Below are 60,948 nucleotides of genomic sequence, written 5' to 3'. Positions count from 1 at the left end.
CTTCATTCAGCCTCCAAGTCCATAGATGAGCTTGCCTGCATGTAGCATTTCCAAGATACAATAGGACCATTCACCAGTCCTTTGTATTGCGATGTTGCTTGATAGCTCATCTGTCTTTGATAGTTCTTCCCATCCGAGTTCACAAGTTTAGAGCAAACATTTTTTTAAGTTAAGCAAAACGTGTATATTTCCTTTATAGCATAGACTGCAGATGTAACAAATAAGATTAACACATTCAGCAACTTATAAACATTCTGTAGAGTCTAAACACCAAATGCCTTTTTAATAAGACAAGTACCTATTTTGAGCAACAGTAACACATAAGTGAACTGGTCTGGTCTCCAGCTCTGAGTTTCAGTTCTTAGCGAATGCCTGCAACCTTGGCAAGAGCTGGCACTTGGTTTCCCAGAGTCACAATAATTGCTATAGTTTCCTGCCACGTCCAATTGTGCACAATACCCTGAGTTCCAATGATCCCCCTACAGTGCTATAGTGATTTATTTTGACTTGTATCAACAGAAGGATATTAGGGGATACTTGGAACTCAATGCGTTGATCAAAGTCTCATTCTTTCCCTGTGGCAATAATGTGGCCTTGATTCAGAAAGAGTTTGACATTGCCATGCCACATTTTTTTGGTTAATTATACAGTCCATGAAGTCAGTCCCATTTTTCCTTTCGTTTTCTCATTTTGGATGGAAATGTCGATTCAAGGATTAAAGCCATGAATTTCATTACAAGCCACAGCTTTTGAGATCCAGATACTCTGTTTTCAATTGATCAACTGTTAACAGACCATTCTGTGCCTTGTGCGAGCTGCATTTGATTTGTAATGGCCATTACATCCAAACACAAACCAGCTTAATTTAATTTCAGACTGCTGCAAGTGAACATCAGCTGTGTTATTGATGAAGATGACTGGAATGTTTATCTGGAAAAGCCGTAAGGCCTCTGGGAAAATTACTGAATATTGAATTTAAGGTTGGATCTAGTGATTGATGGTTTGTTTTGCCAATTTCACCAGCAGAAGGGATGGGCTTTGCCAGCTTCTATGCATTCCGTAGTTATTGAGCCAACAAGAAATATCTTACCCACTGCTTGTGTTTGCAGAATATGTAGATACTGAAATAACTTCTTGCAATACAGACTTAATTTGCGCTCACACAACTATTTGGTAAACTCCAGACTGAAGGTCTGTCTTCAGCCAAAGAGGTTTTTTTGTGATTTTTAAATGTTTGTAAGGTTTAGGGCAGCTGGCTGTGAATAAAGTGAAATGACTGCTGTCCACTTGGGTAGCATGTACAACTGTCCCATAAAACACTCAGACCATGAGATGTTTGTAGAACTCTCATGTCAACCAAGTAAGTGGTAACAGTGACTACACAGTATTTGCGGCAACATACAGTATACAAGTCATCAGGGCCTAATGATGCATACCCATGGATATTGAAAGGAAGTTATTTCAGAATTCCTATCTATGTACTCTGTAAACACAGGTAGTGGATAAGATATTTCTTAATGGTCTGATAATCCACTCAACTGATGATTATTTTTGAAGATTCATGGGGAATGAATCAGAGGACTGGAAATGGGTTGATCTTTCAGTGACAATTGCCATCTACAAAGTCCAAGTTCTTATCCAACATAAAAGACCCTTAATGCTCTGTGGTTTGGGACCTGCCTAAATCAGGGAGAGAGGTGGTCTCTATGTGGTTCTGCTACAGTTGCAATAGTAGAGGTGTCTGAGGAGCCCCTTTAATGTATTAGAAAGGCAGCTGTGAAAGGACATTTTCCTCAGGGCCACTCAGCTTTTGAGCTCACTCCCAATGACTTGAAAAAGCCTGGGTGGGTATTCACCCACGAAAGCTCATGCTCCAATACGTCTGTTAGTCTATAAGGTGCCACAGGACTCTTTGCTGCAAATACTGATAGATACTTTAAAAAATGTTACCTACATGCTTAGAGGCTAGAGGCCAGGTTTTAGAATATATTTAGGTTCCAGAGCTAGATACCTAAATACCTTAAAAAATCTGATCCTAAGTGACTTCAGAGCTAAAGTCCTATTGACTTTCAATGTGATTTAGGCTCCTAAATCACTTTGCCTTTGAAAATTTTACTTGTAAATGCTAATGGACCCATGAATGATAAGCAGGATGAAGACTAAATCCAGACAGGCAAATTTCTGTACACTTTACAGACTACATACAATACTCCTGGGGGAATTCTACGCTAAAAAATTAAAAATTCTGTGTACAGTATTTAAAAATATGGCAAAATTCTGTAAATTTTGTCAGAATAACACTACATAATCATGCCAGTTTCTATTATTTTGGTAATTTATTTCAAAATACCTGTCAGCAAGTATGTCTGTAACAATACAGACACACAAACAATTCCCCCCCCAGAAGTAGAGAGTTAAAGAAACCCCTATGACAACCCAGTTCCTGTTTCTCTTCCCCCTCTTTCCTGCAGAGCCCTGCTGGGGGCCCAGACACCCACAAGCCCTCTCCCCCAGAGCCCAGCCATGTCCCCCCATCCCAGATACCCACTCCTCCCATCTCAAGCCCAGCTGTGTGGGTCCCCCCGCAGCCCAGAGCCCAGACAGGGGCTCTCCTTAGCCCAGACACCTGAACTACTTCTCCCCCCAGAGCCCAGACATCCACCCCCCCACCCGTCAGCGTCCAGGGATCCAGAGGGAGAAACAGCCTGATGCTTGGTCCCAGGCTTGCAGGGAGTTTCCTGCGTGCCACCCTCTCCTTCCCTCAGGGCTTGTGGGGAACTGCAGCTGCCGGGAACCCTCCAGCTCCTCCCTCTCCCCCTGGCAGTGTCCTAACTGGGCTCTGCCAGGTCCAGTGACCCCTAGTGGTGGCTAGCAGCACTGCAACCTATTTCTGTGGGGGAAAGGAAATTCTGCATGCAGAACATTAATTTCTGCTAAGTTTCAGAGTAGCAGCCGTGTTAGTCTGTATCCGCAAAAAGGACAGGAGTACTTATGGCACCTTAGAGACTAACAAATTTATTTCAGCATAAGCTTTCGTGGGCTACAGCTCACTTCTTCAGAGGCGCAGAATGGAACACACAGACAGGAGATATTTATACATACAGAGAACATGAAAAGGTGGAACTATGCATACCAACTGGAAGAGTCCAATCAATTGAGATGAGCTCTCATCAGCAGGAGGAAAAAAAAACCTTTGAAGTGATAATTGAGATGACCCATAGAAGGTGTGAGGAGAACTTAACATAGGGAAATAGAATCAATTAGTATAATGACCCAACCATTCCCAGTCTCTGTTTAAACCTAAGTTAATTGTATCTAATTTGCATATTAATTCGAGTTCATCAGTCTCTCTTTGGAGTTTGTTTCTGCAAAATTCTGCATTACACAGTGGCACAGAATTCCCCCGGGAGTAATAGGATGCAGATGAAAACATACACAGAGAGAAAGAACAAAAGATATAATGCATCTTGATTTTAGTGAAGCATTTTATATAATTTCTCTTGAAATATTACTTACAACTTCAATTCAAGTTAGCTTGGACATACGTGGAGTTGAGTGAGTGATTTGCAGAGAATAATTTACTGGATCAGGTTAGCCCAGTTTGGCTCATGAAAAGCCTGCAAATTGTGATTTTTGTCAAACATATTTGTTTTAATTTTTTCCACTACCTCTTGTATTATTATTTACTGCTTCATCACAACCAGTTGAAGAGGAGTGGCTGATATTGCCAGTTTGTGTTATGGTGTTTGAGAGACTCAGCCAGTGGGAGATCCTGCTTTGCAGTTACAGGTAGGGTGACCAGACAGCAAGTGTGAAATATCAGGACGGGGCAGGGGGGAAATAGGCACCTACATAAGACAAAGCCCCAAATATTGGGACTGTCCCTATAAAATCGGGACATCTGGTCACCCTAGTTGCAGGTCAGTTGAAGTTCAGGCTCTGAAGCCCGCCCCACTCCTTAGGCTTCAGAGCCTGAGCTCCAGCCTGAGTTGCAACTTCAAAGCACTGTCTAAACTGCTGTTTTTAGAGTGCTAGTGTGAGCCCCACTAGCCTGAATCTGTCAACCAGCCTAGGAGGCTCGCTGCTGTGGGCTGTGTAGACATACCCTAGGTTCTCTGTAGGGAAGCATACAAGTTGGGTCTGGTACAGTCAGTCTGCAATGAGACGGGCGGACTGAGTTGAGCCTCTCTGCCTTAAGGAATACCCTGCTTTCTCTCTGTGTGTTTTTGATTCTTGTTTGTTAAGGTACTGGATTAAAGGAAATGAAGGAGAAACCTTTATTGCTGAAAACTTCCAGAAGAGTATTTGGTTTTTATCTAACTTCTCTGTTTGTATGCTGTAAACACAACACAAATGACCAGCAGCAGTGTCTTCTCAAAGAACAGGATGCATCCTGCTTGTACAATTCATCAGCTTGGTATAGACGTGGGTTTTTATCTCAAGGAAACAAACTTCTAGGATACTTGTTTAAGAAAGAGACCGAGTTGTGTACAAAAAGGTGAAGATGTTGTTTATTCAGGATATTCTAAAAAGGCATGATGCTGAGGATGTGCTATCAGAGCTATATCACCCTCTTCTTTGCAAAGATGTTTAGTTTTAAACTCCTATAAAGGATTCTAGAAATATCCTTATTGAAACGGATTTCTTTTATAAACAAACATTAAGGAGAACATGTACATGAACACAATACTTAGTCCTGCCTTGAGTGCAGGGGACTGGACCAGATGACCTCTCGAGGTCCCTTCCAGTTCTATGATTCTATGTATGTTTGGGAAAATGTTTTACAGAAGATATTGGTTACTTCTAACACCTGTTTCCCTTTAAAGGTGAAAAACTTTTTTGTCCTTCAAATGCTTAAGACGGAGTAAGCTTCTTTGCAAATATTTTGTATCTAAAGGCAAGCCATAATATAATTAATGGAAGTAATACATGCCTTGGCAGTCAGGATATACCTTGTATACCACTGCAGAATGCAAAGTGAAATGGCAGTCCAGAAAAATTAGGCCCCAATTCAGGCACATGCTTAAGTACCTTGTTGAATTTAGACCTTAATTTCTAACGCATGAGATTGAAATTCATTCACCTATCCACAAAAACACACTACTTTGATTTAATTCATCACACTAAAAGATCATAGTGTTTGTGCAACGCCTAGCTCAGTAAGGTGTGATCTGTGATTAGGGCTCCTAGATGCAACAGTAATACAAATAAATAATAGAATTCATCCTTTTTTGAGCATAATTATCCTTGTTATGTTTTGCACAATGCCAAGCACATTGTGTGTCCATATTTAAAGACGGTTGCCAGGCCTCCTTTAAATAGTGATCATAACAAAAAATAATGAACAAAGATCACCATGGAGAAGCTTACCTGGGGAATCAAGTATGTAATTAATTTTTTTCTGACTGGCAGACTGTATATTATCGGCACTGACTTTATCATGATGGGCAAACGTTACTCACTCAATAAAACTGAAAAGAGCAAGCAATCACTGTGTGAAGGGTTGTAAGATCCAACTGAAAATAAAACCAGAGAGAGAGAGGCTGATCTGAAGAGCAACATTGATAAACATACTGAACTCTTCATCAGAAGTGTATAGCCTAACAACCAAGTGCAAGTTTGAAAGTTTTCTGCCGTTTACCTGGCAGGTGTACACCCTTTTCTTTGTGAATGGCTGACAGTAATTTCATGAAGAAGTTGTTCAAAAATAGTTCAAACATTACTTCAGTGAAAGGACTGGAGATGCAAATTCTCCAGCATGTAGGAGTCTGTAGCTGCTGAACTACAAAGTAACATAGGGAATGACATCCCTGTATCATGGCCTTATTCCGAATGTGATTTTTATTTAGTTTCTAATAGGAGAACTACTATGCCAGACTGTGTAACTTTTCAGGGAATCTTGAAAAAGACAAGGCAATGCAAACTGAGGGAGGATGGACTGAGACTAAAACCACAATCACTAAACACTTCTTCACCTTAAAGAATCCACAAGTGCAGAGTCTTATAGAAACTCAGTTTAAGCCACTAAAAAAATAACTCACCCCTCAACCTTCTATGTTGTCTTAATATTTAATTGCTACCTATTGCATTTTTAATACCAACTTTGCAGATGGCATTTCATGACACTCTTTCATGTGGATAGGGGAAAATGCTCTTTCCAAAAATACTCCTTCCACCTGGCTGCATCATCAGAGGTCTAAGAACACGCAGCCTTTTGTTTGCCATGGAGGTGATTCTGCACTGCAGCTTCCTACTGTTCCAGCAATGTCTGTGTTGGGAAAAAAAAAAACCCACAACAAATCTGCTTTCCTCATATCCTTTGTCAAAAGAAAAGTGAGTTCTGTGAAGATTAAAATACATGTATGGTTATGGAGAGCGGTTGAAATAAGAGCAGAAAGTGGATCAGTTATTTAACTGGCATTCAAAAAGGATAATGAATTTTACTGTAAGAACTGGTTCACATAGACTCTTCAATTTGTATATTTCTTGAATCAATCTGGGTTTCCCATGGTTTAATCTTTGTAAGAACTAATAGGCACAGTAGTTTGAATAGAGCCAGTCTGGATTAAGTGCATTTAGGATACTGAGGAAATCAGAAAACTTCACTATAATTTATTTGTCTTTGAAAAGTCTGGCTAGGCACCAGAAGTTTGGTGAAAACTAATTGTAGAATTGATCTTAAAATGAAAGAAAGAAAAGAGTGATGGTGGCAATTACCTCCTTGTAAAGTCAACTTTGTGACCTAAAGTGGTGGAGTAAAGTAGTAGAAGAATGCTAAGAGGAAATATGCTGAGAGATCTGGAGGATAAAGGAACCATGGTGAATATGCAATGTGGAGTTTTTAAAGAACAGATTTTGTCTGCTCTGTGTGTGATGTGGCCTTTTTTTTGAGAGAGAGAGAGAGATTAAATGAGTATTTGAAGTGGTAAATATGGCACTTGGATTTTGGAGAGAATTTAGTAACAGTGACTCTTGATCTTAATATCAAAATTTAGTTGAAATTGGTCTGAAAGGGAATACCATCACGTGGATTGAAAGCTAGAGCTGGACAGGAATTTTCTGAAACTTCAGTGAAATGGAATTGTTGTTTTCTGGTCTGCCCTACTGAAAACTGCCTGAACGATTGTGTGTCTATGTAAGCATTGTATGTATTGCAATTTTTAACATTTTCAGTTTCCTTGTTTTCATGGACATTAAATTAAATGCAAATTGCAGACTAAGTGAAAACTACAGCATCTATTCAACAAGGTCAATTCAATACATGTTTTTATCACAGCAGAACAATGACGCTTCAAAAAGGATATTCTATGAGCAACTCCCTGCCTGTTTATCACAAGTACGTTAGAGGGGAAGTTCAATGCAACAAGACTTTATTTTTCCTAGGAAAGGTATGATCATGAATTGAATAGTCATTTGTTTAGCAAGGCGTATAAATAAAAAGTGAGAATTAAAACAATAGATAAATTACGATAACAAAGATATTTCAGCTTAATTTATGTTCAGTAACAGACTAGTAGGACAGATAGTTATGGTTGGGGTTTTATTTTCCAGCCCATTTTATCACAGAATAAACAACTGGGCTAGTTATCTGTTAGTTAAAAAAGATAGTGTCTAGCACAATGAAGTCTTGGTCCATGATTGGGCTTCCAAGGCACCGTGATAATACAAATAATGAGAGATTTACAAGTAAGGAAGTTACCTTAAAATTCTTTCTATACAACCAATATTGCGATGATCCAAAATTAGTATGATGTCTAAATTTAAGTGGGAACAGCTACAGGTCACCACAAATCATCAAGGATCCATGATATGGAAGCATTTGTACTATAAACTACTATTATGGATGATTTAAAACGTAAAGCAGAATTTGAAGTATTTGAGCAACTGTAACAAACTTGTGTGTTGCAAATATTTAGAGACTGATCCTCGGCTGGTGTAAATTGTGATTGCTTCATTGACATCAAGTGAGCGATGACATTTTAAATCAGCTGGGGAACTACCCCAAATATACTACATGGAGAGAGAGAGAGTGTGTGTGTGTGTGTGTGAGTGAGCAAGTGTGTGTTTATACATATTTGACTTAGCCACTTATTCTTGTTGTATGGAATGAAAACTATTTAATCATTTAAGAGAAAACACAAACTTCTTATTGAACAGGGTGAAAACATATTTTCAGCCATGTTTATTTAAGTAGACAAAAAATTGTGGATGGCAAGATCTTTTCCACAAGGATCAATCTGGTAATTATCCCTATATGTATAGATAATAATTTAGTGTTCATGAGGCTTGTACTGGAGACCTCTCTCACTTCTATTTATGCTCTCTCAAGTGACTGCAATTCCTCTGCTAAACGGCTGAGATGAATAATTATAACTAATAATTATTTGAAGCACTCAGACTGCCATCAAGAGGTTGCACTTGTCATTATCGCTGTCAGTTTCTCCCATACAAATATGTAAAGTGTCTAATGCACAGGAAGAATATTCAAGTTATATGTATTTAGTTAGAAGCAGAGCAAGAAAGGAGAAGGGTTGCTCAGCTCCCAACATATCCGTAGGGAAGTGACATCATCAAAAAGATGGCTGTCAAACAAATTACACGCTGGTGTGTGACAGAACATTTGGTGAAACTGATCCTGGTGCAGAGTGCCAATGTGTGGGTCTCTACACCCTTGACATTGGGGAGAGGTAGTGATGGAAAGCCTGGGGCAAATGTCCCTCACATACCCTGTGCACTGAGGAGGGTGCTCGTGTGCTAGTGCTATATATGCTATTGTGGAAGGTGGCAGCCTGAGCGTGTCTGGTGGACAGAGGAAGGGGATTCATTATTATAAAGAGTATATGTTGTAAAGACCCTAAAGGGGTGTGGCTGCTCCCACTGGCTGGAGATGCAGCTGACAAAAGGTAGATGGTGCTAGTATAGATGGTTCTTTTAATCTGAATGCATCTGTATTAGATCTTGGTGAAATGCCTATTGTCTGGTGTGATACCTTTCTTCTAGGAAGTATAGCATTTTGCCAGTGAAGTTTGTTTTGCTTTAGTCTCTGTAGGATTGATGTATTTTTTAGGTGCAGAGCTGCTGCCTGCAGATAATATCTACAATATAAATAAATACATGACCTGGAGACAAAACGTTACACTCCACACTTTTGCATCATGCAGTGGTCTTACAATCCAGCTTTTCAAACGCATGACTTTTCTGTTTTATCTTTGATCTGTCAGTGTTACTGGCTATTGCTGCCCTAATTCATGAGAATACAAAGATGCATACGTTTTTCTATTCAAGAAACACCTATTCTAGGAATAAATGAAAGCCCTAGCTGTATTTGTTGCTGATTGAGAGGCAGCTCTTGTGCAAAGCTTTGAACATATCATTCCCCAAAGCAAGAACATCAGCTGCTTGTACTGGGCCCTGGAAAATACAGAAGGGCAAATCCTTGACTCGTAACTCATGAGAGAGCCAAAAGAGATGAGAAAGAGGGTCAGTGGCAAAACTGTGATTGATGAAGCCAGGGTTTCATAAGGAGAGTGTAGGCCTGGTTCTTATTTACATTAAAGCCCTTTACATCACTCTGGCTGTGTAAAAGGGACTTATATTCCACTTACATTCACTTTAAGGCCCTTTTACACTGCCAGAAAATAATAAAGGAGTCTTATGATAAATAAGAATCAGACCCATTTTGTCAACCATTTTTGTGGGGAGGATTAGCACAGTGGTTTGAGCATTGGCCTGCTAAACCCAGCATTGTGAGTTCAGTCCTTGAGGGGAGCACTTAGGGATCTGCAGTAAAATCAGTACTTGGTCCTGCTAGTGAAGGCAGGGGGCTGGACTCAGTGACCTTTCAGGGTCCCTTCCAGTTCTATGAGATAGGTAACCATGTTGGATTGTGACTTGGAAAATGCTTTGTGTTGCTGAGGCTTTGGAGAAGTGAAAAAGGAACAGAGTAGTGCATTTTAAAGTTCTCTGAGGTTAACTTGAGGAAAGATCTCAGCTAACATTGGCAACTGAATTTTAGGGAAAAGAACTAATGAAGGAACCACAACTGACTGTATGTATGGAATACTGACAAGGCCAACCACTTATAAGGAAGTGAATGGGGAGAAATCACAATAAAACTTTTTTTCTTTTCAAGTGGTATTTGAAAGAATTTTTGTTACTGTTCTTTTAATATATATAAATAGCCCAGGGAAGTGAACTTGTACCAGCAGGGTCCTCCCTGCAGTTGCTTTCCACAAGGACGTGGTAGAGAGGGAGGATCTTTAATGACAGGGATTCCACAGCCTCCCTTGTAAGCATGTTGTGATGCTTAACTACCTGTAGAGTTAGAAAGTTTTTCTGTTGTGTATTTAGTTGTCATGGTATCTGTAAATAAAATGGAGGTTTTGGTTAGCTGCCTGCTCTCTGGCCTCAAGTGATTGCTTCCTACACCGGCTGCCCCAAGGATATAACATTTTCCTAATCTCTCTCTCTCTCTCTCTCTCTCTCTCTCTCTCGCTATATGAGAGAGAGAGAAGTATCTGTCCTGAGTGCCTTTGACATAATGCAAAATACTAGGCGATCAGAAAAAGATTAACTTCCACAGAAACCGCACCTGCCCAGCCTGAGACATCAAATCAAGACTACTTCACCAGATCTGTAAATATAAGTCCCCAGTGTGCTCTTCCTCCCCAAAAGGCTGAATAAATAAGTTGGATCTTATGTACCTGGGAACTCAATAATATATTGGGCTCATTTCAGACAATGGGGATGATGGGAAGTGTGAATTCCAAAGCTGAGGAATAGAGACTATCTTCCCAAGAGATCCCACTCTTATTTGGAGGGTCATGTGCCTCCAAAGACTGACTGCAGCCAGATGAGATGTAGTTCCTTGGGTGGGAAGGTCCTGAGTTATTTAGGTTTTTCACAGATTACATCACCTGGACACCAATCAGCCGCCAACACTGAACCCAAAGCACCAGTGTTGTGTGCTCTTGCACAGTGCATTGCTTAGCAAGTAGCTGCTGCACTCAACATTAGCTTGAGTTGCCAGGGAGATGTGTTTATTGCTGAAAACAGACCTTGAGTATTCCCACTGGCAGCTGGATCCAGAAAAGTGAATTCATGGCTTAGAGTCAAACCCACTAACAGAACTGCAAGCAGGGACCCTTACTCTGAAGCTGAGCCCTAATGGCATCCATTGGGAGCTTTGCCTTCAAAGAAGTCTCATGTGAGAGTAAGGAAAGATGCACACATCTGTTTAAAAGGGTAAGTAGGAATTTTGGAATACTAGATGATACATTGAGTAATGAATTTTAAACCCGTATACAGATGCTAAGGAAAACCAGAAAATCACTGACACAGGAAAAGAATAGCAGAAAGTTTAATTGGGCGTCATGTTATACGTGAATATTTACATAATCTTCAGATGTTAGTGGAAAGCTTCACGAATGCCAAAGGCTTGTCTGAAAATGTGCACTGGTTGTGTGTTGTCCATTGTCTATTCTACAGTGTTTATTGATCATTATTTTATTTAAAAGTTTTGTTACCAGTGAGGCAGAAGCAATAATACCATGCAACATAAGTGACTAATAGGTTATAAACAAAGTAGTTTGTGAACAACCCATAGGCTGAAAATGAACTCGGACTATTCAGCGAATGTTTAGAACAACAAATAAATTCACAGCAATCAGGATAGTTTTGTGAAAGTTTTTCTTGTGTTCACAAGAAAATATTTACACCAAAAGTATTGATCAACTTTAGTTACAAGTCACTGCTGATATTCTTCTATGCTATTGATGGGATAGGTCCAACATGCATTTCTTGTGTGCAGGGGCGGCTCTACAAATTTGGCCGCCCCAAGCAATCATGCCCGGGAGGCGCCCCCGAGCCGCGGGAGCAGCGGACCTGCCGCGGGCATGACTGCGGAGGGTCCGCTGGTCGCGCGGCTCAGCTGGACCTCCCGCAGCTGCGGACGGTTCGCGGCTCCGCTTGAGCTGCCGCAGTCATACCTGCGGCAGGTCCGGTCGTCCCGAAGCTCCGGTGGACCTCCCGCAGGCATGACTGCGGCAGGTCCACCGGCCCAGCCTGCCGCCCCCCTGGGAAAGGGCCGCCCCAGGCGGGTGCTTGCCCCGCTGGGCTCTAGAGCCGCCCCTGCTTGTGTGTTATTTTGGCATTGAGTCACTGAAACATACCCCTTGACTCCGGCATGGCATGGCATCAGTGAAATTGCTGTGCTCTGGGGATGATGTAATCTAGCATGTATTAATAGTTCCAGAATTCCAAGATGGTAATACAGGTGATATGTTTATACACTAAAAACTCTGGGAGAGACGACTTTTTAAAGATGTACTTCAAATCAGTTATACCATCAGAGGAAACTCTCTGAATATGTGAACATTAAGGCTCTGATCCAAATCCTGTTTAATTTAGTGAAGAGACTCCCATTGACTTCAGTGGGATGTGGATCAAGCTGTAGTTAAGAGGTTCCGAATGGGAGCTGAGGATGCTCAGCATTTGTCAGGGTCAGGTCTTTGAGTACACTTGAGAGCCAAGTAAAGATTTGAAGCCTCTGAGAAGAAAATGCAACTATTTTTTTTATAAACCGTTAGCCCCTTCCTCCACCTACCCAAACACAATTTTGTGAACTTTGAGAATGGTCCTTTGTGCATTAAAATATATTTGCTGTTGAAATGTTATTAAATTGAAAACCAGCCTGTGTCTTTTTCAAAGGTCATAGTCACTGAAATAAAACACACAGCACATGTGTTTGGCATTGTGGTGTTCTTCAGCATGAATCTACGAACAATCTTGTGGCTGAAATGTAAAAATATAAATCTATATTTTTAGTAGAGGAATTTTTTGTTTCTTATTTAAAAAAAAAAACAACCTCAAATTGAAATTAAAAAAACCCTTAAAAATCAACCTGATTTCACACACACACAGACACGCGCGCGTGCGTCAGAAATAGTCCAAATTTCTTCACAGCTATGAGAGCTAGAAATGTGGATTTAAAAGAGAGATAGCTGAGGTTTTAGAGCACAATTTTGTGGCAAGGAGTGAATTTTGCAGTAAATTCGGTGACTGTGGAGTCAAGGAGTCCAGGGGCCCTGAAACAATGCTTCAGATACTACAGCAATACGCCTGGCAGACATACCAAGATAAAAATGATAGGCAGGCACGTAGATTTTTGAACTATGCAATGTGTACTGCATTAAACATAGTGGATCCATTTCTGCCTTCAATTATAGTCATGTCATCCGGAGTTAATACATACATATAATTCTTTGTAATATATTCCCCTAGGTCTGAGAGTTGAACCCCACTTCTAGCTTTTGAATATAGTTGTTTTCTAGAATGTCATAGTAACTGGAGAGAGAGAGATTTATAAAATATTTAGTCAGTGGATTATCAAAGATATAACTGAGGGTAGAATCTTGTCCACATTCCTTGTGAAATATGCTCTTGTAAATACAGGATGAACTATTAAACTCCAAAACCAAAAATTCACCTAGTATTAATTTGTCAAATAAAAATGTAATTCTCCTGACATTACTGTCATCTCAAACTGTAAAATACAAAAGCCAGAAAGGGATTACAGATTTTAAGTCACCTGTTACTTTCACTTAGGAGCACCACAGGGGCTTTTAGCCCTGCTAGGAGTGAAAACTCATGCATACACTTTTGACGTTTCAATTGACTGATACACAAGGTTTCATAGCAGAAGTGGAGGAGGATTATTTGTGGTTACAGTTAATGATTGTTTGCTCTCAGATCGTTAATTTTAAAACCAGTCCATCCATCCTGTGTCTATTATATTGCTTTGCCTTTTTTCTCTTCCATTCCCATTTGCCAATATAAATCAGACGAAGAGAAAGCTGAAATTGTTTCCTTCATGGTGATTGATTTATACTTGCATTTAATACAGGGCATTTATTACATTTTTCCTGTTCTCAATACAGTTAAAAGCCAGTAGAGTTTATACACACAGACTCAGGAAAAGGAGTGTGGTTGTTTACATGGCTCTACATGACAATGCAAAAATAGCAGAACCCCAGATAGTCTGAGGATCTGAAAAGCATCTACTTTCTTTATGTTCATAAAAACATCATCATCAATAGGGTTCTACCAAATTCACGGTCCATTTTGGTCAATTTCACGGTCATAGAATTTTAACAATCATAAACGTAATGATTTCAGCTATTTAAATCTGAAATTTCACGGTGTTGTAATTGTAGGGATCCTGACCCAAAAAGGAGTTGTGGGGGAATCACAAGGTTACCGTAGTGGGGTTTCCGGTACTGTTACCCGTACTTCTGCGCTGCTGTTGGCGATGGTGCTGCCTTCAGAGCTGGGCAGTTGGAAGGCGGTGGCTGCTGGCTGGGAGCCCAACTTTGAAGGCAGAGCCACCACCAGCAGCAGTGCAGAAGTAAGGATGGCACGGTATGGTATTGCCAGTTTTACTTCTGCACTGATGCCTGCAGAGCTGGGCCCTAAGTCAGCAGCTGCCACTTTCCTGCTGCATGCCTCTGAAGGCAGCACAGAAGTAAGGGTGGCAATACCAGGGCCCTGCTTAAAATAATCTAGCAACCCCAGGCAAATCCCTTTTGGGTCAGCGCCTCCTATTTGAGAAATGCTGGTCTCCCCCATGAAATCTGTATAGTGTAGGGTAAAAGCACACAAAAGACCAGATTTCACTGGGGAAGACCAAATTTCACAGTCCGTGACATGTTTTACATGGCTGTGAATTTGGTAGGGCCCTAATAATCAACAAGCAGTAACACATGCTCAACTGATGTTCAGCAAAGTTTACGTCAATCGCTACTCCTAGATTAAAGGAAAATGTATGTCAGGTTTGATCCTGCAAAATGCTGAGTATCTCCTCCAGCATGTTCCGCTTCCTCCTCCACTCCCACTGCAAGTGGTGCCCGCTTCCTTGCAGGATTAGATCATCAAAATGATGAAGGTTTAGGGACTGAATGTCTCCCTCTCTTAATTTGAGGGCAGGAAATCCAGATTTGGCAGAAGGGACGCAGAAAGGGTAAATGCTGGATCTGTGGCTTCCTTTTCCACTAATCCTGGGCACGGAGGTAGCGAGGCTAGAAAAAACAGCCTCTCTGTGATACCTCCCACTACCCACTCATTCCTGCTTGAGCTTCCAGCTATTTTCGATTCTTCCTGTGTGCTGCTCTCATCAGCATCAAGGATTTTAATGACAGAGCCCCTGATGCTGAAAGGTGAGGACCACCTTTAATTCCTATTAAAATGAACAGGAGTTGAGGGAATAGCACCTTGCACAACAAGGCTGTACAATGAGCATAATATGCAATAGAATATGTAACAGCACCAGCTGTTTTAAAGTAAATGTACTGCTCAGGAAAGGTTCAGGAAATTGAAGCCTTTCCAGGTCTGAACTGGAGACTTTTGTTGTTTTGTATTTCCTTGCTCCAACAAGGATTATCTGCTTCCTGTTCATTATCTGCTCCTTTTCTGGAAGTGGGTCTAGATGGGGCAAATACCACGCTCCATTGAATTTATTAGCCAAACTCCCACTGGGAGTTGGCTTGCAGTCCTTGACTGCACTGGATTTTATGTTGTCTGCCTTCAGAATTAAAGGAGGACTTCCTTCTCCCTATCACTTCTTTCACATTGCTTGTTCTCCTGCAAGGTCCTTCCTTTTCTGAGCTCTGAACTGCTCAGAATATCTAGATATGTTTCTGGCTCAAAGTAATCAGTTGTAATTAGGCCATGTGGGAGAACAAACCACCAAAATGTGTGGAACAAGGGACTTCACCAGACTTTGAATCCCCTTGAACCTTGGTTTGTGTCTGCTTGGCAGCTGTCACCATACAGAGAAATGCTTTGCTCTCCCTGTCATAACAAATGCTAGTGGTCAGCCATTCACTCACCCTCACAAACTCCACCTGCCAGACAGTGACAACAAGTGCAAGTTTTTGTTTAAAAATGGGATTTCATTCAATGCTGAGGGCTTTTGTAATTAATAGGGATCATTGGGCTAACATACCAGTGGTGGTGTTAGTTGTTGGCTATGTACTCTGAAGACTGTGATTTAAATTATTATGGATTCTCTGCTGAAACAGTTAATGCAGCCATGTGGCTCCAAACCTGCAAACACATGTGCTTAATGTGAACCGTATTAGTAGTCCAGTTGCCTCCAATGAGATGTGCTTAATATTAAGCATTTTTGCATTTTCAGGAGTAGGGCCTTGGTTGATACTTGCTGTTGAGTATATAACAGTATTGGTTGTTAGAGCTATGGGAGTGGAGGGGTTGAAATGGAGGGGAGGGTGAATCTAAAGTGGTAAAAGAAATGTCCTAAACCTATGGGTGAGACTATGCTATGTCTCCAGGAAGCACAACCCACCCAGGGACAGGCCAGGTGGAGGGGTTTAATCCACCTTTGCACCTTCAGGATTCTGGATTCTGAACAGTTTAGGGGCTGGTATGACTCCTAGTGTAATTGAGAGCAGCCGCAGCAGCTGCTCTGAACTCCAGTGGCCCAGCTTGGGCAGCCTAGATGCAGCTTCACAACCCACAGATACTCAAAATGCCCACAGCAGTATGCACTACAGGGACTCCCCTCCCATGCCCAACCCCATTCCTAGCACAGCCCCTACAATGAAGCTTGCAAGAGGGCTGATATAAGCCTTTCTGCAGCAACTCTAAGCAGTGCCTGCACCAGGGGAATCCTATGGTCTCTCTACACCACTCAAGAAGCATACAGGGACCACTGTTGGTGGGAGAATCCCTCCCCATGCATTTAGCAGGTTAACCACCAGAGTTGAATGCTATTTTGATGTTAATTCTCCCAGGTGAGTGGGGAAGTATTAGGTGTCAGTGTAACAAGTTTCTGAAAACTAGTGGCATATGGGATGCAACTTTTAGGACTTAAAAGGGTACCTCTTGTAGTTGCGTTTCTTACTGGTCCCTGGATGAGTACTGTAAATATACATTCAGTTAAGTCCACTTCCAGAGTGATATTAACTTTGCTTCTTTCAGGAAGTTATAAACTTTCCTCTACTTTAAATCAAAATTCAATAATAATTAATTAATAATCAAATTGGGCTTTGTGGTATACCAGAAATAATTGTGTTAGAACTCATGAACTTGACAGATTATCATAATCTGGGAAATGTCCAACATTTTAATTAGAAGTTCTTTGACATAAGCACCCACTAACAACAGAACATCAATATGTATACATTTGCCCATGCAGAATGTTTCAATAATTCAAAGAACAAGATAATTATGTTTTCCCTAGGATAACAGGGGACCATAAAGGCATTGGAGGAATTTTTTTTTCTACAGCTATGAAGTTAATTCATTGACATGTTTACCTTACCTGGAAATAGTGAAATGATATGCTAATTTATACAAATGCAAATGCCTCCTTGAATCCTAAAATAATGTCTAAGATTTGTAGCTGTATAGGTAGTAGGTTAGATAGGGGATAGACAATTGGGGATGTGCATGTTTTAGGGATGGAGTGAGTTATAGAAGGCTGAAAGGTAGAGCTGGTCACAATTTTTTAACTGAATCCTTTTAAAATGAAAAATGGTTTTATGAACTATTTGAAAATGTTTAATTTTTATTTATTTTTCAATAAAATAATTTGAAACTCTTCATTTCAAATAATTTAATTGAACATCAGAAAAATCCACAATATATTTAGAAGGAAACAAAAATTATTTTCAGGTTTTTTTTGGTGTTAATCCTCATTTTTCACCAGCTTTACTGGAAGGTTAGAACTCTGCTCCCATGAAGTCACAAAAACCAAAGCCAGAGTGTGGTTATGACAGCACTCCATTCGCAGAGTCAACGTTTGTATTCTGAACAATCCACTTCAGAGAGTAACCTTGGTGGACAGATGCAAAAAGCCTGATTCTCTGTTGTCCTGCACCTTGGATAGTGATTGATAAGAGAACAATAAGCGGGCAAAGTGGGTGCAAAATGCTGCTCAATCAGATCGGTAGCATTTTACACCAATTTGGCACTAGTGTAAATGACTATATACACTGCACAGGGCAACAGCGAATCAGGTGTTTTGACATTTGGTAATCAGTTTTCCTCCTGGGTGTTCATAAAAGACTGGAAACACCACTGCTAGGCAGCAGACCCTCTGCTGCAAAGGAACAGGAGGGTTGTGGCACACCCCCGGCAGAGCAAGCAAGGACTTTACATCAATGAAGCACAAAGACAAAAAAGAAAAAGGTGGGGAAAAGTAGAAGATAGAAAGCAGGAACTATCCTGCCTTTGGAGCAAATAAAGCGCTGACTTAAAATTCATATTTGCTATTTGTTGGCTATTATCAGCTTGTAACTTGTCTTTCACACAGCAGTAATGCAACTTCAGTTTAATGGGACCATTAATGTAAGGCTGAACATGATGAGGGTGGATCTCTCTCTTCGTAGTGGCTTCGTCTGAGCTGAGCCATCTTTAAAAGTTGAATATTGTGAAGGCCGAGTGGCTTAGACTGAATATCTTAGGCTATGTCTACACTACCACTTAAATTATACCAACATATGTCACTCAGGGTGTGAATAAGCCACCCCCCCCCCCGAGCGACGTAAGTTACACCGACCTCAGTGCCAGTGCAGACAGTGCTATGTCCGTGGGAGGGAGCTTCTCCCACAGACTTAGCTGCTGCCGCCACTCATTGGGGGTGAGTTAATTAAATCGAAGGGAGAGCTCTCTCCCGTTGGCTTAGAGTGTCTATTCAAGAGATCTTACAGCAATGCTGCTGCATCAGTACAGCTGTGCCACTGCAAGCTCTCTAGTGTAGCCATAGCCTTAGAAAACTAGGGCTTCTAGGTCTTTCCAGAATGTCTCATTCAGTAACGTAATTGGCTTATGAAAGAAAAAGGAGAGTAGGAAGTACTTTTAATGTGAAGATATTCCTGTTGAATGACTGTTTGGAGGCCGCTGAGATAAGCTCATGGTCTAGATTCAATTCCAGATAGAAATATATCCATACTGCACAACCTAGCATAATGAAAATTACTTTGCAGCTTTGTTGTGTGTCTCAACAGAGAGACCAAGGAATTTTTGGGCCTCCCTCATGCCCTAGGAATAAGACAACTGAGAAGGGGGAGGGATAGCTCAGTGGTTTGAGCATTGACCTGCTAAACTCAGGGTTGTGAGTTCAATCCTTGAGGGGGCGGCCACTTAAGGATCTGGGGCAAAATCAGTACTTGGTCCTGCTAATGAAGGCAGCGGGTTGGACACAATGACATTTCAGGGTCCCTTCCAGTTCTGTGAGATAGGCATATATTATTATTAAGGCTTACTGTGTCTGTTCTGTAATTAAACAGAAGACTTCAATTTCCAGTGCTCCCTGTCCCATATCTTTCATGAGGCTTACCTTTACTTTCAAACAGTTGATATGGGCAGTCTCTATTTTGTTCTTTACATATCTTCATTTTCATTTAGGTAGCTACTTATCTCATTTATTTCCATCACACAACTGGCTGTCATTACCGCAATCTGCTGTAACCCTATTCTGAGGGCACCGGCTTGCTGCACTGTAGCATCATTCCCAAAGATACCATGGCAATGGCAGAGAGAAATGGGGAGTTATCCAAAATGGGAGTCCCACCTAAAAGTTGGACTCCTCCTCTTGTTTAAACAAACCTGAGTCTGAGCAGATGTATGCATTGTCTTGTGGCTTTACAAGCCCAATAGAGAAGAGATGATGATTTGGTGAATAAATGTATAACAGGATAAACAGAGTGAATGGATTTTGCTGAGCATTAAAATCATCTCATCAAACTCAGGTGTGATTATTTTGTCAGAATTTTAAAGGGAGAAATGAGTAGGCAGAAAGATTGGGGTATTCACCAGATTCACAGCATTTCCTGTCACAATAAATACTTTTTTTGTGAGCTAACTGAAAAAGCAATGATGCTTGCATGCTGTTAAATTTTTTCCACTTTGTGGCGACCTTGAAAACCACTACGTGACAACCAAAGGGCAGAGCGCAGTCCAGTTTATAATGGAAGATCCAATGACAGACATAAAGAGTAAGCATTTCAAAAGAATCAAAGTGATTTGGGATCCTATGTGTCAGAATCAGAAATAATTTAGGAGCCGAAGTCACCTTGAAAGTCAATGAGACTTAAGTCCTTTTGAAATTTTACCCAAAGCCTTGATGGTTTATCATTATAAGACCTGATCCTTTAATTCTGAAGTCAGTGAGAGTTTTGTATGGGGAGACGTTGGCAAACCAGTAAAGTGCTTGAAACCACTATGGCTTATTGTTTAAGGCGGCCTAGTCAGCAAGCTGTAAATTGGCCATTCAGCACTCTCAGCTTGATCAAGGCAGGAGGGGAAGGAGTTTTGGGGTGCCACAGAAAGGGCAGCTTGACCCCACATCCTTCCTGATAAGAATTGTGTTGAAGTTGCTGATATGCCCCAGGAATGTCTATTGGGGTCTCAAGGCTGCAGACTCTGGAAAAACCCACACCCGGTTAATCAGTAATCAAAAGGAACTTCTTGTTTGATCATTGAAATGCTTACTTAACAAGGTTTCTTTAAGGGACATGTCATTCTATTACTAATGTATAAATAAGGGGAAAAAGCTTGAGATGGGGGACTCGTTTGGGGACTCTTCCAGACTGGTTTCTCCCTCTGGATGTTCCTCACCGGCAGATGGGCTGTCACTGTGCCACTCGAGAACCACACTCAGCTTTGGTAATTATCAAGGGTTGGGGGTGTTTTACTAATCTTGTTGTGGACGTGTGTAAGTGCTTGAGACTAAGTAAAGGTTTAGCTTTAAGTGAAAGCACTCTCGTGTTATCCTGTTTGTGCCAGTCATCTATTGGTTGGATGGCTGTATTTCCCCTGATTTATTTCCTGACACCTCCTTGCACAGAGTAAAAGTTACCTAGAGCTTTGGGTTGCAAGAACCCTGGGAAACAGTTTTGCCTAAATAAGGACTGATGGATCAGTTTATAATATACCCAAGGGCAGTGAGCCAGGAGTCTGAGTTTATAAACAGTATTATTGATTATCTACAGATATTTACATAAGTGTATGCACACTCTGACCATTTTTAATTGAAAATTAGGTTAATTCATATTTTACAAGGCTCTGCAAATGTAAAATGTTCTATGAGGTCTAAACATTTATTGTTATCTTCCTATAGTGTGACTTTCATTTGTGGTGCCTCAAAGTCACAACTGAGATCAAGGCCCCATTCAAACACACTACAAGCACAGAGTAAGAGACAGCCCCTGTGTCAAAGAGCTAAGTAGACAAGACAGACAACAGGTAACAGAGACATGGATCACACATCAAGTCAGTGACAAAGCCAGGTCTGGAACTCAGGACTCGTGACTCCCAGTTAGAGCTGGAATTGTTTTTAAGCATTTTAAAGGGCTAGATTCACAAAATGTCCAGAGGAGGAGAAGATGATGGTAACCACCAACCAATAAGCATTCTGGCATAGGGTCTTTCTAGATCCCTCCTGTTGAAGCTGTTCCATTTTGTATAACTACTTAAATATATATTGGAGCAGGGGTTCTGGAACCAGGGTTGTCTTCTGTCTAAAGTGAATGGCCTAACCACCGAGCCATGGCATCAGTCTTGCTTTTTGTCTGACACAATGACTATTTAAGTATTTTATACAAAGTGGAACAACTTCAACAGGAGAGATTGAGAGAACCTCACCTGTAGCCTTATGGTTAGGGCTCTCACATGGGAGGGAAAAGACCTGTATTCAAAGTTGTTGAAGACACTGGAGCCACCACCTCAGCTGGGATTAAGACAATCTTGTTGGTTACAGAGGAACCACCAGATCCTACTCATACTCCTCCTCCTCAACTGGATCAAAAGGCAGCTCCAGTTGCCTTCTCGGAGAGGAGGGATGGGACTCCCTAGCAGACTGGACTAGATCTGAGGGAAGATACAGATCCCATGGTCCCCAGTATTGCCAATAGGATAGATCAAATGGGGTTTGCTGAGGTTCCTATAGCATGGGGTACCAGTGGGTCTGAAGCAAGTGACAAGATGGAGGTTGGTCCAGGCATCCTGTCCATGAAGGCATATCTTAAAGGAGGAAATAATGGTTCATTGGGTGGCACAGAATCTCCCAAGGAAGATGGAGCCAATTCCGGATCCAACGGTGGTACTGACAATGCAGATGGAGGGAAGTCATAACCTGAAGATGGAATAGGAAACAGACTCCTTCCAAAAGTCAGCTCTCCTGGTGAGGACCACTCTTGAGGAAGGGACCCAATGGAACGGGAGACACTTGATCTGGGAAAGCGAAGATGTCTTCTACCAGAAGATGTCCTCCACCAGAGCTGCAGTAGAGAGAGTCTATGCCCCAGCTCTGGAAGACACAATGCATACCACAGGTAACTGATGCTTTTGGTAATTGGACTTTCGGTGCTTGCAGATTCCAGGGTTTGGGTTTGGGAGGTATTGGAAGCACTACTGCTGCCAAATCAAAACCCAGTGCCAATGGAACCAGAATGTGCTAGCGGACACTCTCAACAGATATTTTGCTGTCAACCCTGAGTGAGAGCTACACAACTCTGTGGTAAACAGTATTTCTGCTGTATGATAGATCCCCCACCAGAGACCTGTTCACCTCCCAAATGAACAGGAAGTGTGGCATATACTGCTCAAAGGTGCACTGTTTTGCTATTTGCAGGGCAATGGTCTACTTTTTCCCACTGTCAGATCACCTGAACTATGCCTTCTTTCCACTACCACTCCTGCTTCGGGTCTTACGAAAGATTCAGTGGGACAGGGCACTAGTCATCTGCATTTCCCCCCACTGGCCCAGAGAGTTTTAGTTTCTGAGCCTCCTATGCATGTCATCTTGGGCACCATTATTCCAACATTTTCTGATCTCCTGACCCCAGGAAATGGCAAGATCAAGCATCCATGCCCTGTCTGCTTTATCACAGGGCTTGGTTTTTGCATGGGCATCTCCTTAGAACGAACATGTTCTGAAGCTGTAGGGATCATCCTTTCTAATAGTAGGAAGGATTCCAATAGAAAATATTTTCTAGCCAAGTGGAAACTTTTTTCTAACCGGGTGACTCAAAGATGTATATCCCCAGATTTTGTGAATATTCCTCTCATTCTGGGTTATGTTCTTTCCTTAATGACAGCAAGTTTGTCCATCGGCTCCTTTCGGGTTCACCTGGCAGCAATCAATGTGTGCTATCCTACCTTCCTAGGGCTACTTGACCTTTGCGCACCCGCTGATTAGCAAATTCTGGAAAGGATCTTTCCACCTAAAAAAGCTGACTCCTCAATGGGAATTGAACTTTGTTCTCTCTATACTCACTAAGCCTCTCTTCAAACCACTAGCTTCTTGCTTCAATCCTTGAGGAGGCCACTTAGGGATCTGGGGGAAAAAATTGGTCCTGCTAGTGAAGGCAGGGGCTGGACTAGATGACCTTTCAAGGTCCCTTCCAGTTCTAGGAGATTGGTATATCTCCAATTATTACCTTTTTTATTACCATTCCTGGTAACCATCACCTCAGCCAACTGTGTTGGTGAGCTTGGAGCATTGGTGGCCAATCCTTATTCCACAAGGACAAAGTTTCATTACATTTACATCCTAAATTCACCCCCAAAGTACTTTCAGACTTTCTCCTGAACCTAGGGTGACCAGACAGCAAATGTGAAAAATCGGGACGGGGATGGGGGGTAATAGGAGCCTATATAAAAAAAGGACCCAAAAATCGGGACTGTCCCTATAAAATCAGGACATCTGGTCACTCTACCTGAACCAGTCTATCCAGTTAACTGTGTTCTTCCCAAAACCACATGCATCCTCAGAAGAAAAGAGGCTCCATTCCCTGGATGTTCAGTGAACCTTAGCATTTTACCTGCAAAGAACAAAGCCAACCAGGAAGTATCCCAGACTATTTGTCTCCATAGCAGAAAGGGTCATGGGTCAGGCTATAAACTCTCAATGATTCTCAAAATGGATCTCTAGCTGTGTTTTGCTTTTCTATCAGCTGTCTAATTTCCCCCCTCCTTTGGGGTAAGGGCTCATTTCAGAAGAGTGCAAGCGACGTCTAAGGCATCGTTTCAAGAAGTGCTTCTACTTGATATCTGCAAAGGAGCTATTGGAGTTCTAGCCACACATTTGTGAGACATTAGGCTTTGGTACAGGACTCTTTGGTTGATGCATCTTTTGGAATGGCAGACCTTTGTTCAGCTCTGCCATCTGAGTCCTCGCACCCCCCTCCTATTTAAGTATTGCTTCACAATCACCCACAGTGGCGTACACATAGGAACCAGCACTTGAAGAGAAAGTTACTTACCTTACAGTAACTGAAGGTTTTTCGAGATGTGTGGTACCAGTTTCTATTCCACTATGGCCCTCCTTCCCTTCGGCTTTGGATCATCTTTTGGTTCATAGTAGGGAAGGAACAGCAGAGGCTGTTGATCCGCCCTGCTCTTGATCTCCTTGGTCGGAGGCACCAGGTGAGCAAGGGTGCATGTGCAGCCCAATGGACCTTGCTTTCAAAAATCTCTGGTCCAGGAGCCTGGACCACATACGTACCCAGAGTGGAATACACATTGGGACCACACATCTTGAAGAACTGCCAGTTACTATTAGGCAAGTTACTTTCCCATCTGTGAGTAGTTTAGCTCTTGTTTACATATAGAGAGGCCTCTGCGTGGGAGAAATTTTGTCACTGCAGCGTGTTGCTGATGGGCTTTGTTGATGGCCTTAATCAGCATTCTGAGATGCTCCCAGATTACAAGATGCATCTTGTCTGAATGTTCTGGAAGCACTTAGCCATCGGTCTAATCATCAGAGGGGCTGTATGAGTTCACGTGAACTCCCAGGAAGTGCTTACAGGTGACATTTCCCTCTTCTTAACAGGCAGTTCTGCTTTGTTTGATGTGGTTGTAATATCTGTCTGCTTTTCTAGAATGCTCACTTGCTGACATTTTTCATTTCAGTGTTGACTAATCTTGTGAGAACTCTTAACAGAATTGTTAAGCAAGACTCAGAATTGTTTTAACTTGTGGGAGGGGTCAGGAGGTAGTTTTATAACTGAAATATGATTGGAGACACCTGGACAGGATGGTTGGCTCCTGGTTTACCACATGACAGCTTAGTGCATTGTCATGCATTTTTGAGTGATTGTTGTATTTATAGATGATATACAGTTGGGGAATTGTAAGAGAAAGGGTCTCTTCATAAATTGCATGTATGCGTTTTAAGTCAATAACAAACTGCATTAGTTACATTTTGATAGTTGAGTGCTTCTGGCCTTTGATTGCCAAGATGCTGCAGGGAGTCAGTTAAGTCCTGTGCAACACACAGGAGTATATTCAAAAATTAACTATGGTAGAGCCACTAAATGGTAGTGACCACAATGCAATTATGTTCGGTATCCTCAGGGGACAGATCTACCAAAAATTAGCTCTAAATTTTAGAAAGGGGATTTTTTTTTATTTTAAAAAGAGAAACCTAGGCCAAGCCCTCTAAACCCTAAAAGTAAAATTGAGGACGTACAAAATGCTTAGACTCAGCATATAGGATAGATAAACACACATCATAAAAGAGTCCCAGAAAGCACACACCCACCCCAACCAGCAGGGAAGAAAAAAATTCATCATGGTCAAATGACAAAGATCAAGGGGTTGAGTCCAACAGTACCCTCCTGAAAATGGAAAATGAGACCTACTGAAACCAGTTGAAAGGAACGCGAACAATAGTAGTTAGAAATGCAAGATGGAAAGTTGGAGGGCAAAGAAGGACTCTGAAGAGCAAGTAGCAAAGACAGACTCACATAACCAGACATTCTCTAAGTGAATCACATGCAATATAAATCTGTTGGAGAATAGGGACCATGAGGGAGTGAGAGTTATAAGCAGATTGCAGAAAAGCCATATGATTTCTCTGCACCAGTCTGTACCAAAAAGGATGGATGGCAGATACCTACTCCAGGCCTGCTCTTCAGTATAGTGAGGTACTGTCTGAGACTGAGGTGAAGGGAGCCTAAGTTGAGGTCTTTCTAATGGGGTTTCTTTAAAAAGTGTTGTAGGCATACTCTGCAGGTGGCAAGGTTTCTCTTAGGCCTGGTCTAGACTAGGAGTTTGTCGAATTTAGCAGCGTTAATTCAATTTAACCGTGCAACCGTCCACACCAGGAAGCTAATTAGTTCGACCTAGAGGGCTCTTTAGTTCGAATTCGGTACTCCACCCCGACGAGGGGAGTAGCGCTAAATTTGACATGGCTATGTCGAGTTAGCCTATGTGTGGACGGAAATCGACCTTAGTAGCTCCGGGAGCTATCCCACAGTGCACCACTGTGACGCTCTGGACAGCAGTCCGAGCTCAGATGTTCTAATCAGCCATACAGGAAAAGCCCCGGGAAAATTTGAATTCCTTTTCCTGTCTGGCCAGTTTGAATCTCAATTCCTGGTTGGACATCGGGGCGAGCTCAGCAGCGCTGGCAGCGATGCAGAGCTCTCCAGCGGAGGAATCCATGCAATCTCAGAGTAGAAAGAGGGCCCCAGCATGGACTGACCGGGAAGTCTTGGATCTGATCGCTGTGTGGGGCGATGAGTCTGTGCTTTCAGAGCTGCGCTCCAAAAAACGGAATGCAAAGACCTACGAGAAGGTCTCCAAAGCCATGGCACTCGGAGGATACAGCCGGGATGCAACGCAGTGCCGCGTGAAAATCAAGGACCTGAGACAAGGCTACTAAAAAATCAAAGCGGCAAACGGACGCTCCGGAGCCCAGCCCCAGATATGCCACTTCTACGAGGCACTGCATGCCATTCTTGGTGGGTCTGCCACCACTGCCCCACCAGTGACCGTGGACTCTGAGGATGGGATAGTGTCGACGGGCAGTTTCTCGGCGATGTTCGCGGATGGGGAAGATGAGGAAGGGTTTCTGGAGGACGAGGCAGGCGACAGCGCTTACAATACTGCTTTCCCCGACAGCCAGGATCTCTTCATCAGCCTCACAGAGATCCCCTACCAACCCTCCCCGGCCGTTAACCCGGACTCTGAATCAGGGGAAGGATCAGTCGGTAAGTGCTATAAACGTGTAAACATTTATTTTTTAAAAAACAGGAATAAAAACTACATGAAAAGAAGGTCAATACATATAGGGATAGAACAGAAATCCTCTTGGGAGAGTTCCACGAAGCTCTCGTAGAGGTACTCGAAAAGCCTCCGCAGGAGGTTCCTGGGGAGAGGTGCCTTATTGGGTGCTCCATGGAAGCACACTCTTCCGCGCCAGGCCATCCTGAGGTACAGTGGGAGCATAGGGCCCTGGTCTGTGCAGGGATTCACGCAGCATGCGCTCTCTCACCCTAGTGACCCGCCTCAGGGTGATCTCGCTCGGTGTCTGCTGCATCTAATTAGGGGAATTACTGTAATGTTACTATTGTGAATGCTTGACTTTTCCTTTGCATAACAATGACCGTCATTTAACAGCCACGTGGTGGAGGCTGCAGAGGGAAAGCATACAGGGATCTTTCCCGGGGACAGCCGTGAGGGGCTGGAACAGGGTCAGACTTTATGCTTTCCAGATTGCCTGCAGCAGGAGGGCACTGCTATCCATTAACTGTTAAGCAGCCTAAAGTTTACGGCTTACCAGGCCTGGCTGCTACATGGATTCTGCTGTCCTGCCCTGCTTGTCCGATCTCCAGTGCAAGACCCCAGGCAATGAAAGCGAATGCCGAAAATTCGAACTTGTCCTGAGAGCACATGAGATAGGTGCCCTGTAAGGTCTTGTTCACAGAAACAGACTAGACTGTGTTCAGTGTTCGCAAACATGTATCTTTGCAAGGAAATCACTTCCTTTTTCCCATCACACAGCTGCGGCTCTTTCCCGAACTGCCCCGGCATCCCCCTCACAGAGGCTGGCGCAGATTAGGCGGCGAAAGAAAAAGACTCGGGACGAGATGTTCGCTGAACTGATGGCCTGCTCCAGAGCCGAGGCAGCCCAGCAGAGCCAGTGGAGGGAGACCCTCTCTCAGCAGCAGCGCTCACACAGCGAACGGAAGGACAGGTGGCGGCAGGAAGACCAGCAGGCGACTCAAACGCTGCTTGGACTAATGAGGGAGCAAACAGACACGCTCCGGCGCCTTGTGGATGTTCTGCAGGACCGCAGGCAGGAGCAGAGAGCCTCCCTGAACTGTATCTGCAACCGCCCTCCCCCACCACAAAGTCCTGTCCCCCCCTCACCCAAAATCACAAGAAGGAGGGGCACTAGGGGCCGTGAAAACTGTCACTCCACCCCAGCAGAGCGCTCATGTACCAAACAGCTCTCATTCCCTAAAGTATGAGAATTGCTTCCCTTCCTGGCTCACCCAATCCAAAATCCCAGTTTCATCCCCCAACTGTGCAGTTGAGTATTAAAAATAGTTTGCTGTTCATTACTGTTTCCGTCATGTTTCTTTGCAGAAGATTTTTTGTGAAGGGGAGATAGGGGTTTGTTAATTGCATAGGACAGCCACCATTACCAGGGTACAGACATGGGGGCAGGATCAACAGCAGGTCACACACAGAGTGCAGTCACTAGGCACCCGGGTCACTCTGGGAGGTGTCTGCTGCCCCAGGTCAGTCTGGGAGGTGTATGCTGCCCCAGGGTCCGAACGCCTGGCATCCACAAATGGCAAGGCAGGCTGCCCTTACCATGCCCTTCCACCCTAGCCATGAACCTCTCCGATGCCCTGAGCCCCAGCCAGAGCCATCATCCCCCTACACCTACTCACCCTTCCCACACACCCCTCACCCCTTCCTGCAAACCCACCCCTTCCTGCACACCCTCCTGTAACCGTCCTCCCCCCAGAGACCACTGTAGGAGCAGGAGCCTGTCAGTCCTCGAGTGTAGAAGCGGTCTGTACATCACTGCACACCGCACCCACCACAGTCTGCGTCCCTGTTTGAACCCTTTAACGCGAATTCGTTAGTAAAGAAAACTTTGTTAATTAAAAATGTTCCAATAACTTTATTTTTAAACGTCTGTTGGAAGGGGGGAAACCTGGTGAACGGGGTATGTAACCGCTGAAAAAAGTCAATAGTAACTGAAACAGGGGCAGGTTCAGCTTCTCTGTAAAGAGACTGGACAGTCATAGGTTACCCTGCTCTCGGAGGAACCTAGCTTTCAAAGCCTCCCGGATGCACAGCGCTTCCCGCTGGGCTCTTCTAATCACACGGGTGTCTGGCTGAGCGTAATCAGCAGCGAGGCGTTTTGCCTCAACCTCCCATCCCACCATAAATGTCTCCCCCTTGCTCTCACAGAGATTGTGGAGCACACAGCAAGCTGCAATAACAATGGGGATATTGGTTTTGCTGAGATCCGAGCGAGTCAGTAAGCTCCTCCATCTCCCCTTGAGACGTCCGAAAGCACACTCCACCACCATTCTGCACTTGCTCAGCCGGTAGTTGAAGAGCTCCTTGTCACTGTCCAGGGCGCCTGTATAGGGCTTCATGAGCCAGGGCATTAGCGGGTAGGCTGGGTCCCCGAGGATCATTGTAGGCATCTCCACATCCCCAACAGTTATTTTGTGGTCCGGGAAGAAACTACCTTCCTGCAGGCGTCTAAACAGACCAGAGTTCCTGAAAACACGCGCGTCATGAACCTTGCCCGGCCACCCAACGTAGATGTTGGTAAAACGTCCCCTATGGTCCACCAGTGCTTGCAGCACCATTGAAAAGTAGCCTTTTCGGTTAATATACTGGCTGGCCTGGTGGGCCGGTCCCAGGATAGGGATGTGAATGCCATCTATAGCCCCACCGCAGTTTGGGAATCCCATCGCGGCGAAGCCATCTATGACGACCTGGACGTTTCCCAGGGTCACTACCTTTGAGAGCAGTAGGTCAACGATTGCGTGGGCTACTTGCATCACAGCAACCCCCACGGTAGATTTGCCCACGCCAAAGTGGTTCGCTACTGACCGGTAGCTGTCTGGCATTGCAAGTTTCCAGAGGGCTATGGCCACTCGCTTCTGCACAACCAGGGCTGCTCGCATCCGGGTGTTCTGGCGCTTCAGGGCAGGGGCCAGCAAGTGACACAGTTCAAGGAAAGTGCCCTTACGCATCCTGAAGTTTCGCAGCCACTGTGATTCATCCCAGACCTGCAGCACTATGCGGTCCCACCAGTCCGTGCTTGTTTCCCGGGCCCAGAATCGCCGTCCCATAGCATGAACGTGACCCATTGCCACCATGATCTCCGTGGCGCGGGGTCCCGTGCTTTCTGAGAGGTCTGTGCCACTCTGACACTTCATGTCCTCACCGCGCTGCCGGAGCCTCCTCGCCCGATTTCTCAGCAGCTGACTGTGGAAGAGGTGGACGATAAGGTGCGAGGAGTTGACAATTGCCATAAGTGCAGCGATGATCGCAGCGGGCTCCATGCTCGCAGTGCTGTGGCGTCCGCGCTGTCACTGACCAGAAAAGTGCGCTAACAGATTTCCCGCTGGCGCTTTCAGGGAGAGAGGGCGGGAGTGACGGTTGAATGATGACAGTTACCCAAAACCACCCTCGACACATTTTTCCCCCAGCAAGCATTGGGGGCTCTACCCAGCATTCCAATGGGAAGCGGGGACTGCGGGAACTGTGGGATAGCTGCCCAGAATGCACCACTTCCAATGTCGACGCTTGCCCCGTTAGTGTGGACTCACAAAGTCGAATTAGTGTCCTTAGTGTGGATACACAAATTCGACTTCATAAGGTCAAATCCACAATTTCGACCTAAGTTAAATCGAACTACTCTTGTAGTGTAGACATACCCTTAGACTTTAAAGCAATGTGGAAGGAATGATTCAGTGATATCTACTAAGAGTTACTAGAGGCATTGGGGATTCCTACAGAGGGAGAGGAAACACAGGGTGTGCTTTTAAGGGCAAAGTAATAGTATATAGGGCTGTCCAAGGAGGTCTAGAAATGCATCAGAGCATAAGGGTTATTTTTTTTCTAATATTAGGGCCTCTACAGGTAGCGTGGGAGATCATTGTGAGTACAGAGAGGGATTGGGTGAACTCACTATGTCTCCTATTAGGGACTGGAGCTGATTAGGTCTCAAGTTTGAAGAGGAAAGAGCTTGGGGATGAGAGTCAGCTAATCTGTCACATGCTGGGAAAAGCGTTTCCCTTTTATTTTTCAGCAGTTCACAACAAAACACTCATTTTCTATATCACACCTTTCTAGCAATTTTTACTGTAACTTTCAAGACTTATGTAATATTGAACTTCTGTCAGTTGGCTGACAGAAACTCAATAGTTCACTAGCATGAAATAGAAGATTTTCCAGATTAACTGATCTGAATAATCCTTCAAAGGAAAAAAAACATTCTCCAGGGCTGCTCTCACTGTTCCGCTCTCACTGTTCCACTCCCACAAAAATACAGATATCCATCCTGAAACTGATCTAACAGTTTGCCTCAGTTTGTAGGCAGCAGCTACTTTCTGGCATATTTACAAGAGTTAAACATTATAGCTCAGAAGAACTAAAAATTAACGAGAGTTTCTGACTAAACAGCTCGTGTCTGTTTCATGTGAGAGGGAAACAGTTTGTAGGCTTGTGATCTAGCAGACTTTCCACCACAACATGTTTGTATCAAATCAAGGCAACACAGAACAAATCTCTTTCACAGTACTAATCAGTGATAATATTGATAATATTTTTCTTCATTATTACCCCAATTACAGAAGCTAATAATATCTGCCTCTTCTTTTTATGCGGGTAGAACTTCAGAGCGCTAGCAAAAAGTGAGATTTCATAACGTTGAATGATTCTCAATCAAAGACAGCTCATCGGTATCCAAAGGATCTGCTTATTTTGTTGTGGCACAAGTTTGGCAAAAACATACACACATTAGAATGTTTCCTTCCAGTACAGGAAGTAAATACCAGACATTGAAATGATTTAACAAGATCAGTCCCCCAGTATGTAAAGTCTCTGCACAATATAAAACCTCCTTTAAAAAAGGGAGGGGCTTTGAGGCAGAACATTCGCAAGAAAGGCCTTGTTCCTTTAGAAGGCCTCCCCACTACCAAGGGCTAAAATAGCCCAGATATGATGACCTTCCAATCATACTCCAAAATGCACCTGTGTGACTGGGCATTGGCTGAGGCAGCTGAGGATGGGATTTTTGTCTGATAGAAGAGTGGTGGTAGGGCATTAAAAGCTGTGTTGGTCACATGACTGATGAATAAATGATGTCTGGGAGGAAGGAGAAGAGCTGCTGTTTTGGGTGACGTATATTTTGTAACTGCTGTGTTATTATATTGTAAAATGTGTGTCAAGGGCTCCCAGAGCTCTGGAATGGGGTGTGTTCTATAGGGTGAAGTTCCGCCTACACTAAATACATTGAAATAAATTGACTTTTCTATTTTTGTCCCTTGAAAAATCCCTTGCTTGGACTGTTGTAGGGATACTGACCCAAAAAGGAGTTGTGAGGGAGTCACAAGGTTATTGTAAGGGGGGTTTGTGGTACTGCTACCCTTACTTCTGTGCTGCTGCTGGCAGCGGTGCTGCCTTCAGAGCTGGGCAGCTGGAGAGCGGTGGCTGCTGGCTGTTTTAGTTGTAGCACTATTTATTCTGAGGTAAAATAACAAATGCGGGTTCTAAAAATACTAATGAACCTTTTGGCATAAAATCAAATGGGTCCCATTGCATCTTTCAGTTTCTGCAGTCAAATAAATTTCGTGGTGGGAAATTTGAAACTCAGGGATGATTGCAGCATTGAACGGGTGATAGTATACTTTATTAAATAGCAATGTAATAATAATTAATTATAATGATGTCTCTCAGCTGGTGGATGGGAACAAAATACATTCCTTTCCCTCTTTATCTCTATGTTGATCTCTTTTCCACGCTCTTAAACATACTCCTTTTAAATAATCTCATGTATTTAATACAGGATATTTTCATTACCAATTGTAACCTCAGTGACAGTAATTGCATACCCCTTTCTGAAGAGACATTTCAAATACTGGCCCTTCAAAGCATTTTTTTAAATTTATGCTTTTCTAGAGGAAATTATTCAGTCTGGGAACACAAAGCCTATGTTTGAAGAATTAAAATCCATTGAAATACCGAATTGATAAATTTGCTGGATTAAATACCTCTTGAGGCTTCTATTTCCCTAACATTTCTCTCTCATGTTTTGAATTATAGTTCCAGCTAGCAGTAATGAGCTTCTGCCAACCAATCCATTTATTTTTCACACACCACCCAGTTTATGTAAAACATCAGGACCATTTAGCATTTAGGGTGTTTTCTTAGTGAAATTCACAGGTTATCGACCTGGCAGATATGTTCATTTTGTGTTTTAAGGCTACTTGTAACTCTCTGCTGCATCATTTTTCCTATCAGTATATTTACTAATCAAAGAAAGTTCTTTTGTGCGGACAATAAAATATTTGCTTATCCAAGAAAACCCCCAAACCTGGTCATTTGCAAAAGAACACTTCTTCAGGACTGCTCAGGGCCAGATTTGGATACTCTTACTCAGTGTGAGTAGCACCATAATCAATGAATAGTCCCATTGACTTCAGAATAACTGCTTGGAATTCAGATAGGTGAAATTCCTTTAGAGGAGACTGGCACAAAGTATATGCACCAATTTAAGTCCCTCTTAGGTCCCTCTTCAGCAATGCACTTACGTATGTATCTAACTATGACAGAATATACCTCTATGTTCACACTCTACTGTCTGTTGTAATAATGTTTGTACGAGGTCTGCCTTGTGAGGTATCATTTAAAAATCTCATAATTTGCTGACCAATAATATTCTGGTAAAATGCACGACTAAAAGTATGTTCCCAGATAAGTCTGGGAAGTGCCCAAACCAGTTCCTCATAGACAAAGGGCAAGCTGATGCCGCAGCCAGGTTTAAAGAAGGCTGATGGACCATTACCTGCTAAATGGCCATTCTTTGGTGGGAAAGGGAACAGGGACAAAAAACTACATGTGAGCAAAGGAACAGCGTGAAGTTTCTTTCCACACAGACTGACTAGTGCCTTGTTCCCAGCTGGAAATGCTTCTCAGTGGGGGGAGGGACTATGAAAAGAAGACACCACAAGACACCCACCCTCTCTCTCCCTGCCCATTACATTCACTGCCCCTGAGGAGACAAAGGAAGAAGCTGTTGGATTCTGGGGAAGGGGTCCTGACCTAAAGAGTTTGGTCAACAAGACTGCTGAAAGCATGTAATGAGAAAACTTTGCTTTGAATCTAATAGAGTGTAAGTTAAGCACCAGTAAGCATTTTAACTTTATTTTTCTTATAACCATTTCTGACTTTCATGCCTCATTACAGTAACTCCCCACTTAACATCCTCTCACTTAATGTTGTTTCAATCTGACGTCCCTGCTCAATTACAGAGAATGCTCCATTTAAAGTTGTGCAATGCTTCATTATAATGTCATTTGGCTGCCTGCTTTGTCCACAGCTGGCAGCCCCCCTTCAGCTCCCCCCCCCCCACAGCACCTCCCGCCTGCCGGCAGATCCCGCAGATCAGCGCCTTCCCCCTCTTCCTCCTGCCAGCGGCAACCAGCTGGCTTGCGGTGTTCAGGAGGGAGCGGGGAGGAGCAAGGACATGGCACACAGGCTCCCCCTCCCTCCCCTGCCTCGCGAATGCCGCAAGCCAGCTGATTGCCATGGGCAAGAGGGAGGGGGGAGCCTGTGTGCTGAGTCCTTGCCCCTCCCCCCTCCCTCCTGTCCCCTGAACGTCACAAGCCAGCTGATTGCCGTGGGCAGGAGGGAGGGGAGAGGAGCGAGGATGCGGCGCACCTCCCCTCTCTCTCCTCTGCTCCTGCCTGCGGCAATCAGCCGGCTTGCTGTGTTCAGGGGGCAGGGGAGGGAGGGGGATCCTGCACGCCGTGTCCTCGCTCCTCCCCCCTCCCTCTTGCCTCCTGAACACTGCAAACCAGCTGATTGCCGTGGGCAGGAGGCAGGGGAGGGAGCAAGGATGTGGCATGCGGAGTAAAGGGGGAAGAGGGGTGGAAAAGAAGAGGTGGGTTAAGGGTGGGGGCTTGGGGAAAGGGGTGGCATGGGCAGGCTTGCAGAGTAGGTGAAGCTGCTGCTGCTGTTGTGCAAGGTGCTTCTCCTAGCCTACAGCACCTTCAGCCTCCTGGCCTGCCTCATTGTCTCCAGTGCCAGGGGGCTGTGCCTGTGTGGGGTGAGGCGGGGGCACCTCCCAACTATAGTACTGTACTATATGGCAAAAATTTTTTTCCCTGGAACGTAACCCCCCCATTTACATCCATTCTTATGGGGAAATTGGATTCACTTAACATCGTTTCACTTAAAGTAGCATTTTTCAGGAACATAACTACAACGTTAAGTGAGGAGTTACTGTATTTGTACTCACTTAAAATCTCTCTCTTTGTAGTTAATAAAATTGTCTTATTGTTTTACCTAATCCAGTGTGTTCAGGTTGAAGTGTCTGGGTGACTCCATTTGGGGTAACAAGTTGTGTACATATTATTCCCTTAAAGGAATAATGGACTTAATATTTTTGTACTGCCCAGGAGAGGGCTGGGCAGTACAGGACATACATTTTTGGAGGAAAATCTGGGACTGGGAGTGTGTTGGGGCCATCACGTGGTAACCTTGAAAGCTGGTAAGAGTTAAGGTGTGGCTGGCTGGCTGCAACATACACACAGATGTAGCTGGGAGTAACTTACATGCTGGAGGCTGCTTGTGAGCAGTCCAGGCTGGAGGCTACAGCAGCAAGGCATTTTAAAGGGCACTCCAGGTTGCACTTACAGGGCAGGGATGACCCAGCTACTCATTGAAATTGACAAGAAAGCCGGCTCCTGAGCTGGGCTGCTGCTGGGTCTCTGATTGAAGCTGAGCTCCCACCAGGGCTCCCCTATGCCCCACTGGGAGCTCTGCTGACCCCTGGAGTCCCGGCTCTCTGCTCTCTGGCAGGGACTGGGAAGGCAAGAAGCAACAGGCAGCTTCCCTTCCACTCCTGGCTGGAAGCGGGAAGGCAAGAAGCTACCGGATTGGGCCCTGCATGTGACCTAGGTGTCCTAGTGTCTATATTCCTGTGCTTTGTGAATTGTTCTGGGCATCCAGACACCTAGAGGGGAGCAGCAATGTGCATGCCCAAAGGCAGAAATATAGATACTGAGGGAATTTTTACCCTGAATACGTAGGTGCTTAGTTGGGTTAGTCAGGATTGTTGTGCATTGCAGTGGAGCCAAAACTGGGACGTAGGCACCTAAAATAGGGATTTAGGCACTTAACTCCTTTTGAGCATTCAGCCTCTTGTTACTAAATTTAGGGTGTGGGCACATCTTCATGTGGTTCCGTTACATTTTGGAGGATGGGGTTATATTTGTTTACAATGTCCATGGAATTACTAATGGATGTTTTTTTCCTAAAACAAATTCTTCAATCACCTTTTTAAAAACAAACAAACAAACAGTCTGTTGAAATCAAGGCTGGAAACCTAGGGTGAAATTCTGGCCCCAGTGAAGTATATGACAAAATTGCTATTGACTTCAGTAGGTGCAAGACTTCACGCACAGAGAACCAGCAAATAGAAGACGATTACCTAATATCCCATCAATAACTAAGGAGTGAAAAATTGGCCCTAGGGAACTTTGCATCATGTCGGTTCCCTTCCAGCAAGGCTCACAGTGAAGACTTTCCTTCCTGGGAGCTGCTGGAGTTCCAGAATAATGGCCATAAGTGATTGTGGTTTTTTTCTATTTTTCCAACAACAGGAGCTGTCAGATGGGAGATCACTGGCCAGTTCCTACCATTATCTTCCAGAACAAGGTACGCTTGTTTTTGGCAATGTGAATGAACTGGATGCAGATAAACATCCATTGTGTTTGAAGAAATAGTCTTCTGTGTGCCAACCAAACAACATAACCCTTTTTGTGCCTAATGGGTGTGAATAAATCCTACGTCATTTCTCAGCTGACACTTGAAAGGGTCCCAACTCTTCAAAGGTGATTTAGGCACCTAGCTGTTGGGAATTAGGCACCTAAATACTTTTTGAAGAAATCAAGGACCCAATCCTGCAAAACGTATTCATGTATGTGGTTCTTATTCATGCACATAACCTTATTGGTATCAGTGGACCACCTGGCTAAGTAAAGGTTATATAATTGCACCCTAGCTTATTACAAACTTATCTTTTCTATAAGAGTAGTTTTTACAAAATATAGAAGTGTCTTCGGAATGAACTCTAGAGTGTTGTCCTTACAAACTAAACTTTTAACTTGAATATGTAGGTAACTAGATTTCATGCCAGGCTCACATGTTGCTCAGAGCTCATCAAAATCGTTGAAGCATTGCATAACGAATAACAGTTGTCATTCTGCCCAAAGTTTGAAGCCCATACCCCTAAGTCTGGGTTGCCAACACGGCAAAGTGAGGGGAAACATCTGACATTTATGCCTTTCAGACCCTGCACTACATTTGAGAGTCTGGCTATTTAAGAGTGAACTGTTAATTGGTTCATACCTGGGGGGGCCATGAGCTTTCAAAAGGTAACATCCATGAAAGAAGCCCACTATGCATGAGCATCTCTACCACAACTAACCAACACACACACACACACACACTTTTAGTTTTATTAGAAAATAGGATTCCAGTTTCAACTGTCCAAAGAGCTATTTTTAAATGACTTTAATAATTTTAAAATAATTTTTAAAATACCTCCCAATGTGTGTGGGGTCAGCTCAATTTTAATTTAGTTTGATGGAAAGGAAAGGCATAACTTGGTATACGAGGCACAGCATAAATAAGGAAGATATAATATAATATAATATAATATATAATATAAAGATCCCTTAAACTTAGATGAGACTTAATTGAAAACAGGGATGAAGTGTACCTGCTTAGACCTGGGAGGAAAATAGGGGATGGGCAATGAGGGCTGTGTTTGTTTCACCCTAGGAGCAAGGTTCTTTTCTTTCTTTTTTCAGACAACCCTAGGCTATGCTGCTTTTGTTCCAGATGCCAAGGACTGGTTTGGTTTGTGTTCCCTGACAGCCAGTGGCTATCCTGAATGTTTCCCTGAAGCAAGGGACAGCCCTATTTATTCTTTTATCTGAAGACACATTGTAGTAGAGTGGTCTGCCCCTTTTAAGTAAGACATCTTGGGCCTTTTCATTAATGCAATGCAGCAGAGGAGCCCTTTAAAGAGCAGGGCTGACATCAAGAAGTAGGAGTAGAGAGACCTTTGGGAGAAGTGAATGAGGGTGTTATTAATATAAGTAGTCTTTGAAGTCCTTGTTCAAGAGCTTGAGAGGAAGCGGAGGCAGAGTGCCATAATGCTGGTTTTGCTGCTATGGGTATCATGCTGTGTGACATGTACCTTACTGTAGGTATGTTCCCAGCTAGGGATACCCCGCTGCTCTGGAGCAATACCTGAAAACAGGGATATAATTGGTTTACCTTTGGGAGAGGATTTTGAATAGCTAGGACCCTTTGCTTCGTGTGGTGTCCAACTGCCTGAATGGCACTGATAGTTGCCATTGATTCTGCCTAGGACCCTCACTCTCAAACAAGGCAAATAGGAGAAGGAACAAGGTACAAGGACCAGGTTAGCTTTTCCATGTTTCAAATTAAAGCTAGATCTTCACTGACAAAACAGATGTGTTTAGCACTGTGGGCTAACTAATGCACCATAGCTATTGCACTGTAAAACCATAAGGGCGACAAGGCACTTTAGTTTTACTGCAAGATAAACTAGGGGATGTCAGCCATTGGGAGGGGTATAATGCCAACCTCACTACAAACACTGTGAGCACCTTGTCTTCACTGAAGAATTTTACAGAGAGATCACTATGGAAAAACCCTCTTAAGCAGTGAAATCATAGCATAAGGGACAAAACCTGGTCCTTTGATTTGTGAGAGAAGAGGTCCTGGGTCAAAAGGTCATAGTTCATACCAGGAAGAGGCCTAAAAGATAAGTGAATGCAATACAGTGTGGCTAATCTCAAGAGATCAGTCATGAGACTGACAAATGTGTTGCTTAATAGCAGTGATGGACTAGGATGTATTCGATAACTTAGGGTTGTTGCTTCAGGCAGGAGCTTACCTAATACATGTGATTTCTTGTACAGGATTGACTCTAATTATACATTTTGCAAAAACATAATTGTTTTGGTTGACATTTGGATGAAATGCTTTTTTGTTTGTTTGTTTAAAAGTCCATTGTAATAACAGCTGGAATGTGATTGTAATGCTTCTATGTAGCCAAAATCCTAGACTTGCAAAATTCTTTGTGATCATAGTGGATTATTCAGGTGATTATTCAGGTGATCTTTTCTAGCCCTATTTATCTAAACTGAAGCAATAATTTAGTATGTGATTATCAGGTTCCTTTTCTTGAGTCTCACTGAGGAGTTGTGGGTTTTTTTTTAAGAGCTTCAATAGTTATGTGCCCCATAGTGCTGTACCAGGATATTTCTACATAATTCAGTCAGAATGCAGATTATTTGTATTGCCATAGTGCCAAGGAACCCATTGTGCTAGGTGCTGTACAAACACAAAATAAAAAGGTGATACTTGCATAGAGCTTACAATCCAAGTACTAGACAAGAAAAAACAGATGGGTTCAGAAAGACAGGGGAGTTCAAGGAAACAATGAGGCTATATTGGCTAGCACAATAGACAATTTCCTGCTGTCATTTTGCAATATGTATACTTTCATCAAGTACCATTACTGCAGTGATGTGTGACTGAATAAAGAAGGCTCAATGGACATTCAGAAAAAGCCAGAGTAGTAAAGCAAAAATAAAATCTTTAAGTCAATGAACCTACCTAGAACAGATGGGTCCTGGCAACGTCCCTCCAAATCCACCGTCATAGGGGAGCAAAACCAAGCAGGCTTGGTGTGGAGGGCACAAGTGGCAGTGTCTCTGCTGCATTCTCAAACTGCTGTGCAGTGCTTACTGGGTAGGAGCCCTGGGAAATACAATTTCTACCGAGTGAGCCAGGATGCTGAGGGGTGCACATTTTTAATCCTGCCTAGGGGAATACTCTTTCTGCTTGGCTGCTTTCCTCACTTGCCTGCCTGCCTCTGATGGAAGAGCAGCCAATCAGAGCTGCTGCAGGAAGCAGGCAGAACTCCCCTTCCCTCAGGAGCTGACACCATTGTCACAGGAGGGGAGGGGGGGAAGAGGGAGCAAAAATTGCCATGTAGGTCAGGAGAGCCTTGCTTCCTCCTTCCTCCAATCTGCCAGTGAGCAGCAGTATGACTGCTCCCTTCCCCTCTCTCCCTCACTGCAGCACCTGGCCTGGAAAGGGGGAGAAGGGACCCGATTGCTGCTGCCTCCCTAGGTCTGGGAAAGGGGATGAAGAACCCAAGGAGGAGCAGAGGTGAGGCTGAAAGGGACACAGAATTCATTGTGTGCGGGGGAGCAGAATGGATGTGATGACTCAGGGAGGTACAGGATTGATTTGGGGGCTGGGGGCAGGGTGATGAGCAGATAGGTCCCCACATTTTTTTCAGACCACACTAGGCACTGTACCCACCCACAGTGTCCTCTGCAGAGGATTACTGTGGCATTGGCACTCTGCAGAGGAGGCATGTTTGGACAGGCCAAGTGACTAGAAGCAAAACCATATGGCAAAGTAACCAGAGGTTTTGGTGCATGGGAACAGTATTAACTTTCCCGTGGAAGAGGTTGCAACGGGCAGTTTGGGTAGGGATGCCAATGCCTATGCAGCTCCTTAGCAGCCACGCTGTTAGAAGATATTCCTTCAGGGACAACTGCTGCAAAGATCTGACACTGATCTGCAAGGTTTACGTCTGTTTCTTATGAATCTCTTGCTCAACTGACGGACTCCTTCACAATGCTGTAAGACAGCCATCCCAAGTTAAGTGAGAAGACGGTAACTGGATTCTTCCAGAATATCTTTCTTCCTAGCTTTCTCTCCCTCTCTCATTACCCACATTTCCTAAAGGTTTTCCAAAGAAGGGAACAATTAACCATTTGTGACAAGTTCTTGGGTTGTGCAGATGCTGACAACAGAGTAAAGGGAAGACGATTTCAATTGTAACAAAACTTAAATTGATACTGAGTTGGAAAAAGATTATCTATGAGAAGTGGCTCTTTGTATGGTAGCTGACCCTTAAAGTGAAGCAATGCTAGTCAGGGAATACACTTCTGAATTCCTGGGCATTTTATAGGTTCATATAACTTTTATGAAAGCCATGGACTGAAAAATATCCTTTTATAATGCACTTTTTTTCTATATTTTGGAATCTTTTTAAAACAATGAAATCTAACACAAAAGTAGTTGTATTAAAGTTCTCCTTTGGACACTCAATTTATATTGCTCTTTAAATACTCATTTAAAATATTTATAGATACATTTAACTCATCTAAATATTCACTGTCTCACTGAAAAAGACTTTATGTTGCTCTTGGTTGTACTTTTCTTTGGTCAGTGATTCTTTTTCAGCAGCTGTCTCAAATATGGATCTTCCAAGTAAAGTTTCAGATTCTTACTGCCATGATAACATAGAAAATTCCAATAAAACCCTCACAGAAACTTAACAAGTGTAGCCTTGTTCTTTTAAAACTGCTTTTTCTTCTTTCTTGTTATGTATAGAGTAATAGTCTCTTTCCATAAGGCTTTCTAAGGCTAAACTTGAACCCAGGACCAGGGCTGGCCAGAAAACAAGAATTCTACTTTGTGATAATTTTCAAGGTTTTGGTATTTGGTGTCATTCTGCACTGAGACTTTCTGGAGTGAGTGAACATATATCAACTTGAGCAGTATATCCATGTGGTGTAGCCACAACAGCTGTCTGATCTTGTGTCAGGTGGCTGCCCCTCCAGACTTTCAGAAACGGGTCCTAAACCTAATAGGGCACACTCAAGGGGCAATCCCAGTGCTGCTGAACTAACAACTCTAAAGTTAACCACGGTCCTTTTTCTCAGCTGGTCCATATATCTGCGCATAACCCTCCCACACCCCAGAATTACCAGAGAGTGATCCTGTAATATCTTGAATGGTAGTTGGCATCCAGTTGGGACCTGAACCAAAGTTTTTAGTATAGACTGAGTCTCCAACAGTAAAACTATATTCTTTAGCGTGTTTGTCATTTGGCCGCTTTTGCTTCTGTTGTTTTTGCTGTATATTTCCCATTAAGTATGGATGCATAAAGCTAACCTGGACCTTAGTCTCCTTCCCATTAACATCTCTGCTGGGGACCGGTCCATGGTTGACTGCAGTGTTATCTAACAATTAAACAGGTAATGAGACACTTTTGTATCTATAGTACCTGCAGATCGTCTTTTAATAGCCTCTTTAAATGACTGGATTGCCTGTTCAGCTAGCCTGTTTGATGATGGATGGTAAGATGCCGATGTAACATGTTGAATGCTGTTTTGCTTCATAACTCTTTAGAATTTTGTGCTACTAAAATAACTTCCATTATTTGATACAAAAATTTCAGGTAAACATGGATACTAAAGCTGGTCTATAGTTTTCTATGGCTATGTCTACACAGCCGTGGTAAGTCGAAGTAAGTTACCCAACTCCAGCTACATGAATAACGTAGCTGGAGTTGACGTAGCTTAGGTTGACTTACTGTGGCATCTATACCACAGTGGATCAATGGGAGATGCTCTCCCATCAACTCCTCTCTCGTTCCCGGTGGAGTACCAGTGTCTATTGGAGAGTGCTCTGCCATCGATTTAGTGGGTCTTCACTAGACCTGCTAAATCGATTCCTAGTGCATCGATCACCACAGAGTTGATCCTATGGTGGCTTTGCTAATAGATGTATTCATGGCATACTTACTGTATTCAAGGCATACTATATTTGTAGTTGTTGAACACAGAGTAGGCTGATCTACCCTGTTTGCTAATCGAAATTGCTCATGCTATTCTATTGTTATGTAGCTGCACCCCTTGGCTGTGGAAATAGGCAAGTGTATGTGCACTGGCCCCCACACATCTCCTGAGAGAACTCTTCCAGAAAGATGCTGCATTCCCTAATCATGGTAATGCAGTAGAATCATAAACATGAACGGTTCTTCTAATTAGGCCATCCAGCCCAAGGCAGAACTGGAACATTTCCTAATGTCTTGTCCAGTACTAAATATCCCAAATGATGGGGATGCCACAGCTTCTTTTGTGAGACTGTTCTACAATCTAATAGATCCTTCTCTGATAGCCTAAACTTTGTCTTTATTCACTTTATCCCATTATAGTCCCTATGTGCCATTCTAAACTATTCTTCTCATAGCCTTCACACTTGTAGATTGTCGCCATGTAACTCTTTGGAGCTGATTCTTGTACCCTGTTTAGTAACGTACATCTGCGCAAAGTGTGTAAAAAGCTGTCAAATTAGAATTGTAGTAGTATACACCCACTTTGCACCCATTATGCACAGGTGTAAATAACTACACAGGGCACAAAGCAAAGGAGAATAAAGTGTGATAACAATAATAGCGCACATGCTAGTGCTGGTAAACTTGTCTGACAATGAGTTCCCCACTGAAGTCAGCAGTGCTCTGCATAGGTGCAATGATCTGTGTAAGTGAAACCCATGGGGGATCAGGGCTTAAGTGTCTTGCATGGGAAAAGTGTGTTTGGATATATAGAGAGAGCCCTGATATTATTGGACATTGGCATATTAGATGTTTATTCCATTGGTCACCAGCCAGAAAGAAACCTGTGTGCCAGGAGCTTGGCCTCAGTTCATGAGCGTGACAGATGAGAGTATTACACTGCTGTCAAAATCATCTTGCTGCCGTTTTAAGTGTGTTAATTATGTTGTACTAAACCTTTTATTTTTCATTACTATAAATGAGAAAAATGTTTTCTCCGAGCAGCATGTGTCCCTGGCACCATGTAATTCTCAGAATAGTTTGTTCTATTTCCTTGTTTTGAAGAAGTATTTTTTTTTATCATGCAACCACAAAATTAAAACAAACATGCAGTACAGTGGGGAAAGATTTCAATTGCCCTTAATTGTGAAGCAAAGGAAAAAATGAGCAGGGAAAAAGATTATTCCCTACAGAGCTAGAGTGGCAGTTTCCCAAAAGCTTTACAAATTGCAGGGACTTCTTGTGAAGCAAAAAAGTTAGATTCCTCCTTTTGAACAGCAAGCCACAGCACCTGTATACATGAAGACTAACTCCTTTCTTTGTATGGTCCTATTTTTAATCCAGTTGTTGCCTCCTAAGGGCTAAGAGCTTTCTTCCATCAGGGGATCTCTCTTTAATAGTTGACTGCTCTATGTGTCTGCTGGTAAAGGGGCTCTGAAAGCATGCTGATAACCCCTTCCCCTCAGTGAACAAGCTATTATTGTTTGTGTGCTCAGCTCTGTATAGACTTTAGAATAAATGACTATTTGTGTACTGAGGTGCTTGCAAGCAATTCTTGTTTGTAATGTATCCGGCCCCAGTGGCCCAAGAACTCTAATCAGGGAGAAGGCCCAAGTTTACTTCAGCCTCTGACTCATAGAATCATAGTCATAGAGTTTAAGGCCAGAAGGGACCACCCCATCTCTAGTCTGACCTCCTGTATATCACAGGCCACGAATACCACTCACACACTGATCCAACAATCAAAATGAGACCGTATTATAGCCCACAGGAAACTGGACTATTATGTGCCACAGACAGAGAATAGGAGTGACTGAGGTGCATCAGTGACCAAGGACCCTGCAATGGCCAGGAAATGACTAATTGAGATATACTCATCTAATCCTGGCAAGTGATCCACACCCACACATTGCAGAGAAAGGCAAGCCCCTCTGCCCGCAAGCCACTGTTAAGCTGGCCTGGAAGAAAATTCATTCCTGACCTCTCATATAGCAATCAGTTAAATTCTGAGCACATGAGCAACAACCATCCATCCAACCATCTGAGAGAGAGAGAGAGCTCAGTGCAGAGCACCAGCTCATCCCACCCAATGTCCCATGCCCAGCTGTGGCTATCCCTGATGCTTCAGAGGAAGGAGATACCACACCACTCAGAATACAATTTAGTGCACTGTGTCCATGACTCCCTCACCCATCCTCTTCAGCAGGGTTGGAAGGAGGTGTCATGGAGCCAGATACACCAGTTCTGTACCACTCAGGGATTTCCCCTATGTAAGAGAATCCTCAGATGGCTGTCTTAAATCAGCTACCACACCCTTTTCACTGCCAGAGTGAACATTTTTATTGGAAACTTCCCAGATCTGCACTCAGGTCTCTGATCCTGTATCTTGGAAGCTTCCTGACACAGTAGAAAAATATCAAAAAATAAAAATAAAGATTTCCATTTCCCACATCGGTAAAATAGGGGCAATGACGTATCACAGCCAAAATAAAAGAGATACACAGGACTTATGATGTCCTTCACTGTAGGTAGATCAGTACTGTCCTCATCGTGAGAAAGGGGAACTAACTTGCCTGAGGACTTGTGATCATTGGAAAACTCCTAGAGAGTGAGATCAGTGAGGCTGTGGAATAGTCTCACAAGAGAAGGGTGAAAACACTAGCATGTATGTCTGGCCTGGTCTATGCTACAAACTTAGGTCAACATAAGCCGTGTTAAATTGATCTAATAATGTATGTATGTGTCTACACTACCGAGTTCCTTCCGCCGGCCTAAGTGGCTTGTAAAGTTGACTTCTGTACTCCACCTCTGTAAGAGCCGTAGTGCTTGATTCAACATCCACGGGTCGACATGAGGATAGTGTAGATATTGTGTTATGTAATTCAAATGAATTGGCCTCCAGGAGGTGCCCACAGTGCTCTGCTGTGACCACTCAGGTGAGCACTTTCAACTCTACTGCATGTCAGCCAAGTACACAGGAAACAGCCACTCCCCTGTTAAATCCCCGGGAACTTCTGAATTTTCATTTCCTGTTTGATCAGCACAGAGAGCTCGCCAGCACAGCTGATCATGGCAACTCAAGGCCGCAAACGTGCTTCAGCATGGAGTACACAGGAGGTGCTGGATCTTATTGCTGTGTGGGGAGAAAAGTCTGTGCAGGCAGAGCTCCGATCCAGCAGATGAAATGCTGACATCCAGGCTAAGATTGTGTGGGGCATGGGGGAGAAGGACTATACCAACACGCAGCAGTGCCACATGAAAATAAAGGAGCTTTGTCAAGCGTACCAGAAGACAAGGGAGACAAACTGTCATTCTGGTTCTGCCCCACAGACGTGTTGCTTTTATGAGGAGCTGCATGTGATTCTCGGTGGCAACCTCACCACTATCCCAAAACATGCCATGGATACCTCCCAGGGACCCTGGGTGACCTCGAGCAACAATGATGAGCACATTGTTGAAGAGAAGCAGGAGGAGAGTGCAAGGCAGGCAAGCAGAGGATCCATTCTCCCCGACAGCCAAGAACTATTTTTAACCCTGGAGTCCATCCCCTCACAGGACCAGTTGGTGACAGAGTGTGATGCCAGGGAAGACACCTCTGGTGAGTACACATTTCCAATCAAACTGTAGGGATTACATCCTATTATTTTTTGTGTTTAATCTGAACAAAAAAGTAGGTGTAGTGGGTATCGGTGGCCATTCCAGCTATGCAGAGGGTGCTCTCCAAAACAGACTCTTTATGTGCCTGGGGATGGCCCAGGAATCCTCCATGGAGATCTCTAGGAAGTTTTCATGGAGGTACTCTTCAATCCTTTGCAGAAGGTTTCAGGGAAAGGCTGCCTTATTTTGTCCACCATGGTAGGATACTTTTCTGCAGCACTCCAGTATTAACTCTGCTGGCATCATTGCGGCACACAGCATTGCAGCATAAGGACCAGTTCTGTACCCACACGCTTGCAGCATCTGCTCCCTTCCCATCTCTGTTGCCCTCAGGAGAATAATATTGCATATAGTCACCTAGGGGAAACGAAGGAAGTTTTGAATGCTAGCCCTTAAACCGCAAACAATTCAACAAGTTATCCACCCCGTTTGGTGAAATCTGGGTCACAAAACCACGCTTTCCCAAATGTGCTGTGGTTGTGGTTGGAAAGGATCACCATGTATTGTAATCAGCATTGAAAAAAAGGTGGGTGGGGTGGTGGCTTCCTGTTTTTCTCCCTCTTCCCCCCCAATCTGGTGCTGCTTTTGTAAAAAACAAACTATTTGGGGGGCTTTACACTGGTCCCCGTCCTCAAGCACCATCCAGTTTGCTAGGGGAAAGGGGGCTATTCTCAAGTTCCAACCTGTGATCCCAAGGATGTCTTCACAAAAGCATCAGCACAAGACCTCTTGCCCATGCCTTGTGGCCTTACTCACCATGGCTGAGGCAGCAAACCAACTCTTGCAGTAGCCAGCAGTTGTGATTACATTATGATTTACAGTGAAGTGCATTGAGGGGTGTTTTTTAATAATAAAAAAAAATTAACCTTGCACCAGAAACAATGTATGCACTGTCAGTGCTACCCTTGTGCTTTGCATTCTTTGCAGCTGAAACCTTGTCTGTCGGTTCTTCCTCCACATTGGGACAGAGAATTTCCCAGATTAGAAGGCGGAAAAAGAAGACTCAGGAGGACATGTTCAATGAGTTAATGCGCGCCTCCGAGAGTGACAAGATGCAGCTCAGCACATGGAGGATTACACTGTCCAACAACCTGGACATGAACAGGAGAGCATGCAGAGAACAAGAGCATGCCACGCAGGAAGAGATGCTGAGGGTTATGAAGGAACAATCAGACATATTGAGGTGTCTGGCTGAGATTCAAGAAAGACAGCTGGATGCTAGAGTCCCTCTGCACCTATGCTGAACCTGCTGCCATCATCGCCCAGTTCTACATCCTCCTCCCCCAAATGTTCTATGAGGCAGCGTGCGGGGGAGGGGAGTTTGGTATCCCTTGCACTCAACACCAGGGGAGGGTACAAGGACCAGAAGGTGCCCATTCCCACACCTTTGATTGTTATTGCAGTGCAACTGTAGGCAAGCTGTCCTTGTCCCCTGCCCCTGCAGTGTTATCAGCCCTTCCCCCCAGATTATCTTACTTTTCTTTGCTGTCTCTGTGTGTTTGTGTGCATAATAAAACTTAATGGATTGAGGAGAAAAGGCTCTTTATTCATTCAGCACACTGTGGTTAGCGGGGGTGTAGTTTACAGGGAAGAAAATGCACTGGAGGGGACAGTTTGGTAAGGAGCAACACAGATAAGTGTCACGTTATTCTGGCTCATTGCTGAAACTGGTTTTCAAAGCCTCACAGAGACGCAGAGCCCCTCAATGTGCTCTTCTTATTGCCCTAGTGTCTGGCTGCTCAAAATTGGCTGCCAGGTGATCTGCTTCAACGCCCCCACATCCCACCAGAAACTTTTCTCTCTTTGTTTCACAGATATTATGGAGCACACAGCAGGCAGCAATAACAATGAGGATATTGCTTTCACTGAGGCCTAACCTAATAAGCAAACAATGCCAGCGACCTTTTAAATGTCCAAAGGCACATTCCATAACCATTCTGCACTGGCTTAGCCTATGGTTGAACTGGTCCTTACTGCTTTCCAGACTGCCTGTGTACAGCTTCATGAGCCACGGGAGCAAAGGGTAGGCTGCGTCTCCCAGGATCACGATTGGCATTTCAACATCGCCAATGGTTATTTTGCAGTCTGGAAAGAAAGTCACTGGTTGCTTTCTGAACTGACCAGAGTTCCTAAAGATGCACGTGTCATGAACCTTTCCTGACCATCCCATGTTGATGTCGGTGAAATGGCCCCAGCACTTGCAACCTCATTAAGAAGGACCATTTTCGGTTTATGTACTCTTTGGCAAGGTGGTCTGGTGCCAAGATAGGGATATGAGTTCTGTCTATCACCCCACCGCAGTTAGTGGATGGTTTTGCCACAATGGGGTTCCCTATGTCCTGCACATTTCCCAGAATTGCTACCCTTCTTAACAGAAGTCTGTTATGGCCCTGTAAACTTGGATCACAACCGATCCCATGATAAATTTATCCACTCCAAATTGATTCCACAGTGACTGGTAGCAGTCTGGCATTGCCAGCTTCCACAGAGCTATTGCATCTCGGTTCTCCACTGTCAGAGCAGCTCTCATTTTAGTATTGCTGTGCTTCAGGGTCTGGGGAAAGCTCTTCACACAGCTCCTGGAAAGTGGGCTTATGCATTCAAAAGTTCTGCAGCCACTGCTCATCATCCCATAGCTGCATAACGATGCAGTCCCACCAGTCAGTGCTTGTTTCCCAGGTCCAGAAATGGCACTCAACTGTGTCAAGGTGATGCATGACTGTCACAAGCAACTGCAGATTGCTATGTTCTATGTCTTCCATCAGGGCTCCTTGCGTGGCATCACATTGTTCCGTGTGGTGGCTCCTGTATCATTTGTGTAAATACTACAGGATGAGGCATGAGTTGTTTGTAATGCTCGCAACAACAGTGTACACCTGAACGGGGTCCATGCTTATCGTGCTATGGCGTCTGTGTGGATAACCCAGGCTTATGAAAAAAGGCGTGAAAAAGGCTTGGATTGTTTGCCGTTGATTTCAGGGAGGGAGGTAAATGCATCCTGGGAGGTTAACACCATGTTCCCATAACTACCCATGCCAGTGTTTTGGTCCCATAAGGCACTGCAAGCCAAACCCAAAATTCCACTCGGCTACATGCACTATGGGATAGCTACCCACAGTACAGTGCTCCATGCGTCGATGCAAGCCCTGCTAGTGAGGATGCACTCGGCCTACACAATGAGCGTAGTGTGGACATCCAAGATCGATTTGCTTAAATTGGAGCCTTGATGTCGACTTACATGAAGTCGACTTAACTTTGTAGTATAGACATGGGCTCTGTCTCCTCCTCCTTCTGCTTTACCTTGTGACCTTTGCATCTTGCCCAGTAAAGTGATGATCATGGTCTTAAGATAGAAGAATGTAAAAACCTTTTAAAATACAAGACCTGAGGACCCCACCTATTATTTGTAATCACTGATATCTCTTCCCGATATGGATGGGTGGTGGTTGGGGTCATATCCTACGCATGCTCCATCCATACCCCAGTCATCTAAACTGCAATTCAGGAGTCAGCTCCAGGTCATGGCAAATGTAGCTTCCATGAATTGCATCATGATTGTCTTATTAGACTAAGGCCGGCTTTGCTCTATGTACAATCACAATCTTGTTTCACAAGGACCTAAAAGTAGAAGTGAACAGCTATACTTTGTTTTTAAATTGGCTGACCTATATCTGGACAATGAGGTAATCAGTAAAGTTCTGGTTTGTGTCTCTTTGAGACCTTTTATCCTCAGACAAAAAACAAAATATAATGAATCAGAACAAAAAGGGAAATGGTTTCTTTTAATGTCTCTTAGCTTTCAGCACACCTTTACAATGCTCACGTTAAAGTCCTGGTTGTGTCTCTGAGCTACCAGATTGTGAAGGCAGGTTTTCTGTATTCTCTCTCTTTCTCTCACTCAAAAAAAAAAAAAAAAAAAAAAAAAGAAATTTTACAAAACTCCCTCTTTCCCCTTGTCCAAGTGTGTGTAAGGGCTCAATCTTTGTTCTAATGCAGCCAGGGTGTCACTCCCAAGATCTTCCTCTAGTTAAATTAATTTCAGCTGAACCCAATTAAAGCCTGCCATGGCTAGGCAGGTGAGTAGTGGTCAGATTGTTGTGGCCTTCTGTTCAGAGAGAGAGGTCAAGCATCATCCTGGCCAATTACAGGATGAGGTTTTTACATCCAATCAACAAGATACTGAGAAATAATCATGCCCCTTTACTTGTTAATCACACCAATAATCTGTGCAGCCTATAGCCAACCCCGCTTTCTCTTACCACTCACCTAATGTTGTTTTGTAAGCAGATATGATGCTTCTTAAGTATTTTTCTATGAAGCTTCCAATTAGAGTCGTTTGAAAATTTTCCAGTGGAACAGGTTTCCATCAGAAAACACTGCTCTGATGGCATTGGGAAAAAAAACAGGCAGGCAGCCTGCCCAGCTCCCCAGCTTGGCCAGGAAACTGGGCTGAAAATGTTTGAAAAATTCCATTTTGGTTCTTCCAAAAGTGATTTCTTTTAAATTGTCCATTCCTCAGGAACTATTGCGTCTCCGACTTTTCATTACGATTTGGAACAAGAAAAATGTCAGCAACGCGAACTTCCCCACAAGATGGAGATTCTGGTTTGTGTACAGCTCTACAGACTTCAACTGAAATGGTTTCCACTATACACAAGGACCTGAGTAGTACTGTGCAATGTACAGTCCTAGCGGAGCAGGGAGGAGTAATTCTAGTACTATTAGCATAGTGGACAGATTCTTTGGACAATAAACTTCAAGAGAGTTATCTTGAGCATGTGAAGAAAGCCTCCACCTTTCTGCAGTAGTGGCAATGGTTTGCACTATAGATGACACTTGTCAATCATTGATCTAGCTACAGTAGAGAAATGGCCCAAGTGAGGGCAAAATCATCCCCTGCACTACACATGCTCCTTTGTTGTTCCAGTGCATAATATGTTTTCTCCCCAAGCCAGGTTTTTTTTTCTATTACTCCAACAGTAAAGAGACTTGCGGTCAGATCCTCAGCTGGTGTAAACTCTCATCGTTCCATTGACTTCCACAGAGCTATGCCCATGTACAGCAGACCTCAAACTGCTGTAAGTGGTCATAGTTCTATGGAAGTCACTGATTGCTGATGATTTCTTGACATCTCCAGTGACAATGTAGCCATTCTCTTGGGGCAATCTTCTGAAGCCCCACAAACCCAGAGAAAGCAGTGTGTGTGTGTGTGTATGTATGTATATATATATGTATGTATGTATGTGTATGTATATATATATATATATATATATATATATATATATATATGAAATCTGCCATGCAGAGCCGAGAGTGGAATTTTGCCCTTACTATTACAAGTGTTTGAAAACTAGCAAATGCTTCAGTCTTTGCTAAAAAGATAACATGGTTACCACATACTCAACACAATTAATAGTAACAAGAAGGGGGAAGGAACACAAGCTAAAATAGGGAAAGAACAGGTTAAAGAATATTTGGATAAGTTAGATGTATTCAAGTCTGCAGAGCCTGATGAAATTCATCCTTGGTACTTAAGGAACTAGCTGGAGCAATCTTAGAACCATTAGCAATTATCTCTGAGGATGAATAAGTTGCCACGGGACTGGAGAAAGGCAAATGCAGAACCTATTCTTAAAAATTTTGGCTAAAATTAAGCTTACATTATCTTTTTATATTTGTTTTTTTTACCTTTCCTTCCAATAGAAAAAAATTCCTAAAACTATAATCTCTTCCTAAAATCCTATTCTTTCCTAATCAAATGTTTACTCATAAACTTTGTAAGCTTTAAATAAACAAAATTCCAATACTGAGACACCGCAAGCCAATAATAAGATTTACTATAGTCTCAGTATATCCCTAGCTATCACACACAAGTAAAGCTTCAGAGTCAGAATATCACTGAAACTGAATCCCTAAATAGCAAAGCTATTTACATAACCAAGTTTTTAAAGAGACAAACAACAAGCAGTGATGAAAATTCATTGTGAACTTCAAAACATTGGATAATTCTATTTTAATTTTATATAGTAGATCTTAGTTACTGTATTCCTAAAAGAGCTGTAAGGGAAATTTAGCATTTAATTTTATTATAAGAATTAAAAGAAAACAAAATAAAAACATGATAGTGGGTATAAATCAATCGGTGGATTTGTAATGGTTGGGGAAATATTTTCCATTTTTAAAAAAAGAGATAAAATACTGAAAACAGGCAAGGAAATCTTAAAAAAGGGGGAGGGAGTGGGAACAAAATGGCAAACTAACCAGATACGGTTCTCATACTTCTGCCTGTATGTTTTATCCCTATCCCCCACCCATCACTTTTGTCTGTTAGGCCCTGGTCCTGCACACACTTCATGTGAGCAGTCCCACTGTAATCCAGAGTAATTTGGGTAAAGTGGCCTTGTTTTAGGCCAGGTCTATACTACTGCTTACTTCAGTATAACACATGTCACTCACAGGTGTGAACAAGCCACCCCCCAAGCGATGTAAGTTACACCGACCTAAGTGTCAGTGTGGACAGCGCTATGTCTGTAGGAGAGCTTTTCCTGCCAACATAACTACCACCCCTCGTGGAAGTGGATTTATTATGCCAATGGGAGAATGGTAGCGATCGATCTATCGGGGATCGATTTATTGCGTCTCATCTAGATGTGATAAATTGATCCCTGAACATGCTCCCATCAACTTCGGAACTCCACTAGGGCGAGAGGTGGAAGCGGAGTTGACGGGGGAGCCGCGGCTGTCGATCCCGCGCCGTGAGGACGGGAGGTAGGTCAATCTAAGATATGTCGACTTCAGCTACGCTATTCTCATAGCTGAAGTTGCATATCTTAGATCGATTCCACTCCCCCCAGTGTAGACCAGGCCTTGGTCTGTACTGGATATGTTCCTTTAGGAAGAATATGTCTGTCTGAATGGAACTTAAATTGGAATAATTCGTATATTTCATTTGTTTTGATAGAGGAGAAAAGCTTTTCCTATGCTCGGTGTCTCTGGCAGGTCTTTTAGAAATACAGTCAATACAAATAATAGATCTAGCAATACAGCTTCAACCAACCAAACGTTACCCTATAGCAGAAATTTATCAACCCTCACCCCCAAACAAACTAGCCCTCATCCAGCACACATTCATCCTGTTTATTGAACAAGGCAGGAGTCCTGTGGAGGTGGGGGAATGGGATCATGTAATTAAATACACTATCAGAGTGCATATACATGAGGGTCTCCATTAAGGCTGCATAGACAACCTTAGTTCTGGCATTTCCTAACTTTCAAGTGCTTGACTTTTCTTTTATAGGCAACTTCTGAATTTGTTTGTAAAAGCAAATTCGATTGTGTGTTGCACTAACAATTGCCTCAGCAGCCATAATCAGCAGGGTTTTTTGAATTCTGAACCTTTAGACTGCTCTGACTTGAGCTATGGGACCAACTACATTAGGTAGCAGTGGGAAAAGGTTGTTATCTCAGAGGTGGGGAGGGACTGCTGGGTATGGTGTTGGGGAACAAGGGCAAGCTTAGTATGCTTTCTCTCTTCCCCGCCCCCTTCCATGTTCTTGAGAGTTGAGGGATCTCCAGCCCCTTGTGATGACTCCTGTGAGTGAAAGGGTGGTTGGGCTGGTAGTGCCTGGCACTGTCTCTGGGGGTTTTATGGGGAGAAGGGGGACCTTGCCATAGTCCTGCTGCATGTGTGTGATATACCCCAAGATACAATCTGGACTGCTGGATAGCTGTGCCCCCTGAACTATCTAGTTTGTTGTGCACTGTCCCGTCTTTTGCTGTGTGAGCTGCCACTCTGCCCACTCACTCCAGCCTCTCACATGCAAGTCACCCCCAGACAAGTACCAGAGTGCTATGCCCAGCCACTCTTGAATTACATAGAGGAGATATAATTTTTTTGGAAAAATTGAAAACTGGCATTGAACTGGACATTTTCCCACAATTTTTTTTTAATTCAATGAAACGACATTTTCTGAAGGGAAAATTACTCTGAGAGGAAAAAAACTTCATCCCTCTCTAGTTCAGAGTGTGTTCTTGAAGAGAGTGGGGATGAAAAAAGGTTTTTCTCTGTTTTGACTTACTGTTTGTCTGAGTTAATTTATTAGCACTGATTGTTTAATACTCATGGTAGACTGAGTTTGTATTATTCTTCTGCTTTCTGATTGTTGCTGAGTGGACATTATTATAGTAGATTAATTACATGTCCAGGCTCACTGTTCTGTCAACAACTCCTATCAGGCCTGACAGACTCACTACACCTAACACATTGCCGCTTTAGTATTTATCTATAAAGGATGTCATGTGAGGTATCAAATGAAAGCCGGTGACACACAAGTCATTAACATCAATGTGCAGTGTATGTATTAACACTATATGAGGCATTATGTATACGTGCATTAGGCTTTAAAGTCTGTAACCAAACACAGGGAGAAACAGGCTTTGTTCCAGACCGGAGGGAAGGTAATTCTCTCTCCATCATCTGTGAATTAAATATTGTGAGACAAAAACTGTGGGAGCTACACTTACATGTAAAGTCAACAGGAAAAAAACAGGTTGATGGCGGGGGTGGGAGAGATGAGCGATGAACTCATTATGGCCCCAGCACACTGGAGAACAAACAGAAAAAGTCTACTGCACTATGACAGGAGATGCAAGGACAACACACTGTTATCCATTTAACGGAGGAACACCCTTGGCAGAAGGGGTGATTTGTGATTGTTTTAGATCCTGCTTTGACTGAAAACAAGCAAGCTCTGCAGAAAGACTTTGAGGGTGAAAAACTTCTTTAAACAAGGGTTGTAGCTTGTTAAAGGTAAGTTTTAGTCTCCTACAAAGTGTTATACTTTTGTTTTATTTGTAACTATTTCTGTTTCCATGATTCTTACTCAATACTCACTTGAATCTGTGAATCTTCGTTAACAAACTTATATTTGTTTTCACTATGAATAGTTTCCAGTGTTGTGTTGCTATAAAAGACCTGATCCTCAGTTGTAATCTTCCAGCCGGGTATACTGTCTCTTTGGGGTGGCTTACCTGATAACTACTGTGTATGCCCAATGATAGGGCTAGACCAGAGCTGGGCAAACTTTTTGGCCTGAGGGCCACATCTGGTATAGAAATTGTATGGCGGGCCATGAGTGCTCATGAAATTGGGGGGGGAGTGAGGGCTCTGGCTGGGTGTGCAGGCTCTGGGGTGGGGCTAGGGTTTGGGGTATAGGAGGGTGCTCCAGGCTGGGTCTGAGGGGTTTGGAGGATCAAGGATGGGGCAGGGAGGGTGGGGTGCAGGGTGGTGGTGGGGGATGGCTCAGGGGTGCAGGCTCGGCGTGGTGCTTGTCTCAAGTGACTCCTGGAAGCAGCGGTATATTCCCCCATCTGCAGGCACTGTCCCTGCAGCTCCCATTGGCGCTCTGGGGACAGTGCTTGGGGCAGGAGCAGCGTGCGGAGCGGAACCCTGTGGCTGCCCCTACGTGTAGGAGCCGGAGTGGGGACATGCTGCTGCTTCCGGGAGCTTCGTGGAGCAGCCCCCGACCCTGCTCCCTGTCTGGAGCGCCGGAGCTGGGCAAGCCCTAGACCTCGCTCGCTAGTGGGAGCACAAGGGCCAGATTAAAATGCCTGGTGGGCCAGAAGCAGCCAATGGGCTGTTCTTTGCCCACCCCTGGGCAGGGCCGGCTCTACCATTTTTGCCACCCCAAGCAAAAACAAACAAATAAATAAATAATAAAAAAAAGGCCACCTGAACTGCTGAAGCAAAAAAACCAAACAAAAAAAAAAAAACCCGGACTGTGCTGCCCCAAGAATGGACAGAATGCCACTCCTTAGCATGTGCCGCCCCCAGGCACGTGCTTCCACCACTGGTGCCTGGAGCCGGCCTTGCCCCTGGGCTAGACACTTCAGGGGGAGGCTTCTGGGGAGTCAGGAACTGAGGTACACCCAGGTTAACCTGCAAGGCAAAGCAAGGGCTGGCAGAGTTTCGGGGAGCTTGTTTGGGTGGCTAAGTAACTTTGCATATCAATTTACCATCAGCAAGTCTCTCTCACTGAGGTACAGAGTTAAAACGATGACCCATGGTTCTGGACACCTTGAAAAAGTGTCACATGCTCTTGTTTGGTTCCTTTTTGGATAACAAAGAAAATAAACACCTTGTTAGCACAAGGACAGTGTGATGACCTGTTCTTTGGACTTCCCTACTTTAGTTATCTTAAATCAGAACTTCTATGGCACTGTAACTTTAAATGAGAAAATTGATCTCTCAAAGTTTAATTTAACTCCAGAGTTTAATCAGTCTACTCTGTCAATCACATATTGTGCAGCAAGCTCCTTAATGCAGGCCTGGTCCCGATCTCTTTAAGATAGGGATTACTGACAGAATGAATCGTAACTCATTGAGACTTTAAAATTAAACTAATTAAAAATGTAAGCAAGGCAAGTTGGACACTTCTTTCAAAGCAGCCTTAATTGGCCTTACTTTTTCTTCAACTTAAGGCAGCAGATCAATAAAATGTAGAAATAAGTTAGGCTGAGTCCTCTTAAACTATTGTACTCAGGTATCTGATTGCCTGGAATAGCTCTTCTGATGGTGAAGTGAGGCTTCTGTCCATAGGCTGCAGATTGGGTGAAGGTTTGCTTACACATGGGTGCTACAGACTCCAGTAGCTCTAAAGTTTCCAAGTTAAATCCCACTTGAGAACTCTCTACGTGGGTGGAATCAGAGAAGAGAGAGGCTATTTGTGGTATAATCAGGTCAGTGCAGCCCTGGCACGTGCACAACAGTTCTGTAAAATTAACCCTACTTTAAAGTGGCTTTTAAATTACACACATAATTGCTCTAACTGTGAAAGTGTCTTTTCTAAACAACAATAATTTACCTTAATGTGCAGGGACGAACAGCTTCTGAACGGTCTGTGCAATCTCTAGCATACACTTCCCGCCACTATGATAGTACTTCAATGCAGGGTCACGTTTCACAGGTCTTGCGTCTAGTGTGGTCACTTATAACTGAACAAAGGGCGTGAAAAATGATCCCATGTCATTTTGGCAGCATGTTATACCCACCTTGTGCTCAATGGACCTCATTTGTCAGAGCACCTTAGCTGAGTTTAGTGCAGGATCCATGGAGAAGAGAGCAAAGCCGGCTTTTTGCTACCTTCATTCTTCCTCTGTTCTTGGTCTGGCCCAGGGCCAGTCTAGACTCCAGTGCAAATCAGAGCATGCTCAGGGCTGACCTATCTACCCAGACTCCAAAGGGCAGTTACAGAAGCCAGGAATGCCTCAGCCACAGCCCACCCACCATGGGCTGCTATAGGGAGTGCTGAAGTCATTATGTCAGCTCTGCACCCTCCAGGGAATTCCCTGGAGCTGGATCTGCTGGTTTGACAGGTTTTTTTCACTAGAAAAGCCAGTATAAATAAGCCACAGCACAAGGCTGAATCAAGCCCACTGTATGATCTCATGCTCCCTTCCAGCCTTAAACTCTGACTGACATTTTTTGCAGGTTCCAGAGAGTTGCATGGAAGCAGATTCATACAGCATGATGATTGTGTAACCCTCTGCAGTCAACAGTCAGTGGATTCAATTAAAGCTTTTACTGAGAGATCATCTCTTTCATCCAATAGCAGGGACTTTTACATAGGTAGGATAGAGGGCTCAGCTCTTATCTCTGAAGTTAGTGAGTTTTTTACCATTGACTCAGTGGGCCCATGCTGGATACATTGTATTCTTTATGGGACAGGGAATCGGCCTTCATCTGTGTTTGGAAAGCGTTTAGCACATTGGATGTTACAACAATCTAACAGTAACTGTCTCAAGTGTGTTCTAGCTGTCAGAAGGAAAGAGTGCTTTCAGCCTGTGTTAAAGTAAATAGAAGATAAACATCTCTCCATTTTCTCCGACAGGGCCCAGTCTCCAGACAAACAAAACCTGTTGTACTTTTTCTTAGACAAGAAGGAAATGATGCAAAGAATGGAATAGAAAGTTCTGCTCATATCTCCCAGTGCCTGTGTTCTGCAGCCTTGCCTGGTAATTCATCTTAACAGAGCTCCAATCTGACCATTTTCCCCTGTCAGACCCTGATTTCAGCCACACCTCTTCCCCCAAGAAGTGTGGGGTATCTGAGGTTTAAGCAAATGACTGTGGTGTTTCTTTTTTTTAAATGTGCATTTGTTATAGGAAATTCAGATGAATTAAATGAGAAGCATAAAGACAAATTTTTATAAAAGTAAAATACTACAGACATCCAGTTCCTGCTAGATTCTAAAATCTAGCAGTATTAGCTGCTAAATGGCATGTTCAGCTCTTAGCTGACAGCCAGAGCTGAATCTGATCAGAGTTCCAACCCCTATGCCAGTGCTAGCAGCAGTTTCTCTCTCCGTTTCCATGGAAGCTGATGTTGGCTCAGCAGAAACATGGAGCCACTGCCAGTGAGTTTTAAAACCAGATAGTTTAAATCCATGACCTTGCTCATTTCCATGGAAAGGGGCATTGAATGCCAGCCCAAATGAGAGGTTCCCTCTCTCTTGTTAATTGCAGCCATTGAGGCTGATGGCTGGGTTCTTTACTGCAGGTATCATTTTGCAATAGTACCTGAGATCTCTGAGATCTTTGTTGCCTCTTTTTAATGATGACAGGAGTATGAGAGAAACAACTCTCCCTACTATCATTTCCCCTTTGAGTATGCAAAATAATTTTAGGGAGGACAAATTTGATGTGTGGTTATACTGCAGTCAGATTCAGCCTTACATAAATCTAGATTGTGTCACCCTTCTTATTTTACTCTGAATTATCTAATTGAAATCAATAAGCCACCTCAAGGAAAAAAGTCCCACTCAACATATGGGTAGAACCTGGCCCGTAATGTCTAGCTTATATATATATAAGAGCTAGAAGGCTTGAACATAAGAACATCCATACTGGGCCAGGCCAAATGTCTATCTAGCCCAGTATCCTGTCTTTTGACAGTGGCCAGTGACAGGTGCCCCAGAGGGAATGAACAGAACAGATAATCATCAAGGGTCGACCATTCCCAGCTTCTGTCAAACAGAGGCTAGGGACACCATCCCTGTCCATCCTGGCTAATAGCCACTGTTGGACCTATCCTCCATGAACTTATCTAGTTCTTTTTTGAACACTGTTATATATTTAAAGAGGAATCAAAGTCTCTGTTCCTTCATATATGAAAGGGGGGGGGGAGCTAAGTCTTGCAGGCTTAATTTACATATATTTCACCCCGATGCCATTCTATACAGCATTTTATATTGTATGTTTTGGAGTTTGTGCTCTTTTTCTGGAAATATTAAATGATGCATATAAATGTATTTGTGAAAGATTCAGCCTGGGAAAAGAGGGTCACATGCTCAGCTGACAGGTAGTAGACTCTTATTGGGTAATGAGCCCAAAATCAATCAGAGCACAGAGTGTCTGAGAGCATGACTCTGTCTGGAGGCTTTGCTTTGCTCTGGCTTCCCTGCCCAGAGATTCTGGACCCTGTTTGGAGCTGACTTTGTGGAACTGGATCTAGTAGCAGTGGATCTGACACTGGAACTGGATGGGGCACTAGCTAGTTAGTGGCTTTGATGTCTTTGGATGAGAATCTGGCAGTAGCAAGTCTGGTAGCACTGATTTTGTGGAACCAGCCCTGGAAAGTTGCAGAACAGAATGGGATCTGGTGGTATGAACTTCACAGGAAGAGGCTGAGGAGCGCTATCTCCTGGCAGTCTCTTGCCTGCCATTGAGTCTAATTGGCTTTGTGAATGAGGCTTAGGGGGACTGGGTACTGTTTTGAGAGACAGTGTGGCCTCATAGACAAAGCAGTGGGCTTGGACTCAGGAGACTTGGATACTATTCCTGGCTCTGTCACTGTTGACCATGAGGAAATCATTTCACCTGCTTTATGCCTCAGTTGCCCCATCTGTAAAATGGAGATCATGATACCAACCTCCTTAAGTGCTTTGAGACCTATTGGTGAAAAAACACTATATAAAAGCTAGGTATTATTAAATATTTACAGTTCTGGGCCCCAACAAGCCAGGCAATTAATAACTGGGACTGTGCAATCACCATACCACTTGTACTGTTCGGGTTTTAACAATATCATTTTACTATGTAAATAAATGCTTATCTTCACCCCCCCCAAATTAAAAAAAACACCAAAAAAAAACCCCATGCTATTTCTGGTTTCCTGTTCCCAAGGATTCCAGACTATTTGTTGGCAGGGAAGAACCACTAATGAAGATGACCAGGGGATTTAGGGTTCTTAAAACCTGAGAGTAGATAAGGTCTGAGATGGGGACTGAAGCCAGTTCTATGACCTGTGTTATACTGAAGGCCTGATGGTCACAATGGTTCCTTCTACGGATTTTATTTATTTTGGACATCATTTGAAACTGGCCTTTACTGCTAGTGATACCTGGCAGAAGGGTTACATGTATGCAAGAGCACTATTGCATTACAAAGGTTAAACTTTCGATATGTGGCTTTAAAAAAAATTCCTCAGTTGAGGATCACTTTAACCTGGACAATGTTTAGCTAGATAATATAGGACA

The 60,948-nt window shown here is 43.4% G+C and overlaps 1 long non-coding RNA gene across 1 annotated transcript; it reads left to right on the top strand.

Moving 5' to 3' along the window:
• Window positions 1-11,143: 11,143 nt before the first annotated feature.
• Window positions 11,144-46,269, top strand: LOC120396926. Its single transcript, XR_005593543.1, has 3 exons — window positions 11,144-11,244; window positions 36,678-36,732; window positions 46,088-46,269. It is a non-coding gene; the product is annotated as an uncharacterized LOC120396926 (long non-coding RNA).
• The last annotated feature ends 14,679 nt before the right edge of the window (window positions 46,270-60,948 follow it).

Source organism: Mauremys reevesii, linkage group 2 (assembly GCF_016161935.1).
Source record: "Mauremys reevesii isolate NIE-2019 linkage group 2, ASM1616193v1, whole genome shotgun sequence".
Lineage (NCBI taxonomy): Eukaryota > Metazoa > Chordata > Testudines > Geoemydidae > Mauremys > Mauremys reevesii.
The sequence above is the reverse complement of the archived record's forward strand: the minus strand, read 5'-3'. Positions and strand labels throughout refer to the sequence as shown.